The sequence below is a fragment of the Chiloscyllium plagiosum genome, unplaced genomic scaffold (assembly GCF_037043375.1).
Source record: "Chiloscyllium plagiosum isolate Xiang-an unplaced genomic scaffold, Cpla_swu_hap1 HiC_scaffold_53X, whole genome shotgun sequence".
Classification (NCBI taxonomy): domain Eukaryota; kingdom Metazoa; phylum Chordata; class Chondrichthyes; order Orectolobiformes; family Hemiscylliidae; genus Chiloscyllium; species Chiloscyllium plagiosum.
The window spans coordinates 8,442,636-8,514,724 of record NW_028270191.1 but is presented as its reverse complement, the minus strand read 5'-3'; the positions used below and the strand labels follow the sequence as shown (position 1 = coordinate 8,514,724).

At 44.7% G+C, this 72,089-nt stretch overlaps 1 protein-coding gene across 1 annotated transcript; it reads left to right on the top strand.

Moving 5' to 3' along the window:
* Window positions 1-56,036: 56,036 nt before the first annotated feature.
* Window positions 56,037-56,904, top strand: LOC122543430 (transcription factor Sp5-like). The gene has a single exon (XM_043682144.2). It carries the CDS (start codon window positions 56,040-56,042, stop codon window positions 56,820-56,822), a length of 783 nt encoding a protein of 260 aa, XP_043538079.2. The 5' UTR covers window positions 56,037-56,039; the 3' UTR covers window positions 56,823-56,904.
* Window positions 56,905-72,089: the final 15,185 nt, after the last annotated feature.

Here is a 72,089-nt window from a genome sequence, read left to right as displayed (position 1 = left end):
ACAAGTTTCAGTTGACAGATGCAAATGGTTCTTGCTGCACTCCCATCGGAGTGGCGATAGCAATACTCTCCCCCTATCAGGGTATAAAGGACAGTTCCAGGGAAAAAGCTAACCGGTCTTCAGTACCAGTTCTGGGTGAGACCATTTCAGCCACAGGAATGTGACCCTCCCCTTAAGGACAGCTTGTATTATGTCGCAGTATGATGGATTCTTGTATCTCAAATGTAATGTAACCAGCTATAAAATATTGTGGAATAAGCGTCTACTCTTTATCAAGACTGAGCCAGTCTTCTGCTGAGGACTTTGTGAGAAACATCCCTTGCCACTTGGTACCAATATCTCAGACTAATGCCAACAAGAAAGATTGGTAACTGCAAATCTACGCAAGGCATCTGAGTTGGTGTGTCTGGACACGGTCACAACATTGTAAGAAGTTTGAATGGATTCCTTTGCCAATTTCATCAGCTTAGAAAACATAACACACCTCCTGACTCCCCGAAGCCTGTCCCACCATCTCCAACTCACAAGTCAGGAGTGTGAGGGAATACTCCCCACTTGTCCTGGATGGGGGCAGCTCCAACAACACTCAAGAAGCTCGACACCATCCAGGACAAAGCAGCCGCTTGATTGGCCCCACATCCACAAACATCCACTCGCTCCGACGCTCAGTAGCAGCAGTGTGTACCATCTACAAGATGCGCTGCAGAAATTCACCAAAGATCCTCAGACAGCACCTTCCCGACCCACGGCCACTTCCATCTAGAAGGACAAGGGCAGCAGATACATGGGAACACCAGCCCCTTCAAGTTCCCCTCTGAGCCCCTCACCATCCTGACTTGGAAATATATCGCTGTTTGTTCAGTGTCGCTGGGTCAAAATCCTGGAATTCCCTCCCTCAGGGCATTGTGGGTCTACCCACAGCACATGGACTGCAGCAGTTCACCCCACCTTGCTCCCCCACTCAATCAGATCACGACTGATTCGACGCACAGTTCCATTTACCTGCCTTTGGGCTCCATTTCGCCTGACACTCTGAACAACTGGAAATCCAAATAGTGCACGTGTACTAGCTTTCCTTTGTCTAACTTGCTCATTACCTCCTCAAAGAATTCTAACAGATTTGTCAGGCATGACCTCCCCTTGATGAAGCCATGCTGACTCAGCCCTATTTTACCATACACTTCCAATTACTCCACAATCTCATCCTTAATAATAGACTCTAACATCTTAACAATACCCAAGGTTAGGCTAACTGACCTACAATTTCCTGTCTTCTGCCTTGCTCCCTTCTTAAATGGAGGAATTTACATTAGCCATTTTCCAGTCCTCTGGGACCCTCCCTGACCCCAGTGATTCTTGGACGATCACCACCAATGCCTCCACAATCTCCTCAGCTCTCTCCTTCAGAACTCTGGGGTGTAGTCCATCAGGTCTGAGTGATTTATCCACCTTCAGCCTCCCCAGCACCTTCTCCTTAATGATGGCCACTGCACTAACCTCTGTCCCCTGACTCTCTTGAAGCTCTGGTATGCTGCTGGTGTCTCCCACTGTGTAACCTGATACAAAATTCCTGTTCAGTTCCTCTTTGTTCCCCAGTGCTACGTCTCCAGCCTCATTCTCCAGGGGTCCAACATCCACTCTTGCCTCTCTCTTACCCTTTAGATATCGAAAAATACTCTTGCAATCTTCCGTTATATTATGAGCTAGCTTACTCTTAAATTTCATCTTCTTCTCCCTTATTGCTGTTTTTTTTAGTTATTCTCTGCTGGTTTTTAAAGTCTTCCTAATCCTCTGGCTTCCCACTAATCTTCACCACACTGTATGCGTGTTCCTTTTGCTTTTATGTTGTCCCTGACTTCTGAATTTAAATTCAGTGTTAAAATAATTTGAGAATTGAAAGATAGCTAAAGTGACCAGAAAGCTGTCAGATCGTTGCACAAATGCAACTGGTCCAATATCCAACCTTGCATTTTCTTTGCATCTTTTGTGACTTTCAGGCTGCCCCACTGTGTGGAAACAGGCCATTCGGCCCAACAAGTCCACACCAACCCTCCGAAAACCCACCCAGACCCATTCCATTCCTCTACATTTACCCCTGATTAAGGTACCTAACCTACATAGCCCTGAACACTATGAGCAATTTAGTGTGGTCAATTCACCGAACCTGCACATCTTTGGACTGTGGGAGGAAACCGGAGCACCCAAAGGAAACCCATGCAGACACGGGGAGAGTGTACAAACTCCACACAGTCGCCCGAGGCTAGAATCAAACCCAGGTCCCTGGTGCTGTGAGGCAGCAGTGCTACCCACTGAGCCACTGTGCCATCCTTCGGGAATGGAGTCACTGCTGTAGTGTGGGAAACAGGGTGGCCGCCCTTACCCAGTCTGGCCTATATATGACCAACACCCCAATGTGGTTGACATTACACTGTCCTGCAGCATTTCATTGAAACCATTACATTTCAGTGGTTCGAGCAGAAGATTCACCAGCTTTCCCACTGTTGGAAAATTGACATGCCACTGGCAACACAACAAACATGCCCCCACTGCTTTCTCATGCCATTTTGTTAACCTTCTTGCTTCTGTCTTTTGTCCTCAAATGGCTCCGATCACACTGGCTAATATCAATCCTGTGGAGTTCTGTGCTGTTAGACCATAAGACTAAACATACCATCAGATCTAATAGCAGAATTCAGCCATTTGGCCCAGTGAGTCTCATTCAATCACAGTTGATATGTTTCTCAACCCCATTCTCCTGTTTATTGAAAGAAGTTTCAGTAAAAGAGGAGATTTGGATCTCATTACATATGCTCAGGCTGGAGGTACAGCTGTAACATTAAGACCCAGTTCTCCAAGCTTAGCTTGCTCCAAGCAAGTCTCCAACCCAATGGAAGCCTTGTACTTCAGGCGTATAGCACAGGTCAGTGTTCAGAGATGAAGCACTTTATGACGGTGGCTCAGTGGTTAGCGCTGCTGTCACACAGGGCCAGGGACCTGGGTTCGATTCCAGCCTTTGGTGACTGTTTATGTGGAGTTTGCACATTCTGTGTGTTTCCTCACACAGTCTGAAGATTAGCTGAATTGGCTATGCCATTGTGTCCAGGAGTGTGTAGGCTAGTTTGGTTAGCCATGGGAAATGCAGGGTTACAGGGGTAGGGTAGGGAGGTGAGTCTGGGTGGGATACTCCTCCTCAGAGGGTTGGTGTGGACACAATGGGCTGAATGGCCTGCTTCCACACTGTAAGGATTTGATGATAACTATAATCCAATTGGATAGTGTGGTTACTGATGACCCTAACAACTCAGGTAGTTCCTGAGTGTTGTTCTGTAGCTGAGAGGTGTGTAAAGGAACTCTACAATTGGCTCTGCACAGTAGGGCTATTGGAGGGGATAATTCAGGCAGGATTCAAGATCCTGACTACAGAACTCTTGTAACACATAGCCGGGAATGGGTACTTCAATATACTGCTGCCCCCTTGTCATACCTGTGGAAGAAGGGCCACTCGTACAAGTTGTTGAAAGTGGATCTGTAAAGAAAGACGTGCATTCATATAGCACCTCAGGATGACCCAAAAGACGTTACAGCTAATAAAGCACTGTTGTAAGTGCAGGAAATGCAGCAGCTAATGTCTGCACAGCAAGCTCTCATACACAGCAGTGTGGTGATTAACAGAGACAAAGGGATGAATGTTGACCTGGACACTCGGGAAAGCTGCCCTGCTCTTTTTAAAATAGTGCCATCGATCCACCCAGCTGGGAAGGCATGATAAGGCTGGTATCTTCTGCTCTCTCGGAGCTCGGGATGGGCACTTAAATAGGTGCGGTTGGTGCCGGAGCCAAACTCTGCCACCTGCCTGGAAATAGTCTGGGTGGGAAGGCCCTCGATCAAACTTCCTCACCCTCTGCTAATTTGAGGCCTTTAATCGGCCAACTGATGACTACTTCCGGGCTTTTGCCCAGCTGCAGTCAGGTCAGTTGCCACGTAACCTACCTGAGAGCTCAACGAGCTCATCACCTCCAAGACAAGCCTTAATCAAAGGCAATCAGTACCTCATTGAGCAATTGGACACAGACCAGGGGGTGCCTATTGGGTCTCACTCCCCCCTATCTTGCCCCTGCTTCCAGTCACCTGTCCCCTCTCCACATGTTCCCCACCCCCTACTCATTCCACCACAAATAATTTCACCCCAGGCTGCTCTGCATTCCTGGAAGTTTGGAGGTGCAATTCCAGCAGCAGCCTTGACCTGGTCTGTGACGCTGCTGAGCACATGGGTTGCTAGCCTGTGACGAGCCAGCAACCTTTACTGGGCTCGTCACAGGCTAGCAACCGATTTGTCTGGCTGGCTTATCATTTGGCGGGCTTTCCTTGGAAGAGGCAGTGTATCCAGCCAGCAGGTGAGACACACACCCCCAACCCCTAAAGCCTCAACAAGACTCTCACTAAGGGCTCAGTCTGAAATCGGAAATGAAAGATGACATTTCCAACAGTAGAACACTCCTTCAATGCTGCACTGAGAATGTCAGCCTAGATATTGTGCAAAGATCTCTGGAATGGGTCTTAAACCCACAATCTTCTGTTATAATAACAGTAAATATCAAACATTGAATTCAACTTCCATCATCTGATTGTTATACCTGAGGGCTTTGATGGAATAAGATGTTTTTGTATAAAGGAAGGAACACACTTGAATGCACATAGAGTCTCTACAGTTGGAAGCAGACCATTCAGCCCATCAAGTACACATAGATCCTCTGAACAAGCATCCAATCCTAACCCATCCTACCCAAAAACCCTGCATTCCCCAAGGCCAATCCACCTAACTTGCACACCTTTGGACTGTGGGAGGAAACCTGCACACAGGGAGAACATGCAAACTCCATACAGACAGTAGCCTGAGGCTGGAATCAAACCCAGGTCCTTGGCACCACGAGGTAGTGGTGCCTACCACTGAGCTACCGTGCCAGCTAATTCAGCTAACCACAGATTGAGGTAAGCTTCGTGAGACCCATATGCAATCAACAAAATGACTGCACTGACATTCCCAATTGTATTTAAAGATATCACCATGAGGCAACTGAGTCAGTGCCAAGAAATTTGGACCGCCTATTTTCATTCATGTGTGTGGTAGTTTCACGTCTTGGGGATGAAAGGCATGCCTGCTAGTTAGCCAGCTTGGAAAGACAATGCAGCCAGACTCAGGAATGCACACTGAACTATATTTCGACAGCTGCCTTTGAGCAGAGCAGAGAGGAAGAAAAAACATTTATAAGTGAGGACTGGAAGACTTTCTCCCAGCATCTCAGAAGACAACATCCAATAGAAAAGCAAATTAGTGAATAAAATATTCACTGAGAACTCAACCTTTGGCAAACAGGGTTAAGGAGAATCCAAAGGGATTCTACAAATACATTAAAGACGAAAGGGTAACTAGGGACAGAATAGGGCCCCTTAAAGATCAGCAAGGCCAGCTATGTGTGGAACCAGAAGAGATCGGGGAGATATACTAAACGAGTATTTTGCATCAGAGTTTACTGGAGAGAAGAATATGGAAGATGAGTGGAAATTTGTGGAAATAAATAGTGACCTCTTGAAAAATGTCTATATTACAGAGGAGGAAGTGCTGGATGTCTTGAAACGGTTAAAGGTGGATAAATCCCCAGGACCTGATCAGGTGTACCCTAGAGGCCTAGTACCCTGGGCCTCTTGCTGAAATATTTGTATCATCGATAGTCACAGGTGAGATGCCTGAAGACTGGAGGTTGGCTAACGTGGTGCCACTGTTTAAAAAGGGTGGTAAGGACAAGCCAGGGAACTATAGACCAATGAGCCTGACCTCAGTGGTGGGCAAGTTGTTGGAGGGAAACCTGAGGGATAGGATTTACACGTATTTGGAAAGGGAAGGACTGATTCGGGATAGTCAACATGGCTTTGTGCGTGGGAAAGCATGTCTCACAAACTTGATTTAGTTTTTTGAAGAAGCAACAAAGAGGATTGATGAGGGCAGAGCGGTAGATGTGATCTATATGGATTTCAGTAAGGCATTCGACAGGGTTTCTCATAGGAGACTGATTAGCAAAGTTAGATCTCATGGAATGATTTGGAGATACCGGTGTTGGACTGGGGTGTACAAAGTTAAAAATCACACAACACCAGGTTATAGTCCAACAGGTTTAATTGGAAGCACACTAGCTTTCGGAGCGACGCTCCTTCATCAGGTGGTAGATCTCATGGAATACAGGAAGAACTGGCCATTTGGATACAGAACTGGCTCAAAGGTAGAAGACAGAGGGTGGTGGTGGAGGGTTGTTTTTCAGACTGGAGGACTGTGACCAATGGTGTGCCACAAGGATCGGTGCTGGGTCCACTACTTTTCCTCATTTATATAAATAATTTGGATGTGAACAGAGGAGGTCTGGTTCGTAAGTTTTCAGATGACACCAAAATTGGAGGTGTAGTGGACAGCGAAGAGGGTTACCTCAGATTATAACAGGATCTTGACCAGATGGGCCAATGGGCTGAGCAGTGGCAGATGGAGTTTAATTTAGATAAATGTGAGGTGCTGCATTTTGGAAAAGCAAATCTTAGCAGGACTTATCTTAATGGTAAGGTCCTAGGGAGTGTTGCTGAACAAAGAGACCTTGGAGTGCAGGTTCATAGCTCCTTTAAGGTGGAGTCGCAGGTAGATAGGATAGTGAAGAAGGCGTTTGGTATGCTTTCCTTTATTGGTCAATGCACTGAGTATAGGAGTTGGGTCGTCATGTTGTGGATGTACAGGACATTGGTTAGGCCACTTTTGGAATACTGCATGCAATTCTGGTCTCCTTGCTATAGGAAGGATGTTGTGAAACCTGAAAGGGTGCAGAAAAGATTTACAAGGATGTTGCCAGGGTTGGAGGATTTGAGCTATAGGGAGAGGCTGAACAGGCTGGGGCTGTTTTCCCTGGAGCGTCGGAGGCTGAGGGGTGACCTCATAGAGGTTTATAAAATCATGAGGGGCATAGATAGGATAAATAGACAAGGTTTTTTCCTTGGGGTGGGGAAGTCCAAAACTAGAGGGCATAGGTTTAAAGTGAGTGGGGAAAGATATAAAAGGGAACTTAGGAGTAACTTTTTCACACAGAGGGTGGTACGTGTATGGAATGAGCTGCCAGAGGAAGTGGTGGAGGCTGGTACAATGACAACATTTAAAAGGCATCTGGGTGGTTATATGAAGGGTTTGGAGGGATATGGGCCAAATGCTGGCAAATGGGACTAAATTAATTTCTGATATCCGGTCGGCATGGACGAGTTGGATCGTAGGATCCATTTCCATGCTGTACATCTCTGTGACTCATGACACTAAATGTGTGCTGTTTTCTAGCTCTGTCACAGCTTTCCTGTCATCAAACAATGTCTGTGCTTATCTTGAAGCATTCAGGCAACATCTGAAAAGCATCCACTCCCCCCCCACCCCCCAAACCTCTCTTCCCTGCCATCTCTGCTAGATCTTGTCCTTCCAATTCTCAAAGAGCCAGTGTTCCAGGAGAGGACAAAGACAAACACTTCAAAGATGCTCTTGACGTTAATGATTGGGGGGGGGGGGGGGGGAGCTCGCTCCCAATTGTTTGAAATGGCAACAACTTGTCCATTGAACTATATCACGCTGAGTCTTCAAGATGAGGCAAAGGAGCTACAGAGAAGGAAGGGAGAGGGAGCAAATCCTGCCTTGCGGATCCCACGACCTCACGGGACTGCATCCTGCCCCCAGGTGCCCTAAGACCCAGGGCCTCGAGAACGAGCCTGCTCACTCACATGAAAATCCACAACAGAAACTCAACAATCCTGTCATCTGGAAATTGACAGACAGCCAATGACGATGGCTACAGCCCACACTGACACAAGCATGACATAATCAAACAGGGAGGCGATGGCCTAGTGAAATTATCGCTGGAATACTCATCTGCACTCCTCAGTTCATCCTGGGGACACGGGCTTGAATCCCGCCACAGCCAATGGTGAAATTTGTCGGAAAAGCCCCATCGGGTTCACTCATGTCCTTTAGGGAAGGAAACTGCCATCCTTACTTGGTCTGGCCCAACATGTGACTCCAGACCCACAGCAATGGGGTTGGTTCTCAACTGCCCTCAGGGCAATTAGCGATGGGCAATAAATGCTGGGCCTAGCCAGCAACGCCCTCATCCCATGAATGAGTAAAGGAAAAATAAACTCCATAATTCCAGTGAAGAGCTCTCAGAGATTTGAGCTGCTGAAGCCAATTACAGACGTAGGGAGGGATAAGAGATGTTGAAACCAAAGAGATCAGGAATTTTAAAATGAAGGAGTTTTCAGCCAGTGTGGTGCAGTTTTCTCCAATAAAGGTCAATGAGCACAGGGATGATGGAGGAATGGCAGAGTTACACATGGTTTTCGGATTCAACTCATCCTCGCAGGTAGGTTTCACCATCTCACGACATTCCTCAGACCGCTTCTCTCATCTCACTCTTTCCAGCCTGCACTGAGTGGGGCTGAGCTACGATGTCGAGTCAACGACACTTGACTGTATACAACTCTTCAACGACCCCTTGAGGACTGACATGGCTCTAGCAGCTGGTGGGGCGGACCAATGAAGTGGGGCAGAGCACTGATAATGCACCAAGAACAGGGATCAAGGTGTTTGTGAAGAAGGAACATGGACTGAGGTATGCTTTTTGTTTCATCACTGCACGGTGCTCAGAAACAAACTTCATATTGCCTGCAAGTTTGATCAAAAGTGGAGATGAATTTAACTGCGCTGAAGACATCACAAGTAAATGTACACACGGGAGTTCAAAGCTCTCAAAATGCCTTGAGGTAATCAGGGAAGATTACCCATTTCAAATATTCTGACGCTCCTTTTACATCAGAAAAAGCTTTTCTCCAGGTCTGCTTTTCAGTTGGCGTGTCAGGAGGCTGTTGAAGTATTGATGTCGACAATTAAAGATGGCTGTGGTTCTAGTCTAATGTTATCTCACATGAAGGTCCTTTGATCAAAAAAGCTCCTGATCAGACTTCAGAAGTTGTTCAATGTCTGAGGTCCAGCCTGCACTTGCCGACACAAATTAAACGAGTGCCTTGGGTTCTGAAAGCAATAAATTCCTATTCTTCTTCATATTTCCACTTCAGCTGGCACAGTGCATGACCAATGCCTTTAGCTGAACACCTGTGCACTATTCTGAATAAAACAGGGGATGTGACTGATTCATGTGAGAACAAGAATTATTATGCAACGTGCTGTTAAATAGAGATGCGGCAGAAGGCTTTGGATTGACAGCTTGCTTGACCTTCAGTCAAACTTGTTCAATCCTGTCAATATACGTGAAAGAATGAAACTCTGTTGTATCCTTCTCCAAGCTCTAACATTATCATGAGTGACCCTACCTGAACTACAGCAAAAAGACATCAGGTGCCTCCACAGTGCCAGACCCCCTTGAAGTCGACCACAGAAGAGTTATCAGAATTTTCATTCAGAATGTTTGAAACTAAGTCGTGTAAGGAAGAAGATTAGACAACTGAAAATTAGTCAGCGAGGCAGAGCTTTAACACGGTGGCTCAATGGTTAACACTGCTGCCTCACAGCACCAGGGACCCAGGTTCAATTCCAACCTCGGGGACTGTCTGTGTGGAGTTTGCACGTTCTCCCTGTGCCTGCGTGGGTTTCCTCTGGGTGCTCTGGTTTCCTCCCACAGTCCAAAGGTGTGCAGGTTTGGGTGAATTGGCTGTACTAAATTGTCCCATAGTATTCAAGGATGTGTAGGTTAGGATGGATTGGCCATGCTAAATTGCCCACAGTGTTCAGGGATGTGCAGGTTAGGTGCATTAGTCAAGGGAAAAGTAGAGTAATAGAGTAGGGGAATGGGTGTGGGTGTGACGCTCTACAGAGGGTCAATGGGGACTTGTTGAGCCAAATGGCCTGTTTCCACACTGCAGGGATTCTATGATGAGAAAGATAGAGAGGGAAATCCAGAGTGTAGGGCCTGGTCAGATGAAGGCTTGGTGTAGCCATTAAAATGGGGGATATTCAAAAGCCACACTATTGCTTGGTAATGCACCAATCTAAGGTCATCAGTTGCACTTACAATTGTTAGAAAGTAAATATATTCAGATGTGGGCAATTATCTTCCAGAGGAGAAAGGAATACATCCATGCTTTGCACCCTACCAAAGTTAAAAGTATAGGGGATAATCATTTCCCATGGTAACACCTTGAGCAATCAGATCTGACTGGAGGCCTGTGACCAGCAGTGTGCCACAAAGATCGGTGTTGGATCCACTGCTTTTCATTATTTATATAAATAGTTCGGATGTGAACATAGAAGTTAGTAAGTTTATAGATTACACCAAAATTGGAGGTGTAGTGGACAGCGAAGAAGGTTACCTCAGATTACCACAGGATCTGGATCAGATGGGCCAATGGGCTGAGAAATGGCAGATGGAGTTTAATTCAGATAAATGCGAGGTACTGCATTTTTGGAAAGCAAATCTTAGCAGGACTTATACACTTAAAGGTAAGGTCCTAGGGAATGTTGCTCAACAAAGAGACCTTGGAGTGCAGGTTCATAGTTCCTTAAAAGTGGAGTCGCAGGTAGATAGGAAAATGAAGAAGGTATTTGGTATGCTTTCCTTAATTGGTCAGAGTATTGAGTACAGGAGTTGGGAGGTCATGTTGCGGCTGTATAGGGCATTGGTTAGGCCACATTTGGAATACGGAGTTCAGTTCTGGTCTCCTTGCTATAGGAAGGATGTTGTGAAACTTGAAAGGGTGCAGAAAAGATTTACAAGGATGTTGCCAGGATTGGAGGGTTTGAGCTACAGGGAGAGGCTGAACAGGCTGGGGCTGTTTTCCCTGGAGCGTCGGAGGCTGAGGGGTGACCTTACAGAGGTTTATAAAATCATGAGGGGCATGAGGGTAAGTAGACAAGATCTTTTCCCTGGGGTGGGAGAGTCCAGATGAGAGGGCATAAGTTTAGGGTGAGACGGGAAAGATTTAAAATGGACCTAAGGGGCAACTTCTTCACACAGAGGGAATGGAATGAGCTGCCAGAGGAGGTGGTGGAGGCTGGTACAATTACAACATTTAAAAGGAACGGTATATCAATAGGAAAGGGTTAGAGGGATACGGACCAAGTGCAGGGAAATCGGATTGGACTAATTTAGGATACCTGGTTGGCATGGACGAGTTGGACCAAAGGGTCTGTTTCTGTGCTGTACATCTTTATGACGTGTCAACCAATCAGCATCCTTTCCTCATACAGTATAAATTGTTATTCCCTTGTGTCTGTTCTCACGAGTGCAAGATGCAAACCTTCAGTGGAATGTCTCTTTCTCTAGCAACACTCAGGCCAGAATTAGGGGAGTGCAAAGATCTCAGCAGTTTTGGGACTAAAGGAGATCTCCGGTCTAATTCATCCACACCAACCAGGTTTCCCCAAACTAAATGCCTGGGCAGTATGGTGGCTCAGTGGTTAGCCCTGCTGTCTTACAGCAGCAGGGACCTAGGTTCAATCCCCACCTCAGATGACGGTGTGTGTGGAGTTTGTATGTTTTCCCTGTGTCTGCGTGGGTTTCCTCCAAGTGCTCCGGTTTCCTCCCACAATCCAAAATTGGTGCATCATTCAGGGGGAATGGGTCTGGGTGGGTTACTCTTTGGAGGGTCGATGTGGGCCGATGGGCCTGTTTCCATACTGTAGATAATCTAAACTAGTCCCACCTGCCTGTGTTTGGTTCATATCCCTCCAAACCTTTCCTATTCATGTACTTCTCCAAATGTCTTTTAAATGTTGTAGCTGTACTCCCATTCACCACTTCCTCTGGCAGTTCACACACGCACTACCCTCTGTGTGAAAAAGTCAGATCCGTTTTAAATCTTTTCCTTCTCACCTTAAACCTATGCCCCCCGCCCCCTCTAGTTTTGAACTCACCCGCCAGTGGGAAAAGAATTGGTTTACATTAGGTTGATTGTTGGTTTGGACTCAATGGGCTGAATGGCCTGCTCTCACACTGAAGGGATTCTATGAAGTGGCTCCATGTACCAGTAGAAAACTAGATGCAAGAGGTAATGATGGATCAGATTCTAATGCAAGGCAGACAGCTCCACGAAGGCCATGAATCACCTCAAACCCTACAGCGCAACAAACAGTGCTCTCCGCATGAGCTTCATCTCACCGTATCAACATCAATCAATGTTAATCTGAGGGCGTGTCCGCCCTTTCAGGCAGATGTAGGTGAGAGCTGTGGATGGCATTATTTCTAAGATGACCAGTGGAGATCTCCCCCAGCCAATGTTCATCTCTCAAGCTCCACTGCTAAACCCAAGCTATCCGGTTATTATCACCTTGCTGTTTATGGAACCTTGCTGTGTAGAAATTGGTCGTTGTGTTTCGACATTACAAAAGAGAGTACACTTCAACAGTATTGAATTGCTTGCTACACACTTTGCAATATCTTGAGGGTGTAAAAGGTGATCATCTTTCATTGCATATCTGGCTTCCATTTATCTACATCATACTGAACAACTCTAATTCTTTGGTCAAAGACAATTATCCTGTATTGCTGATTGAAATTATGTTGAGGTTGTACAGGACATTGGTGAGGTCTCATCTGGAGGACTGTGCCCAGTTCTGCTCTCCCTGTTACAGGAAGGATATTATTAAGCTGGAGAGGGTTCAGAAGAGATTTACCAGGATGTTGCCGGGATTGGAGGGCTTGGGTTAAGGGGAGAGGCTGGATTGGCTGGGACGTTTTTCACTGGAGCGTAGAAGGTTGAGGGGCGACCTTGAGGTTTATAAAATCATGAGGGGCGTGGATAGGGTGAATAGCAGGTGTCTTTTCCCTGGGGGTTGGATTTTGAGACTAAGGGACACATTTTTAAGGTGAGAGGAGAAAGATTTAAAAAGGACATGAGGGGCAACTCTTTTATACAGAGTTGGGATGAACTTCCTGAGGAAGTGGTAGATATGGGTACAGTTACAATGTTTAAAAGACATTTGGATAAGGACATGAATAAGAAATGTTTGGAGGGATATAGACCAGGAGCAGGCAGGTGGGACTAGTTTAGTTTGGGGATTATGGTCGGCGTGGACTGGGTGGGCCAAAGGGTCTTTTTCTGTGCTGTATGACTGTATAACTGACTTGTGACTATCTGATGGCTCTTCAGCCGTTCAGCTCTCTGGGAAAGGGCAGCCAGGCTATATATTGGGTGAAAGAAAATCACCGTAAGGGAGCACATTGCAAAGGTGCTTTGTCATAGAGCTACCTGCAGGGTTTGAAGGTGAGAAATCCTGACCTGGATGCAATTGCAAAACAGCAGGGAAACATAAAACAGATTGATGGGGTTATCCTGTAAGGAGTGATTGAGTCAAACAGGCTTATATTTGCTGGAGTTTAGAAGAATGAGAGAGGGTCTCATTGAAACACAAAAATGCCTTTGATTTCAGATCCTTTGATCCAAGTGGGCTTGACAGGTAGATGCTAAAATGTTGCCCTAAAAAAGTGGAAGAGGCACATGACGCCACTGTCTCATATAGTCAATGTGCATAATAACCTGGCCGCCATATATATTGCACTGGATGAACTGGCTTTTCATGTTTAAGCCCTGATTTTTAAACTGTGTTGCCTAGTTCTAGTCTCTCACACAAGAAGAAACATCCTTTCGGCATTATTCTGGCTCTACCTTTCAATAAGCTCGCCTTTCAATCTTCGAAACTCCAATAGGTAGACACAGCTGTCCATCTTTTCCTCAATAATAGCCTCACCCATCCCAGGAATCAGTCGGGTGAACTGCTTCCAGTGCAATTACTGGATCACGGAAATGTTACCACACAGAAAGAGGCCTTTTGGCCCATCGTCTCTGCGCTGGCTCTTCAAACCAGCACTATTACCTAGTACCAAACTCCTGCTTTCTCTCCATACCTGACACATTCTCTCGATCTAAGTAACCATCCAATGCCCTCTTGAATCCGTCAGTTGAACCTCCCTTCATTGTACTTCCTGTCAGCGCATTCCAGCCCCTACCGACTGGATGAAAAAGTTGTTTTCTGACCATGCATTTACTTCTTATGCAAATCACTTGAAACCTGTGCCTCTTGTTCTTGTCCTTTTTACGGGAAGGAGTAGCTTCTCCCTAACTACTTCATCCAGCCCCCTCATAATATCAAAAACCTCTCTCAGATCTTCCCTTAGCCTTCTTCTCTCCCAACCTCTTCAATCTATCCTTTCTCCTGTCCTTTCTTATCCAGGGAGACCAGTACTCCAAGGTAGTCTCAACAATATTTTGTACATCTACAGCCAATCATCAACGCTTTCTATATTCTTGCCATAAATGACATCACGTTTGCTTTCGAATCACTTGCTGGACCAAGAAACTAACTTTGTGATTCACTTACCAGGACACCTAGATCCCTCGGGATCTCAGAGTTCTGCAACCTCTCTCCATTTATAAATGAGCTGTTTTTCTATCCTTCCTATCAAAGTGGGTAGATTAGATTACTTACAGTGTGGAAACAGGTCCTTTGGCCCAACAAGTCCACACCGACCTTATTACTCGATTTGCCAGATTTTTGCCCACTCACTTAACCCATCGATATTCCTTTGCAGACTCTTGCATCCCCTTCAAGATTAACTTCCCTAACTATCCAAGTAATTAGCAACATGAGCAACCATATATCTGGTCCCTTTATCCAGGTCACTGATATAGTTTGCAACAAGTTATGTCCCAGCGCTGCTTTCTGTGGCTGTTCACTTGGAACATCTTGCCAACCTAAGAATGACCAATTTGTGCTTTGTCCTTTTAGCTGACCAATCCTCTGTTCATACAAATATGTTACCTCCCTCCATCACCACCTCTTATTGTCTGCAGTAAATATGCACCCAGATCTACCTCAACCACGGCTCAATTTTAAAATTCTCATCCTTTTTTTCAAACCCCTCTGCAAACTTTGATCTCACTTCTCCCTCTCTCTCGAACCTCTAATCCCACAACACTCAGATCTCTGAATCCCTCTCATTCTGGCCTCTTGAGCACCCCCCAATTTTAATCATTCTGCCACTGACAACCAATTCACAGAATCCCTCCAGTGTGGAAGCAGACCATTTGGTCCATCAAGTCCATACTGAGCCTCCAAAGAGCACCCCAAGCAGCCCATCCCCTGACCCTATCTCTGCATTTCCCTTGGGCTAATCCACCCTAACCTGCACAGCTTTGGACTGTGGGAGGAAACCAGAGCACCTGGAGGAAACCCACACAGACACGAACCCGGGTCCCTGGCGCTGTGAGGCAGCAGTGCTAACCACTGACCTGCCCGATTGGTTGTCCCAGCATTAAGCTCTGAAGTGGCCTCCGTAAAGGCTCTCCATCTCAAATGTTTGGTCACCAGTCCTAATATCTCCCTAGGTGGTTCAGTGTCAAATTATATTGGCTAAGTATTTAGCAACACGATGGCTTAGTGGTTGGCACTGCTACCTCACAACGTCAGGGACTTGGGTTCAATTCCAGCCTCAGGTGACTGCACGGTGTCTGCATGGGTTTCCTCCCACAGTCCAAAGATGTGCAGGTTAAGTAGATTGCCAATGCTAAATTGCCCATAATGTCGTTGGGTGGGTTAGCCATAGGAAATATAGGATTTGAAGGGGGAGGTGGTGCTCTTCAGAGGATTAGTGTGGACTTGATGGGCCAAATGGCCTCCTTCTTACACATGGTTGGAATTCTATTATGTTAACCATGCCTGATAAATGCAAGTCGTTATTGGTAAGGGAAGGCCATTGTTTAGTTTTACAAACACAAATCCTCCTCAGAATAAAAACAGCAAACATTACAATGTGACTGCATTTTCCCAGTTTCAAAACATATTCAGGACCCAGCATTGCATCTAAACCAAATTAATATTGCTCACCACGATGAACCACCTCACCCCTCCGCCCCCTCACTCCCTGGATATGGTTTCGTCAATGAAGGCTGGAGAAGCCAATCTTGTCTTCTTAAGGGCACAATTTGAGGGGATGCTGGGAGAGGGAGAGCATTTAACGATCGGACAGAGGCTGTTGCTTGACTAGACAGAGCATAACATTTTCATTAGCCTGAATGGACGAGACAAGCCTGCGAGCGTGTACCTCCTTAAACAGATGGTGAAGGCAGCTGGCTGCATTTTGGTGAAGTGTAACAACTCCAGGCTGGCGGTCAGCTAAGGAGCTGGGAGCTCGGGGGAACAGGGGGAGGAGAAGATGTCAGGATGCTGGGGACAGGGAAAGATCCACGGAAACAAATGGATAGGCGATTGAATCAGTTACTCTCCGCCAGGAACAACCGACATCAAGGACTTGCTTTTTCCCAGAACTGCAAAATTCTGCGGATGCTGAAAATCGGAAATAAAGCCAGAGAATGCTGGAGAAACTCAGCAAGTCTGGCAGCCTCTGCGGAGGGAATTAGAATTCAATCGGATTGTCACGTGTACTCAAGGAATACAAGGGTACATTGGAAAGCATACAAAGTCCTCAGCACCATCTTGAAATACAAAGCCGGAATTTTTTTTTTTTAAAAAAAGACAAGAAAACAAAAGGACAGAGCCAAAAAGGGGGAAAGTCCAGCTCATGAACTCTTATTGCTTTGAGCTTAGCCCTGTCCCTGGAGCTTTGGTCAGTATCTTCCTGGCACATGCTCCACCAGTCACCAGGAGGAGCCGGCTCTGTTGCTACTGCTACGCAGGAGGCTGGGCCCATTCTCGCCCTGTGGTCGATGCCAAGTACAGCTTTTAAAGAGAAACAAAAAGGAGCAAAGAAAAGGAAGAAAGCAGAGAAAACAGAAGACCCGGGCAAGGAGCTCAAACACAGTGTCACTACTCTGCCACCAATGGGTGGCATGGTGGCTCAGTGGTTAGCACTACTGCTTCACAGCACCAGGGTCCCAGGTTCAGTTCTAGCCTTGGGTGACTGTCTGTGTGGAGTTTGCACATTCTCCTCGTGTCTGTGTGGGTTTGCTCCGGTTTCTTCCCACAGTCCAAAGATGTGCAGGTTTGGTGAATTGGCCATGCTACATTGCCCATAGTGCTAGGTGCATTAATCAGAGGGAAATGGGTCTGGGTGGGTTACTCTTCGGAGGGTCAGTGTGGACTGATTGGGCCAAAGGGCCTGTCTCCACACTGTAGGGAATCTAATCTTGTTAGAAAGAAACAGAGATCCTACGTTTTCTTTTTTTTGGCGCAAGTCTCCCACATCTGGATTCCAGTGTGCAGTTTTAGTGTCCATATTTTGAGAATGTGGCACTCGGAGGTGGGGCAGCAAAGGTTCACGCGATTGCTCCTCAAGATAACAGGGTTATCCGATGATGAGAATCTGAGTAAACTGGGTTGATGGTCTTTGGAGTTGAGCAGAAATCTTATTGAGACAGACTCGATTCCAAAGGGTTTTGACAGGGTCCGTACTGAGAGGTGGTGCCCCCTGGCTGTGGAGTCGAGAACACGGTGCCCACGTTGTACGTACCAGCAGCTGTACCTTTTAGGAATGTTTCTCTACAGGCCACGTGGTCTAGTCTGGATGAGGATAGCCATTCTCTGGTCTAAATAGAAGAGCCTTGTGTAGTAACTGGGATATAGTTTACTCACCTTTATCACTGTTTACAGGTTACACGGATATGGCTTACGGTATTTAGGAGGAATTGGTCTTAGGTTTGACACTTTCAAGATCCTCAGCTATCCTCCTCTCCCATTGTCATGACAGTGGCTGGTGCTTATGGCACTCAATCAGTATTAACCCTTTCAACATGCTCAACACAGACTCTCATTCTCAGGAATAATTGATCACTTTGCGTTCAACGGCAGGGGTGGGAGGTGGTCAAAGAAACACCGCATGATATCTTCGGTTCTCTGACAATTCAGCTGAGGGCTGCTAGCTCTCCTTCGGCTCAAACAGAAGCTGATGAATGATGTCGTTTTGTGGATCACCAGGCTGTGCTTTTACTCGCTGAGCCAGAAAGAGAACTCAAACATGGTCTACATTTCAGAGTCGCTGGGTCAAAATCCTTGAATTCCGTCCCTAATGGTGTTGTGTGTGTGCCTCGACATCAAATGGCCTGCAGTGCTTTAACAAGGCAGCTCACCATCACCTTCTCAAGGGAAATTGGAGACAGGGCAAAAACAGCAAGGCTCACATGCTCTGGGTTCATCTTTTGCACAAACAAAAATTACGTTGATATAGTACCTTTACTGTTGAAACCGTCCCAAGATACTCCACAGAGGTCTAGTCAAATTTTAAATGACCGTTAAGCCAAGCAAAGTACTATTTATGAACACAGGAAATAGGAGTAGGGTTGGACTGTTTGGTATTTTGAAACTGTTTTACCATTTGGGTGGCACGGTAGCTCAGCGGTTAGCACTGCTGCCTCACAGCACCAGGATCTGGGTTCACTTCCCACCTTGGGTGACTGTCTGTCTGTGTGGAGTTTGCACATTCTCCCCATATCTGCGTGGGTTTCCTTCCACAACCCAAAGATGTGCAGGGTGGGTGAATTGGTGATGCTAAATTGCCCATAGTGTTAGGTACATTAGTCAGGGGTGAATGGGTCTGGGTAGGTTGCTCTTCAAAGCATTTGGTGTGTACATGTTGGGCTGAAGAGCCTGTTTCCACACTGTAGGGAAGCTAACCTCAAATCCATTTTACCTTGATATTTCTTTATCCTTTGAAGTCACTAGTTTCCAAAAATCCATCAAACTCAGTTTTGATGAGGAAACCAAAACTGTACACAAACTCCAGGTGCAGTCTCACCAAAGTTCGATACAATTTCAGCAAGGCAGCTTTGGCTTATGCCTGAAACGTCGATTCTCCTGCCCCTCGGATGCTGCCTGACCGGCTGTGCTTTTCCAGCACCACACTCTTCAACTCTGATCTCCAACATCTGCAGTCCTCACTTTCTCAGAGCTTTCCTCCTGTACTCAAATCCACTTGGATCAAGGCCAAAATCCCACTCACCTTCCTTCATTAGTTTTGCACCCGCATCCTAGATTGACATGGCACTCCAGGGTGCCACATTCCACTTACAGTACAGGCTGCATGTAAGAATTTCCATTACATTAAATACATTCCATATTCATATTGCCCAGGGGCATTTTAGGTGGCTGGAAGTCCCTCAGTACACCATGGTTGGAAGGTCCTCGATTGCGGTCTTTTCTCATTGAGCTCCCTCAGTACAGAACCTTGTATTTAGAGTCTGCTGATCTGCATGCTCTAGTGTACAGCTCCTTGCTTTGGAAGACTGACAAGTTTCATATCGAACAAGAAGTGTGTTTCACGGTCCTTCAGTTGGTGTTTGTCCTGGTGTATGTGTGCGCGTCTCTAGAAGCCCAGAATTCTGCATCATGGGGCTGCTCAGGACAAACATCAACAAAAATCGACTTTTCAAAACGGTGGCTCAATGGTTAGCACTACTGCCTCACGGCGCCAGGGACCCGGGTCCGATTCCACCCTCTGTTGACTGTCTGTGTGGAGTTTGCACATTCTCCCTGTGTCTGGGTGCTCTGGTTTCCTCCCACAGTCCAAAGATGTGCAGGTTAAGTTGGATTAGCTATGCTAAATACTAATAATGTTCAGGGAGGTGAAGGTTGATGGATTGGCCATGAGGGTTGCAGGGTTGGGTAAGGTGGGGTGGGTCAGTGCAGGATGCTCTTCGGAGAGTTGGTGTGGATTGATAGGCCAAATGGCCTGCTTCCACACTGTAGGGATTCTAGGATTCTGCCACCACCAAAACGGACCCTATGGACATGGAGGAATTCATCATATGGATGAGACACTCGGAATTTTTTCAAGATGCCAGCAGTGATTCCAATGAGCCCACTGACAAACTGGAACACAGTCAGTCATCAAAGAGATCTGTAGAGGGGCAACCAAAGAAGGAGTCAACTTGGACCCCACCGGAGGGCTGTTGCCCTGGGCTTGACATGTATGCTCAAACCTTTCATTCCTAATGAAGGGCTTTTGCCCAAAATGTCCATTTTCCTACTCCACGGATGCGGCCTGACCTGCTGTGCTTTTCCAGCACTACTCTAATCTAGACTCTGATCTCCAGCATCTGCAGTCCTCACTTTTGCCTATGTATGCTCAAACCGTCAAGAAATATATAAATGCCAGATTCGTCAGCTGTACCCACAAGGTAGAGCAAAATATCGCTTGATCACAACGCAATGCCATCCATGCTCTCAAAACCAAATCGCAACATTGTCATCTAACCAGCAGAAAAAGGAAGAGCCATTGTCATTCAGAATGGAACGGACTACTGCAAGGAAGTGTACCGACAACTGAATAACCGGGAACACTACAGGCAACTACCGGCCGATCCAACCAAACAGCACACCAGTGAACTAAAAACATTCATCAGGACTTTGGATCCAGCCCTTCAGAGTTCCCTACGCACCTTCATCCCACGTACTTCTCGCGTAGGCAACTTCTACTGCCTTCCAAAGGTACACAAAGCCAACACACCAGGACGTCCCATCGTATCGGGCAATGGGACCCTGTGTGAGAATCTCTCCAGCTATGTGGAAGGCATCTTGAAACCTATTATACAGGGGACCCCCAGCTTCTGTCGTGACACTACAGATTTCTTACAGAAACTCAGCACCCACGGACTAGTCGAACCGGGAACATTCCTCAGCATCCCCCACAATGATGGCATCGCGGCAACAGCCTCAGTACTCAACACCAACAACTGCCAATCTCCAAACACCATCCTACAACTCATCTGCTTTATCCTTGATCACAACGTTTTCACCTTTGACAGTCAGTTCTTCATCCAGACACATGGAACAGCCATGGGGATGAAATTTGTACCCACAATATGCCACCATTTTCATGCACAGGTTTGAACAAGACTTCTTGTCTACGCAACACTATACACCAACACTATACACCAACCAACACTATACACCGGACATATTGACAACAGTTTCTTCCTCTGGACGCATGGCGAGGAGAAAAAACTACAGTGATATCAACATGTTTCATCCCACCATCAAACTCACCACGGACTACTCTCTACCATCTGTCTCATTCTTGGACACATGTATCTCCATCAAGGACTGGCACCTCAGCACCACACTCTACCGCAAACCCATGGATAACCTCACAATGCTACACTTCACCAGCTTCCATTCGAAATATATTAAAACAGCCGTCCGCTCTGGACAAGCCCTACGCGTACACCGGATCTGCTCAGATGTGGAGGAATGTGACGGGCACCTGGAAGTACTCAGGGATGCCGTCATAAGAACGGGGTACGATGCTCAATTCATCGACCGCCAATTCCGACGTGCCACAGCGAGAAACCATAATGACCTCCTCAGGAGACAGACACGTGCTGCAGCCGACAGGGTACCCTTCGTTGGTCAGTACTTCCCAGGAGCTGAAAAACTATGCCATGTTCTTCACAGCCTGCAACACATTATCAATGAGGATGAGCACCTCACCAAGACCTTCCCCACACCTCCACCTCTCGCCTTTAAACAACCACTAAACCTCAAACAGATCACGGTTCATAGCAAACTGCCTGGCCTTCAGGACAACACCATACAACCCTGTCACAGTAGATGCTGCAGGACGTGTCAGAGTGTCGACAGGGATACCACCATTACACGTGGGGACACCTCCCACCATGTACGTGGCAGGTACTCATGTGACTCAGCCAATGTTGTCTACCTCATACGCTGCAGGCAAGGATGTCCTGAGGCACGGTACATTGGTGAGACTGAGCAGAGGCTACGGCAATGGATGAATGGGCACCGCACACCAATCACCAGACAGGAGTGCTCCCTCCCAGTCAGAGAACACTTCAGCGGTCTGGGACATTTGACCTCAGACCTTCGGGTGACCGCCCTCCAAGGTGGACTTTGGGACAGACAACAGCGAAGATCGGTCGAGCAGAGGCTGATAGCCAAATTCGGTACTCATGGGGATGGCCTCAACCAGGACCTTGAGTTCACGTCACATTCAGGTGACCCCATTGCATCACACACACTCACACAGACCGTCTGTCATACATAAGCTCTCTCTCTCATACGCTCACACATACACACCCCTTACATTCATACCCACACACGCAGACCCTCTCGCAGACATATACCTCTTTACACTCTCATCACCGCGCCCCTCCACTCCCCGACACACACACGTTTGTGGGGTGAATTTGTACTTACAGGATTACATTTTACTTTGCTCAAAAACTGCATGAATCCATGTAAGATTCTGTAAATCCCTTTAAGAAATAGAACCTGTCTGAACATTGGGACAGACCTTAACCTTCCATCTTCAATGCATTATCTGAGCAGAGCACAACCACCTGATGAAGGGGCAGCGCTCCGAAAGCTAGTGCTTCCAATTAAACCTGTTGGACTATAACCTGGTGTGGTGTAATTTTTAACTTTGTACACCCCAGTCCAACACCGGCATCTCCAAATCATGAGCTGACATGGCACCTATTGTTAAACTTTGCTTGAGAATGCAATTTTAAAAAGGTTTGAGATTTACATATGAAAAGAACTGAAGTATACACACTCAATCTCATGCTCCTACATGCACACACACAAGTTTATGGGGTGAATTTATTTTTGCAGAATTACATTTTTATTTTGCTCAAAAACTGCATGAATCCACGTAAAACTCAAACTATACAGAGGGTTGGTCAGTCTGACATAGCACTAGAACACAGACTTCACACCTATTGTTTCAAAAGCTGAGCTACCTTGAGAATGTAATTTAAAAGAAGTTCTGGGATTTACATATCAAAAGAACAGAAACCAGCATATCCCATTATAAAAGATGGAAGTTTTAATCTAAGATTGCTTACTGTATCACACCTCCCTGACACTGGATTCCTTTGGCTACAAATTCTGTGACAGGAGTGTGGTGCTGGATAAGCAACAGATCAGGCAGCATCCAAGGAGCAGGAGAATCGACGTTTCGGGCATCAGGATGAAGGGTTTATGCCCGAAACGTTGACTCTCTTGCTCCTTGGATGCTGCCTGACCTGCCATGCTTTTCCAGCACCACACTCTCAACTCTGATCTCCAGCATCTCCAAAGATTCTGTGAGCATGATCTTAACCTCCACAACCACCTGATGAAAGAGCAGCGCTCCGAAAGCTAGTGCTTCCAAATAAACCTGTTGGACTGTAACCTGGTGATGTGCAGTTTTTAACATTAAAAAAAGACCACTACCTCTCTGACTAGACTTATTTTGCAAAGAGCAGTGGTTTTGCAGTGGTTCAAGAAGACAACTCACCATCACCTTCTCAAGGGCAGTTAGGGAGTGACAATAAATGTTGTCCCACCCAACAGCACCCATATCCTATGAGTGTTTTAAAGGGGTGGCATGGTGGCTCAGTGGTTAGCACTGCTGCCTCACAGCACCAGGGACCCGGGTTTGATTCCAGCCTCGAGCGACTGTCTGTGTGGAGTTTGCACATTCTCCCCATGTCTGTGTGGGTTTGCTCCGGTTTCCTCCTACAGTCCAAAGATGTGTGGGCCAGGTGAATTGGCCATGCATTAGTCAGAGGGAAATGGGTCTGGGTGGGTTACTCTTCGCAGGGTCGGTGTGGACTGGTTGGGCCGAAGAGCCTGTTTCTGCAGTGTAGGTACTCCAATCTAGTGGCATTGTCAGCACTGCAGTGGTTCAAGAAGCACATTCCAGGCAGAGGTGGGTAATGGTCTCTTCCCCATCACAGCCACTCCAAACAAAAGGTATACAGAGCAGGTGAGACTCTGGGCTTGGAGGAAGGATCTGATGATTTGTCTATGCAGTTCCCAAGGAACAAAGGTCTTGCTTTCACTGATTCAAGCCAGTCAAACAGACCAACAGTGGGTTCCAGCAGAAGACAGATGACACAACCAGAGTACCTTCACTGGCGGAGATTGTCACCCTTGTTCTGCTTACATCCTTCGTGATGCGAGAATAGATTCACAGCATAAACCCTGCAATTTCCTGGATTCCTTCGAGCTAGGTAAGCATCACCTTTACGACCCCAAATTAAAAAAAGAGGTTCGGAAATAAATCACAGATTTTGTTTGGCAGCTTCTTCACAGGTAGCCTTGCTGAAAGGCCCACCTGTTCTCCTGTGACAAGGCAACTCCCGAACCCAGACCTGGTCCTTCATAATGTGATTGTAATATTCTGATCACAATCTCACATTGCTTCACAAAGCTTGTACTTGCACTCCTGAGCTTTGTTTACATCAAAGTGAAGCTGTTGTTCTTTTGCACTTCAAAAGAATCCTGCCCAAGGATTGAGCTCTGGAGGGAGACAGGAAATAATCAGCAAGGTAATTAGCAAGATGTTCAGAGGAGGCACATTAAAGGTTTTAATTCTTTAAGGTTGTTGTCTCCTGGTTTGCTCAGCGCTTTGATACTGGTTCTGACACCTTGCTCTCCTAGTTACTTGCCTCTGGTTTGTTATTTACTTTCTCGCATTTGCTTCGCTCACTTTGCCACTCAACTCTTTTTAAGTCCTTAGCTTTCGAATCTCCAACCAGCTTTAACATCCAATAACCTGTACCATCCCTTACATCTCTCACACGATGTGGAGAAGCCAGTGTTGGACTGGGGTGGACAAAGTTAAAACTCACAACACCAGGTTATAGTCCAACAGATTTATTTGGAGGCACTAGCTTTCAGAGCGTTGCCCCTTATAGAATCCCTACACAGTAAGGAAACAGGCCATTTGGCCCACTGAGTCCTCACTGACCCTCTGAAAACCATCCCACCCAGACCCACCTCCATGCCCTATTCCTGTAGCCCTGGATTTCCGATGGGCAATCCACCCTAACCTGCACATCCCTGGGCACTATGGGACAACTTAGCATGACCAAACCACCTTAACTCACACATCCCTGGACACTACGGGCATCATTGGACTGTGGGAGGAAACCCACACAGACACGGCGAGAAAATGCAAACTCCACACAATCACCCGAGGCTGGAATCGAACGCGGGTGCCTGGTGCAGTGAGGCAGCAGTGCTAACTACTGAGCCACCATGCTACCTCATGCATAGTTCCCAGTTTTTAAAAATTGTTCCACCTTTGGCAGCCACACCTTCAACTGCCTGGATCCCGAGCTCTGGAATTCCCTCCCTAAACCACCCTGCAGCTCTTCTGCAACCCCCCACCCCCACCCCTCCTTAAAATCTACCTCAAACCAAGCTTTGGATTATCTGTCCTGATGTTTCCCCATTTATGGAGTCTGTATCATTCACATATTTGCCAACTGAGCCACTAGAAGGAATAGAGTCCTTAATAATTTTCCTTCATAAGCGATGAAGGCACAGTAAACAACTTGATGGGAAGTTTAAAGAGAAGACTACATCGGCTCTTTGGTTTCTTGTTCATAATGTTAGGAACATTATGAAACTCTGTTTCGGTAGCAGAGTCAGCAGTTTTATTAGTGCAACACAGTAACAGCTCAAGCACACCATCTTATAGACTTACTAAGCTGAAAGCAAGTCTCAGTCTATAGTCTTCTGATCTACTTTGGAATGTTAGAGGGGGAGATTGAGAGGTTTATACTTTTGAGAATCCAAAGATGTGTAGGTTAGGGATGCCCAGGGATGTGTAGGTTAGGGTGGATTGGCCATGCTAAATTGTCCCATAGTGCCCAGGGATGTGCAGGTTAGGGTGGGTTGGCCATGCTAAATTGTCCCATAGTGCCCAGGGATGTGTAGGTTAGGGTGGATTGGCCATGCTAAATTGTCCCATAGTGCCCAGGGATGTGCAGGTTAGGGTGGATTGGCCATGCTAAATTGTCCCATAGTGCCCAGGGATGTGCAGGTTAGGGTGGATTGGCCATGCTAAATTGTCCCATAGTGCCCAGGGATGTGCAGGTTAGGGTGGATTGGCCATGCTAAATTGTCCCATAGTGCCCAGGGATGTGCAGGTTAGGGTGGATTGGCCGTGCTAAATTGTCCCATAGTGCCCAGGGATGTGCAGGTTAGGGTGGATTGGCCATGCTAAATTGTCCCATAGTGCCCAGGGATGTGCAGGTTAGGGTGGATTGGCCATGCTAAATTGTCCCATAGTGCCCAGGGATGTGCAGGTTAGGGTGGAGTGGCCGTGCTAAATTGTCCCATAGTGTCCAGGGATGTGCAGGTTAGGGTGGATTGGCCATGCTAAGTTGTCCCATAGTGCCCAGGGATGTGCAGGTTAGTGTGGATTGGCCATGCTAAGTTGTCCCATAGTGCCCAGGGATGTGCAGGTTAGGGTGGATTGGCCGTGCTAAATTGTCCCATAGTGTCCAGGGATGTGCAGGTCAGGGTGGATTGGCCATGGGGAATACAGAGATACGGTGGGTGGATGGGTGGTGGTGGTGGTTGAGTTGCTCTTCTTCAGTGTGGACTCACTGGGTTGAATGGCCTGCTTCAGCATTGTAGGGACTCAATGAATCTATGAACTATAAACTGCAGGCATTCAAAACTCTCAACTAATCCTCACTGGGCCACTAACTATGTATTTTTGTAATTGTGTCTTCTCTCCTGCTCCTCTACGGTGTCCTGCACTATTGGCCTTTGCCCTTCACATGGTCTTCTCAATAAAGTAAAAAGACTTCCTTTGCTATCTGGTGCTTGACTGCTTTCCGTCGCTGCCTTGTGGTGACATTGAGAGAGAACAGACCAGTCACTGACATGCCTCTAGCCTGCTGGCGATTTTGAATTGCTATAAATCCAATGCACGTCCCAACCACATATCGTCGAATGCCCTCCCAACACAAGGCAGTGAAAACAATTGCATCCCGGGCTCAGTGACTGCCCCAACAATTTCACTCAGACAAGGGCTCAGGAGCTAGCATCTTCACAGGTTGCTAAGGCTTATTAGAATGACAGACTATGCAACATTGATGAGGTTCCTTGATGCTGATATTTCATTTATAATTACATTATAGTAAGGGAAGATCTAGGGATTATCACGTAAGTGGCCTTCAGGTCCTGTCAGGATATTTCATGCATCTGGGGGGAATTGCGGGCAGGAAGTTAGATACAGAAAATGCAGGAGAATGGAAGAGTTCTTTGAATGTGCCTGTGAGCAGATCAAATGGGTGACCATCTACTGGGGTTGGAAGACTTGATTTGATTTATTATTGTCACATGCACCCCAGTACAGTGAAAAGTTTTGTTTTGTGTGCAGTACAGGCAGATCATACCATACTAAGATCACAGAGCAGGAGGGAGGAATACAATGTTACAGCTATAAAGAAGGTGCACAAAAAGCAAGATCAACATTAGATTTGAAATTTGAGTGGTTCCATTCTCCTTCTCCTTGGATGCTGCCTGACCTGCTGCGCTTTTCCAGCAACACATTTTTAAGCTCTGATCCCCAGCATCTGCAGTCCTCACTTTCTCCTGGTCCATTCAGCAGTTTAATAACAGCGGGGAAGAAACCATTCTTGTATCTGTTGGTGTGTGTGCTTAAGCTTCTGCCTGACAGAAGAGGTTGGAAGAGAGTGTACCCGGGGTGGGAGGGGTCTTTGATGATGACTTGGGCCCCCTCTCCAAAGACTGGAGCACATTTTCGAAGTTGAGAATTCCAGTGTGGGACTGAGGGAGATGCAAGAGGTGCCAGATCAAACATTGCAGTGTCATTGCGAGAGGATGACATGGAGGGCCCAGCTAATATTTAATGCTCAATCATTATCACAACCACCGGAAGCCCCAGAATGGTTTCCCTTCAATGAAAGACTTTTAACGCTTGTTGGAATGCCAGAAAACCAAGAGCCAATATGTGCAAGAAATGCTGACCTTTGATGCTCACATCCCGTGAATGAATTTAAAAAAGCAAGAATCCTATGATTTTGGACTTTAATTACAGAAGGATAGTCACTTAGGATTTTTATCCTTGTCTAAGATGGGGACCATAAAGAATCCCTACAGCATGGGAGCAGGCTATTCAGCCCAACATGTCCACACCAACCCTCCAAAGAGCATCCCACCCAGACCCACATCCCCGACCTTTTCCCTGCATTCCCACGGCTAATCCACCTAAGCTTTGGACACTGTAGGCAATTTAGCATGGCTAATCTACCAAGTCTGCACATCTCTGGGCAATTTAGTATGGCTGATCTACCTAACCTGCACATCCCTGGACTGGGGACATCTTGAGAATGTTAGACTGCTTTGAATCCAGCAAGGTAGAAGGTGAAAATGGAAATCTTTTCAAGGAGGACAAAGGATTGGCAGATGAGAACTTCCCCTTGATTTTAAATCCAGAAGTGTGAGAAATAAAAAGGGTACGGTGGAGGTGGAACCCAATCACTTTGTCAGACACCGGCAGTACGCAAGAGTCTTAAAACTGCATTATAAAAGCAACAAAATTAGTACTCACTTCAAAAGACATGGATTACTGGAGGACAAGTAGTATGCCATCTGTCAAATGTAACAGTTACACAAAGAAACATTAAAGTGCACAAATAAAGGAAAGGTAGTGGAATTGCTGTATAAAAGTTTTCAAATTTGTTAAACATCTGGCTCACAGTACCTGAAGGAATGCAACAGCATAGATCGTTGGGATTAAAGGATTGAAAAGAGAGAGCAATTGTTAATAGATGTTTGTCACGTCCCCTGTAGCCAGAATATATGAACTCTGGTTTTGAGGGCACGATGGCAACAAAGAAGCAACTGTGGTCAACTCTAATGTGACTGCACACCTCCAGTTCTGGCTACACTGCCGATTTTCATGGCTTCACGATTGGCAAATGTGCCTTAAGTTGCTTGGACCTCACGTTTTCTCAAGTCTTGTTACTGTTCTCTCTCCATGACAGCACTCCTTAAAAGTTATCTGCTACATCTGTAATACAACCTTCCGTGGCTTGGTTTCAAATTTTGTTTGATAGCTGCTCCTGTGTAAGAGCTTGGAAAGCTTTCCTATGTTGCTGAGGAGTATAGAGTCAGGAACCTAGATAGGACAGCTAGCTGTCCGATAACATTTAATGCAGGGAAATGTGGAGTGAAGCGTTGTAAGAACAAGTGGACACTAAATTATAAAAGACACATATTATTGAAGCTTTTCATCTTGTACTCATCAGGACAGATGCAAGAAAACCACAATGTGAAGAAGGAGCAACAATCTCTGCAGTATAAGGAAAGGGTGCCGATTGGTTGGCAACTCAAATGATTGGTCAAGGAATTGTCATGGGGCGTACATCAGTGAATTATTGTTCCCATGCTTTGCTTAATTCAAAAACAATATCATGCCCTCCCCTGTTTACAGAGGCACTTGCATATGGAGCACATGTCAAATACATTTGCAAACCAGACTAATAATCTTAACTTGATTGTTCGTGCAATTCTTGGCGCACTCGGGATTGCTCAACAAGAGCTGTCCAATTGCTGAATGACAGCAAACATTAGAGCTTATTTTCTGAATTTTACCAGCAGTTGAACTAAGTGCAGCCAGCCTGTAGTGGATAGTTGAAGTGATGTGCCATTTGATATAACCTGCCAGTCATTGAGAGACATGGCCTTCAGCTTAGAATTTACATCAGCCTTGAAATTTGAATACCACATTTCATCTCGCCCCACCTGCTATTTGCAATAGACAGAGTACTGGCCAAACTCAACCAGGCCATGCTTGTAAAACTCAGAACGCCTTGTCTAACGGTAGGTGTGATTCTGCAATTGAAAAACGTGAAGACGGGGAGGAGGAAGCAGATGAGATTCACAAAGACAGCACCAGGGTCCAGATGCTTTAATTAGGAAGAGAGACTGGAGAAAATGGGGCTCCATTCATTAGAAAGTGAGAGTTCAGAGATTTGACAAACGCACTCAAAATTAGGAAGGTTTAACATCATCACCAATGACAAGAGCAGTTAAGAGGTTATTAAATGACGAAATGCAGACCAGAGACAGTGGTAGTATCAGGATGATTTTAAGAAAATATATTTGGATATGAACATATTGAGTACATGGAAAGGATGGTGCGGAAACTTTAGTGGAGTGTAGGGATGTTTGGCTGAAGATGCTGTTTCAGGTGTTGCTTAAAAGATATTGGTGTTAAATTTCACCCAAGGGACCTTTCAATGTGTTGTTGAGCAGTCACATAGCCCTCCAATTCTTTGTTGGGTTTACTCCCTGGGCAGGGTTCACTCAGCAGGAGGTGGGGGCTTGATGCCATTAGTTCAGAAACTCGGAGATCAACGAGACTGGCAGCAGGGTGGGAAGAACTGGAGCCCTACGTATTGGAAGCTCTGTCAGAGTCAATGCCTTCAGAAACATCACATTGCATTGTGAACACCGACCAACCCTAGCCTGGGATCCTCAGGCAAGTCAGCCCCTTTCTGTCTTGTTAGACAGAGAGATTTTACAAAACGCAGAGACCTCTCAACAGAAGAGCTCCAATATCGGCTGTCGTGGAAAGAACTATCAGAACCATTGTCACCCCTCCCCCACAGCCCCTGAGGAATAAGGTCAGTCTCATTCATGAGCTTTTAAACAGGCGGAACCATAGCGCCTTTTGTGTTGCCTTCAAAGCCTCCTGAGGATCTGCTCAGTTTGGGATATTGATTGCAAAGTTCAAAGTCACTTGTTGCTGTATCAAAGGAGAAAGGATTGCCCCCACTGCCCTATGGTTTCCTCGCTTTTATTTCAGAGCTGGATTCAAAAGGTACAAACTGTGCCAAAAGGAATGATATCTGTCCAATAGCAGTGGAGATACTTAACTGTGTGACCACCACTGTGAAAAGTTGTTCTTTTCTTTATTAAAAAAAAGCGATTACTTCAACCTGTCTCCATCCAGGGGGGGGTCAACCCCTCAATTCACAACTCCCTGCACCCCCCCCCCCCCAACATTTTCCTTTTTGGGTGCTGCCTCATTCCAACCTGAAGTCTCATGCATAAAGAGGCTGGCAGTTGCTCAGTATCCAAAATCAAAAGGCCTTCATGTGGCAGCCTGAACAGTCAAGACTGCAGTGGTCAGACAGTAGGATAGTGAAACTCAGTATTTATACGGAACAAGCTTGCATGGTCTTTCACAACCACAGGATGCCCCCAAAAGCTTTACAGCCAATGACGTGCTTTTGAAGTGTCGCCACTTATTTAATATTGGAAACAGCAGCCAATTTGCACATTGCAAGATTGCAAAAACAATACGATAATGACCAGGTAGACCATCTTGGTGATGTTGACTTAAACAACGAGTGTTGGCAGAGGACACCCTGGGCAAGTGGTGAGCGATTGAGGCTGGAACTTGCTAAGATTGGGAAGGGCAGAGGTTCGGTCAGCACCATCTTGGTATTTTCCCCTTTCAAAAAAAAACTTTTGGTTTTCTGGCAAAGCCAAACACAAGACCGATAGTTGTGCAGCTTGCACCAATTTGCGACGTGACTGAGCTCCTGATGCGCCTCAGGCGGGATGGTAAAAGAAGCAGCAGTTTACAATGATACAGCTCCTTCCATTTCCCTGCACTCTGCTGCAGTACTGTGCCCAGTTCTGGTCGCCCTGGTAAAGGAAGGACATTATTAAACTGGTGAGGGCTCAGAAAAGATTTGCCACGAGGTTGGCAGGAATGGAGAGTTGGAGTTACAAAAATTGACCAGAAAGGCTGGGACTTTTTTGACTGGAGCGTAGCAGGTTGAGAGGGTGATAAAATCATGAGGAACATCGATAAGGTGAATGGCAAAGGGGCTTTTCCCCAGGGTGGGGGATTTCAATACGAGAAGGCATATTTTTAAAGTGAGAAGAGGAAGATTTGAAAAGTACATATGGGGAAACATTTTTTTTAATACACAGACTGGCTCAAGTGTGGAATGAACTGCCAGAGAGTGATGAATGTAGGAACAGTTACAATGTTTAAAAGGCATTTGGAGAAGTTGATGAATAGGAAGGTCTGGAGGAATATAGTCCAAGTGCAGGCAGGTTAGGCTAGTTTAGTTTGGGAACAAGGTTGGAATAAAGGGTCTGTTTCCGTGCTGTACGATTCTATGACTCTCCTTCAAGATTGATGGGATCTTTTACATCTACCCTAGAGGGCACATTGGGCCTTGGTTGAACATCTTACCCCAAAAGACAGCACAGCATACCCTCATGACTACAGTGAAATATCAGCCTATTGTGCTCACCCCCCAGGACAGGACTTGAATCCATAACCTTCTAACTCAAAGGCAAGTCTGATATCCACTGAGCTACAGCTAAAAATGCTCCACATGTGGATGAGTTACTGATTTCTTTAGCAAACAGAAGAGCTAGAATTAAAGGCATCAGAAATCGACATGGAGCAATGAAAGTTTAATCACCACGACGCTACAAGCAACATAGGAGAAAATAATGGTCATTCACTTTAGAACATAGAACAGTACAGCATAGTATAGGCCCTTCAGCCCCTGATGTTGTGCCGACTTTTTATCCTACACTAAGACAAAGCTAACCTACATACCCTTCACTGTACTATCTTGGAGGTCCTGGGTCTCCTTCACCGCCGCTTCCTCACCACCCGACGCCTGGAGGAAGAACGCCTCATCTTCCGCCTCGGAACACTTCAACCCCAGGGCATCAATGTGGACTTCAACAGCTTCCTCATTTCCCCTTCCCCCACCTCACCCTAGTTCCAACCTTCCAGCTCAGCACCGTCCCATGACTTGTCCTACCTGCCTATCTTCTTTTCCACCTATCCACTCCACCCTCTCCTCCCCGACCTATCACCTCCATCCCCACCCCCACTCACCTATTGTACTCTATGCTACTTTCTCCCCACCCCCACCCTCCTCTCATTTATCTCTCCACCTTCAGGCTCTCTGCCTGTATTCCTGATGAAGGGCTTTTGCCCGAAACGTCGATTTTACTGCTCCTCGGATGCTGCCTGAACTGCTGTGCTTTTCCAGCACCACTCTAATCTAGACTCTATCTTCCTGCGCTTTTCCAGCAACACATTTTCAGCTCTGATCTCCAGCATCTGCAGTTCTCACTTTCTCCTCTATCTTCCATGTGCCTATCCAAGGGTCGCTTAAATGTCCCTAATGTATCTGGCTCTACTACCATTGCTGGCAGTGCATTCCACACACCCACCACTCTCTGTGTAAAGAACCAACCTCTGAAAATATCCACTAAACCTTCCTCCAATTACCTTAAAATTATGTCCCCTTGTGATAGACATTTCCACCCTGGGAAAAAGCCTCTGGCTATCCACTCCATCTCTGCCTCTCATCATCTTGTACACTTCTCATTCTTCTTTGCTCCAATGAGAAAAGCCTTAGTTCCCTCAACCTTTCTTCATAAGACATGCCCTCCAGTCTAGGCAGCATCCTGGTAAATCTCCTCTGGACCCTTTCTAAAGTTTCCAGATCCTTCCTATAATGAGGTGACCAGAACTGAACACAATATTCCAAGTGTGGTCTAACCAGGGCTTTATAGAGCTGCAGCATAACCTCATGGCTCTTAAAGTCAATCCCCCGCTAATGAAAGCCAACACACCACACGCCTTCTTAACAACCCTGTCAACTGAGGTGGCAACTTTGAGGGATCTATGGACATTGACCTCAAGATCTCTCAGTTCCTCCACACTGCCAAGAATCCTGCCTTTAACCTGGTAATTTGCAATCAATTTCGACCTTTCAAAATGAATCAATTCACACTTTTCCAGATTGAACTCCATCTGCCACTTCTCAGCCCCCAGCTCTGCATCCTGTCAATGCCTCGTTGCAACCTACAACAGCCCTCCTCACTATCCACCACTCCACCAACCTTTGTGCCATCGGCAAACCTTACTAACCCACCCTTCCACTTCCTCATCCATTTATAAAAATCACAAAGCGCAGGTCCCAGAACCAATCCCTGTGGAACATCACTGTGGAGCTCCAGGCTGAGTACTTTCCATCTAACACCACCCTCTGTCTTCTATGGGCCAGCCAATTCTGTATCCCTTACCTCCTTACTTTCTGAATGAGCGTACCGTGGGGAACCTTATCAAGCGCCTTGCTAAAATCCACGTACACGACATCCACTGCTTTGAACACTTTCACTCAATCCTGCCTACATTCTGTTCACATTTGATCATTCCACCACACGCCTCTGTAGTCTCTCACACTACTTTCCATAAACATGGGTATCCAAACCTCTGCTGCCTGCATCTTAACTCAAACCAAGTCCAGTTCGTGTGCACTGGAAGCAGGAGTTGGCCATCCGACCTTTTAAATGGCAGAGCAGTCTCAGGCAGATCATAGCCTCTAATGAACATTTCCACCTACTCCTGGTAACTTTTACCCCTTCACTAAAGGAGTTAATCTCCTCGATTCTGCTTCGAGCACCTTTTCAGGAAAACATTGTAAAGATTCACCTCATGTTTGTTGTAAAATGGGCAACCACTTATTTTTAAACAGTGACCCCTAGGTCTACATTCTCCTGTAAGGGAAACCATCTTGTCCACATTTACTTTGACAAGCCTCCTCAGGGTCTTATAGAATCCCCCCAGTATGGAAACAGACCTTTCAGCCCATCCAGTCCAAACCGACCCTCTGAAGAACATCTCACCCAGACACCACCCCCAATGACCCTATCCCTGTCCACCCTGAAGATGCGGGATCTTGTCAAATGCTTTAGTAAAGTCCATGCAGACAATATCTGCTGCCTTATCCTTAATCATCTTTGTCATCTCCTCAAAAACATCTGTTAAGCCTTTCCTCCCAAGGCAACCCATCCATTCCAGATCCCTATTTTTGTATTCAATTCCCCTCACAATAAATGGTAATATTCTGCTATCTTTCCTAATTACTTGCTGTATTTACAAACTAACCCATTGTAATCCATGTATTAGGAGACCTGGATTCCTCTGCATCTCAGAGCTCTGCAATCTTTCACCATTTAGATAATATGCTTTTTTAAAAATTCTATTCAGCCCCTGTTATCTCTGCAGGTCTCTAGCACAGATATTCCTGATAGGTCACGAAAGTCAACCCTATACATACATACATACTGCCTGCCTGCCTAAAGGCTAAAACAGGATTACAAGGTGGGGGTAGGGGGTGGGGAAAGAGTTTGGACAGGCAAGTAATTTTTTCCCAGTGATCCCTGCTGGCTGCAATCATTAGACAGAAAACCGGAGGTCTGGCAGCATCTGTGAAGTGAGAAATCAAGTAGACAGCATATTGTAGGTGGTGTTTGGTATGCTTGTCTTTACTGTTCAATGCATTGAGTACAGGAGTTGGGAGGTCACGTTGCCATTATACAGGACATTGTTAAGGCCACTTTTGGAATACTGCATTCAATTCTGGTCTTCTTCCTATAGGAAAGAGGTTGTGAAACTTGAAAGGGTACAGAAAAAGATTTACAATGATGTTGCCAGGGTCGGAGCGTTTGAGAGGCTGAATAGGCTGGGGCTATTTTCCCTGGAGCTTCGGAGGCTGAGAGGCGACCGTATAGAGGTTTATAAAATCATGAGGGACATGGATAGGGTAAATAGACAAGGTCTTTTCCCCGGGGTAAGCGAGTCCAGAACTAGAGGGCATAGGTTTAAGGGGAGAGGGGAAAGATTTAAAGTGGACCTCAGGGGAAACCTTTTACATGCAGGAGGGTGGTGCATGTAAGGAATGAGCTGCCAGAGGAGTTAATGGAGGCAGGAACAATTACAACATTTAAAAAGCATCTGGATGGGTACATGAATAGGAAGAGTTCAGAGAGATATAGGCTAAATGCTGGCAAATGGATTTATTTCGGAGACCTGGTTGGCATAGATGGGTTGGACTGAAGAGTCTGTTTCCATGCTGTACAGCTCTATGACTATCACTCTAGATAGAGTTAACATTGAGTCCAATATGACTCTTCTTTGAAACTGCGAACTTCCTAACACTTTGCCACCAGCTATTGATGGCAGAGACTGCACTTTACCGGTGTCTAGTTGTCCACATCCTCAGGAGCTGATAAACTACGTTTACCAGTCACAAGTCATATACTGTTGGTTTAGTTCCTGTGTTGTTTTTAAACAAGTTGCTTCCTAATACACTCTCAAAATCATTTGTGAACTCAACCATCCTGTTTGGGTAAACTATGACTTCTGAACTCAAATTTTAAAATTATTGTGGATTGGTTATAAAGATGGGGCAGATCAGTCAGAGGTCAGGTCAGTTTTCGTTTGTGTGAATCCAAGGAAAGCGATGGGACCAGACGGAGTACCAGGCCGTGGCCTCAGGGCACGCGCAGATCAACTGGCAGAGGTCTTCTCCGACATCTTCAACCTCTCCCTGCAGCAGGCCACTGTCCCTGCCTGTTTCAAGAGGGCCAACATCATCCCTGGGCCTAAGAAGGCTCACGCAGCGTGTCTCAATGATTACCGCACAGTGGCCCTAACCTCGGTGGTCATAAAGTGCTTTGAAACGCTGGTCATGGCATTAAATCAACTCCAGCCTCCCCACTACTCTTGACCCACTCCAATTTGCCTATTGGACCAACAGATCCACGTCAGATGCCGTATCACTTGCCCTTCACTCCTCCCTAGAACATCTTAACATCAAGAACAGCTACGTAAGAATCCTATTCATTGACTACTGCCTTCAACAGTATTATCCCCTCAAGGCTGATTACTAAACTTAGTGATCTCGGACTAAGCCCCACTCTCTGCAACTGGATCCTCAGTTTCCTGACCCACAGGCCACAATCAGTGAAGATTGGGGACAATATTTCATTCTCACTAACACTCAAAACTGGAGCCCCCCAGGGGTGCATACTCAGCCCCCTACTGTACTCACTGTATACCCATGGCTGTGTCACCAAATACCAGACTAATGCCATTTACAAGTTCGCTGATGACACCACCATAGTCGGTCAAATCTCAGATGACGATGAAACAGATTACAGACCTATTCCAGTGGAGCACCTGGAAAAATGGTGCACTGAGAACAACCTAGCTCTCAATGCCAGCAAAACCAAGGAACTCATTATTGACTTTCGGCAGGATGTTACTCATGCCCCACCCCCCCCACACATTAACAGCACAGAGGTGGAACGAATGGAGAGTGTCAAGCTCCTGGGAGTGGTCATCCACAACAAGCTTCCTTGGACTCTCCATGTGGACGCACTGGTTACAAAGGCCCAACAACGTCTCTTCTTCCCCAGGCAGCTGAGGAAATTTGGCATGATGGCAAATATTCTTGCCAACTTTTATAGGTGTGCCATCGAGAGCATTCTGTCTGGATGTATCACTACCTGGTGTGGCAACCGTACCATTCAAGATCGGAGACGGTTACAGAGAGTGGTGAACTCGGCCTGGACAGTCACAAAGGCCAACCTCCCATCTATAGAATCCATCTACCACGCTCGCTGTCAAGGAAAGGCCGCCAGCATTCTCAAAGATCCATCCCACCCTGGCAATGTTTTTCTACAACCTGTACCATCGCGGAGAAGGTACAGAAGCCTGAACACATGCACCAGCCGGTTTCAAAACAGTTTCTACCCTACTGTTGTTAGAATACTGAATAGACTCCCAAACTCTTAACATGCGCCTGTACCTGTGTGTTTGTTTTTGCTGCTGTTTACCTATTATTTACTTCTCTATGCTACTTAACTCTGTGATCTGCCTGGATTGCTCGCAAGACAAAGTTTTTCACTGCACCTCGGTACACGTGACAACAAATTCAATTCAATTCAGAAAGTGCCATTCAATTGGGGAGGATGATGAGAGGGGAGAGCTGTGCTGCTTTATACCGAAATAACAGCAAATGCCAAACAGATAGAAACTTCCGGCAAATCTGGAGTTGAGGAGAATCAGAGGACAAACTCTCCACAAGTCAGGAGTGTGATGGGATACTCCCCACTTGCCTGGATGGGGGCAGCTCTAACCACACCCAGCCCTGTTCCACAGGGATCAGTGCTGGGGCCACAACTGTTTAATGACTTGGAGGAAGAAGTGAATGGACTGTCGCCAAATTTGCAGACAACACAAAAATAGATGGAAATGCAAGTTACGAGAGTGATACAAACAGTTCAGAGAGAAATATTGATAAGTTAAGGAATTGGGCAAAATGTTGGCAAATGGAGTGTAATGTGGGAAAATCTGAAGTTGTTCATTTTGGAAGGGAGAACAAAAGAACAGATATTATTTAAATGGGGTAAAACTGCAGAAAGCTGAAACACAAAGGGACTTGGAGGGGACTGGTGCCCGAAACACAGAAAGCTAGCACACAGGGGCAGCAGGGAATCAGGAAGGCTCAGGGAATGTTGGCCCTTATTCCAAGGGAGTTGGAGTGTAAGAATAGGGAAGTCTTACTGTAACTGTACAAGGTGCTGGTGAGACCACGTCTGGAACACTGTGAGCAGCTCTGGTCCCTTAAATAAGGAAATATATCATTTCATTGGAGACAGTTCAGAGAAGGTTCACTCGGATGATCCCTGGTGTGGAGAAAAGGTTAAACAGGTTGGGACTCTACTCACTGGAGTTGAGAAGGATGAGAGATGATCTCAGTGTAACATGTTGGATTTCTCAGGGGCTTGACAGGGTAAATGCTGAGAGGAGGTTTCCCCTCCTGGGAGAGTCTCGGACCAGAATAAAGGGCGCCAATTCAAGACTGAGATGAGGAGGAATTTCTTCTCTCAGTTTAGAACTCCTTGCCACAGAGAGCTGTGGGGGCAGAGTCCTTGTGTATATTTAAGGCTGAGATAGAGAGCTTCTCAATCAGTCGGGAATCAAGGGTTATGGGGAAAAGAGCAGGAGAGTGGACATAGGGAACGTCAGATCAGCCATGATCCTGTTCAACGGTGCAGCAAACTGGAGAGGCCAAACAGCTTCCTTCTGTTTCTATTTCTGATGGTCTTAAGATACTTGACGTCATCCAGAATGAAACAACCAGTTTGTTTGGCCCCACATCCACTCCCTCTCCCACCGACGCTCAGTAGCAGCAGTGTGTACCATCTACAAGATGCACTGCAGACATTCACCAAAGCTCCTCAGACAGCACCTTCCAAACCCACAACCACTTCCATCCAGAAGGACAAGGGCAGCAGAGACATGGGAACACCATCCCCTGCAAGTTCCCCTCCAAGCCCCTCATCATCCTGACTTGGAAATATAACACCGTTCATTCGGTGTCGTGAATGATATTGACTGGGAGATACATTCTGGCCTTGATTCTAGGACAGACTCTCAGTCCTTTGTTACAGCGGGTGGTTTTTCACGTTCACCTGAGAGAAGGGATTTATACAGAGGTGGATCAGCAGCTGGAGCTGTGTACCCCTTTTACAGAGGAGTGGGCACGAGGAAGACCGGCTAAGGTCAGACCAGTGCACTCATTTCAGAATTAGCTGGATGCTGCACTAGGGAAAGTGAAGGGCTAGTATTCCAGGCGAATGGAATCAAACAGACTCCCGGTCTCATTCATCTGTAACCTTCAACTCTGCTCACCATTTTGACAGAATGCTGGAGGTAAGAACTGGGGCCTGATTGTGTAAGTAATCAGGACATGTACATCATAGCACAAAGATTTCTGATAGGTTGATTTTACAGTCAAACTAATACATTTAGTGCAGAGAATCGCCAAACACAGCCTGTACCAAGTGCTGCAATACAGAGAGTCAATCATCATGTGACAACATCTGGGTATTTGGGTCGTTTGCATTTTGCACTCTTAAAGGGACATCTATCTGAAAGATATAACAACACACGGTGCTCCAGGAGGCCATGTACAATAACCATTAATCACATTTATGTTGCCCCTTTATCATAGAACAAGTGCCCCAAGAACGCTGTGAATTAAGATTGGATGTCAAGCCACATAAGGAGCTCTTTCAGCCAACTGAGCAAAAGATTGGGTCAAAGCATTAGGAGTTGGGAGGTCATGTTACGGCTGTACAGGACATTGGTTAGGCCACGTTTGGAATATTGCGTGCAATTCTGGTCTCCCTGCTGTAGGAAAGATGTTGTTAAATGGAAAGGGTTCAGAAAAGATTTACAAGCACGTTGCCAGGATTGGAGGGTTTGAGCTATAGGGAGAGGCTGAATAGGCTGGGGCTGTTTTCCCTGGAGCGTCAGAGGCTGAGGGATGACCTGATAGAGCTTTATAAAATCATGAGGGGCTTGGATAGGGTAAATAGACAAAGTATTTTTTTTGCTTGGGGGTGGGTGGGTTGCAGAACTAGGGGCCATAGGTTTAAGATGAGAGGGGAAAGAGATTTACAAGGGACCTAAGGGGGAAACTTTTTCACACAGAGTGGTGCATGTATGGAATGAGCTGCCAGAGAAAGTAGTGGCAATTGGTACAATTACAACATTTAAAAGGCATCTGGATGGTACATGAATAGGAAGGGTTTGGAGAGATAGAACATAGAACATAGAAGAATACAGCGCAGTACAGGCCCTTCGGCCCTCGATGTTGCGCCGATCCAAGCCCACCTGACCTATACTAACCCACTATCCTCCATATGCCTATCCAATGCCCGCTTAAATGCCCATAATGAGGGAGAGTCCACCACTGCTACTGGCAGGGCATTCCATGAACTCACGACTCGCTGAGTAAAGAACCTACCCCTAACATCTGTCCTATACCTACCACCCCTTAATTTAAAGCTATGCCCCCTTGTAATAGCTGACTCCATACGTGGAAAAAGATTCTCACTGTCGACCCTATCTAAACCCCTAATCATCTTGTACACCTCTATCAAGTCACCCCTAAACCTTCTTTTCTCCAATGAAAACAACCCCAAGTGCCTCAGCCTTTCCTCATACGATCTTTCTACCATACCAGGCAACATCCTGGTAAACCTCCTCTGCACCCGTTCCAGTGCCTCCACATCCTTCCTATAGTATGGCGACCAAAACTGCACACAATACTCCAGATGTGGCCGCACCAGAGTCTTATACAACTGCAACATGACCTCAGTACTCCGGAACTCAATTCCTCTACCAATAAAAGCCAGTACGCCATATGCCTTCTTCACCGCACTATTTACCTGGGCGGCAACTTTCAAAGATTTGTGTACATGGACACCAAGATCCCTCTGCTCATCCACACTACCAAGTATCCGACCGTTAGCCCAGTACCCCATCTTTTTATTACTCTTACCAAAGTGAATCACCTCACACTTAGCTACATTGAACTCCATTTGCCACCTTTCTGCCCAGTTCTGCAGCTTATCTATATCCCGCTGTAACCTGCCACATCCTTCCTCACTGTCTACAACTCCTCCGACTTTTGTATCATCCGCAAACTTACTCACCCAACCTTCTAACCCCTCCTCCAGGTCATTTATAAAAATGACAAACAACAATGGTCCCAAAACAGATCCTTGCGGAACACCGCTAGTGACGGCACTCCAAGATGAACCTTTGCCATCAACTACTACCCTCTGTCTTCTTCCAGCCAGCCAACTCCTAATCCAAACCTCCAACTCACCCTCAATGCCATACCTCCGTATTTTTTGCAGTAGTCTACCATGGGGAACCTTATCAAACGCCTTACTAAAATCCATATACACCACATCTACTGCTTTCCCCTCGTCCACCTCCTTAGTCACCTTCTCAAAGAATTCAATAAGGTTTGTGAGGCACGACCTGCCCTTCACAAAACCATGCTGACTATCCTTGATCACATTATTCCTATCCAGATGTTCATAAATCCTATCCCTTACAAATAAATCCTATCCCTTACAAGATATGTGCCAAATGGGACTAGATTAACTTAAGATATCTGGTCAGCATGGACGAGTTGGACTGAAGGGTCTGTGTCCGTGTTGTACACCTCTATGACTCTATCCTTGCATAGCTGTAGCCAGTAAAACTGCTGGCTGGGGTTTTGCATCACGAGTTTGCTGCAATAGCCAGCGACAGCCATACACCTCGAGTGAATAACAAAAGTTTCTGATTTGGGGATGATAACCACATATAAATCTTCGAAAAGTGTCAAAATTCCCTGTAAAATAGCAAGAATCAACTCATTTTCTAAGCACAAATGTAGTAACCAGTGAAATATCTGGAACCACTCTGACTTCCATCATCTGACTACACTTGGGTTGACCCCTCTTTCTGCTGTCCTCAACTTTGCCCCATAGAAAAAAAATCCCTGGAGCTTCTCATCTCTGATTAAACAGCTGTAATACTGTCATTCTCTTTTCTGAATGTCACTTTTTACTCTTGCGATTTCAACAAGCTCTTCACTCGTCTTACAGTTCGTTTCTGGGATATTTTAGCATGGCTTAGCATCCACATCTCAATGAGCTCGACTTTATCCCATAGATTTTACCATCTAGGTTTCTGAGGCGTACAGGAAAATGGACAGATTGCAATATCTTAAATGAGATTTTTCCCCTTTTTACTTGGTAACACACCATTCACAGAACTACTCCTAACTTCTGGGTCATACCTGCCACCTCTATTATCAATTGTCCCAAATAGACAAATCTAATCATTTGACACTACCCAGTATAATTATTAAAATAAGTAAATCTGTAAATTATAAATGCCATTGTTAACATTTGTGCTAATACATGATATTTATTTTGGAAGGGAGTGCACCAGCCCTGAGCACCAAAATGAGGGGCGATTTTACCTCAAGAAGGGAGGCCCCTTCTTAGCGCCTTCAAAAACCGACTGAACATGAAGCTGCAAATCCGATGGCCTTTCTCACTGCGAACTCGGACCAAACGACTATCCCCATCGAATTCGTGAAGCGGTTTGGTAAAGGTCGAGTTACTGTCCTCACGGATAATATATACATTAAAAGTGAGGTTTGCTGCAAAGATTGAAGGTGGATTTTTTTAAAGGTATCTCGAATCGAAGGTGGGGTTTTTAAATCGCGATTTTGAAACCAATTGAATTAAAATTAAACACTTTTTTTTGGGGGGGGGGTGTGTTTGTGTTGTTTTGAACCCCTTGACTGGGTTTAAAGCTTTCATTTGTGACACTGTGAACGAGGGCTGATTTCCTGTGGGATGCTTCCCTTTTTTGATCAAGTCAAGCCAATTATCTCAGTATGTGGAGATCTCCCAGATGGTGATGACTTCTGATTGAAAAGGGCCCAAGCCATTCAAATCACTGCGAGGCGGCTGACTTCTAAAGCCTTGCCTTTTATTGGCTGATAAGGGGCCAAAAACTTTTGTCTTTTTTGGGGGAAAAAAAGAAGCAGATTATATTCCAATGAACAAAGCTTGGAGCCAGGAAATAGCCAAGGAGAGGTGATTTTTTTTTGTTTGAAATTAGCTTGCCAGTGTTGAAAGCCTGTTCAGGGTCTTGGTGAATGGGCTCACTTGTGGGGGTGAGCGTTATCTGCAAGTTCCTTTTGCAGGTCAGTGTGATTTAATATCATGTTAAATATGTTCAATGTCAAGTTGAGTTTACTATCTGTTTGTCCTGCTGTTGATGCTTTTTTTTTCAAATTTGCCCTCAGCACGTTTTTGTTTCAAAATCAAGAGGTATTTTTGTGTATCGATTTCTAAGCAAATACTGGTTCATTTCCTTTTTTTTAAACATCTATTGCTGTTTAAGTGCACCTTTTTCATCCAGTTAATTTCCACCACTTTTAGATCCTGAGATTAGTCAATCTTTTCCCGTGCTGTGAATTTGAATTTCTCCTCCCTCCCCTAAAATGTGAAAAGATAATTAGCGAAAACTACACTATGGTGTAGTTTACAACTAATTGCATTTTAAGTTGCATTTATATAGCGTCTCTCGACCGCACGGCGTCCTAAAGTTTAATGTGGGTTTTATAAATCGGTTTATTTTTAGAAACTTCGTTAGGTTTAGCATCTAGATCCGACGCTAAATAACCCCAATCTAATCACGATACTGCTGTGAAAGCTTAGGAGCAGCTTCGTTACTTTGTCTCCTTGAAGTACTTATCCGTTCTCGAAGGAGTAATGCTAGCTCTCGTGTTTGGTTGGGGATTCTGGTTTTTCACTTCAATCGCGTGGACAAAATTCGCACTTTTACCCGAATTATGCGCGTATGTGTTTTAATGGGCAATTTCATCATATTGATTCAATGAGCACGCAACCAGCTTTTTTTTTATCAGCGTTTTGGAATGAATTTTCTTACTCGAATAGAACTTCCTGCTGAAGATAATTTGATTGTGTGCTAATTGTAAGTAATTGTGAGCTGTTTAACGTTTTAAATGAGTAAAACCTGTTGAGTAGCCAAGTGGATGGGGGAAACAAATGTAAAATGCCCAACCTTTCCCAGTTTTTGTTCTGGATACCTTTTTTTTTAAAACATGGAATGTTTTGCCCACAGAAATAAAGCCATTTAGCCCATTGTGCTATACCTTTTTTGTTCTCTATTCCAAAATTATCTCCCTTTCAAGTACATATCCAATTCCTTTTTTTAAAATGAGTTACTTTTGGATTTGTTTCCAATGCTTTCAAGCATAACTTGCCAGAAAGAGTTGTTCCTTGTTTTGTCTCTGTCTGCCTTCTGAAATCTTGATTACTTGTATGTTGTGAAATGGGCTTAGCAACATCCAAACTAGGATGTAGATATGAAAGCTGAAAATGTGTTGCTGGAAAAGCGCTTCTCCTGTTCCCTGGATGCTGCCTGACCTGCTGCGCTTTTCCAGCAACACATTTTCAGCTCTGATCTCCAGCATCTGCAGTCTTCACTTTCTCCTGGTAGATATGAAAGGGTTGAAACAGTGAACCTCCCTCACTATGGAGACCTAATGTGGTTTTTAATACTTTTTTTTGAAAAGTTGAGGGTAAACGGTGAAAAGTGTTTCCTTTCCCCTGGTTGTTGAATTGGTAGCTGTGAAGGTGGCCCCCACTGAGCTCAAAGCAGTTTCACATAACAGTTTGAACTCTAGGGGCTTCAAGTGTGGAGTTCAAGTGGCTGAGACAGGAGTTAAGATTAATTTTGTGTAGGAATCTTTTTAGTTCAGCAGCTGGAATTGATGCAAGTGCAATGGTTTTCAAGATCACACATGCTCTAATTTCTAAGGTGTTCTGATTAAAGTCAAATCTCCAACTGATTTAAGAGCTTCAAAGTGGCCAGTGTTTTTTTTTTACCCCAATTCTCCCTCCCTGTCCTACTGTTGAAACCTGTATAGCTCAAATGAAGAGGATTAGGTAAAGTTCTTTTCAATACAGATACTGTTTTCTATACAAGATAAACCAAATCCACCCCCAACCCCAGAAAGTCAATAGTTTTGCTCCATGAGTAGCTGGTGTGGATTAATGGACTGAATGGCCACCTGTGTTGTAAATTAGTCCTTTTCTTGTCTCTATATAAATTGAATGTTTCTCAAGTGCACAAATGTGTTCAAACCTCACTGGCATTGCCTTCTCACCTAATCTTTCTTTTGGGCACTTTTTTGGCTTGCTACACAAATGTAAACTGTATGTATTCCCCTCTGAATTTTTTTTTGCAATTGTGGATGGTCACTTTTTCATCAAATCTGTAGTAAGTGCTGGTGGTTGCAATGACCATTGCAAAGGTGTTTTTAACAGCATAGTATAGTGCAGGAGGGCTAATGTTTGCATATGTTAGCACTGAGCTGATGAAGATTTAGCCTTTTGTTAGGGTGTGCTGTTACATACACTTGACCTTACCCAAAATAACAATCACTCACGTAGAAATCTGAAGTGAATGATCGTAAGGTTTGCTGTCAGCCTGATGTTAACATTACGTGATCCTTGTATGAATGTTTGTTTTCATCAGAGGTTTATGGCTGCAAGTGCTAATCCAAGGGTGGCCCAAATATTACCTGAGACACTGGGGATAGTTTCTTTGCTTTCTGCAAAATACGCTTAACTGGATGTACTGTCTTGTCTTTCAGCTGAAGGACAGCACTTCCAACAGCTCAGTAGTCCCTCAGTATGGTGCAGGAATGTCACCTTGATTGCTTTCACTCGACTAAGTGATTCTGTACCAAAACCACCTGACTTCAATAAGAGTGCAAGCAATTTGAGCACAGTTCACACTTATGAATTTGGAATGGGGTGCAGTCAAAAACTACCATTTAGTCTCTGTGGCCAACTTCTAAAGCACACAAAGGGCTACATTCCACTGAAGACCCATTTAGAATTCCCATTGTGAAGTCTAACCAGGGTGTGAATTAGTGGAGGCTAAATGAGTGCATTCTTTGAATAAAATGGCTTTAACTTGTATTTACATACAATCACACTCTCAGGTTTTTCTTTAAAAACTTCACTGAGACTAGATTAAATTGTACTGAGTTACCTTTTTCAAACCTGCATAGTAAGTAAAGTTACCATAGTCCCAGAAGATGATAGATCCGTTTCATCAGACTGCTCTCTCTCATTAGACAGGGGTGACTGGTGGTGATTTTAACTTGAGGGTCACCATGCCTTCAAGGTCAGAAGTGGAGGCCCTCATAGTAACCTCAGCCAATGCGTATGCAAGTAGACACCCCACACACCCCAGCCCTTATTCATTTAGCTACCTAATATTTGATTTTTTTAAAATGTAATGAGTATAAACCACTTATGGTAACTGCTCTAGTGTTGGGATAAATTTGTCTTTAACAGCGACTACCTAAAAAAATTTACATTTTTGAATATAAATGTAGAACTGTCTTTGTCTCTATCACACTATAGAAATGATCAAAATTCCCTGGGTGAGTATGTATGGATTAATTTTGTGATCTTTGCACTTCAAGCAAAACAATGTAATCAATTAGATTTGCTTTAATAGATGAGTAATTCAAAGTGGTGTTCTTTCTATTTGGTCGAGTAATCCTTTGTCAGCTAAATATTTTCTTGTGAATTCTGGCTAATTGGAAGCCTTTTGGCATGGTTTACAGCTGTTAGTTACCATATTGGCTGAAATTACCTTCTGAAACGCATCTTGTGTAATTTCACCTGCTGCAATGAGATTTTTGTGACCATGAGTTGTGGCGATTAAAAAATTAAGCAATAATTTTTTAAAAGGTTCTCTCAACTAGTTAATTATGTAACAAAGTTCTTGCACCAAGGCTAGTATTGAATCTCAAGAACAAAATATGTTGCATTTTGGCAAGTATCAAAATTACTTCAGTCATAAATTCTCATGAACATTGCAAATGGAGTTTTTGCCCATGGTGAACACTTTCAAAGATTTAAAAAATTTGTTAGTCAGAAACACTAGGGACATGTAAGCAACTCTTGGATAGGCATGTGGATGATAGTAAAAATGTAGATTTGTTTCTCCTTTTTAAAGTTGGAAAAAAGGTTGGCACAATATAGAGGGCTGACGGGCCTGTATTATGGTGTGGTATTCTATGTTGCAATCCAGCCCCTCTTTAAGTGAGGAACAATCTTGAGACCATTCTTGTCTTCCTAAATTCATGCTCCTACTTCAATTCTGTTCAATGCCTGCAGCTTAATTTTAAATGTTGCCAGGATTTTAAAACTATTCATGCTTTTTTTTTTCTAACTTTCTCTTCTCTCAAAGGTACAGACCTTTGGGGAATTAAGTGGCTTGCTGTTGACTTGAGTTCATGTGGAGCAGCCGGTGTTGGACTGGGATAGACAAAGGTTAAAAATCACAACAGCAGGTTATCGTCCAACAGGTTTATTTGGAAGTACAAGCTTTCAGAGCGCTGCTCTTTCTTCTTCAGGTACTTGAGTTCAGATATTTGGAGGTGGACAAGATATTTGAATGCATTATATATTCTAGGTAGTTCCAATCCTATTAGCGGATATCTACCTATGTAATTTTTTTTAACATGGGTTGGTGGAACATATTGTCTTAATCTGGTTCACTAATCCCCCTTTTTGGGGCAGGGAGTCTGCCTTCCTTACCTGGTCTCGCCTACACGTGCCTCTAGGCCCACAGCAACGTGGCTGCCCCTTAAGTGCCCTCAGCAATAAATGCCAACCTAGCCAGCAATGCCCATGTTCCATGGATGAAAGAACTAAGGTGGTCAGTTATTGCTAGGGGTGTTGACATGGCTTGCTTTAACTAATTGTCCAATTCAGGTTCCATTCCAGTCGAAATACTCTTTGGAAAATGATCCCCACAAATCAACATGCTCAGAGCAGAAATAGTGATTCAGTAGCAAAATAATGAACTAATCTACTTCCCTAGAGGAGGGAGTAAAATCATGAGACTCCAATTCCACAAATGATCATATCTGACTTTCTGGTAGCCCAATCAGAACTCTTTTCAGTTTCAAGTTTGGCGTTCCTGATGCGGAAATCAATGTGGACACGAGACTCCATTAAGCGAGACCGTTTATTTTGAGAGATGAAGGTTGGTGTAGGAACCACAAGAATGGCCATGCGTGGGGAAGAGGCATGGTCGAAGTGAGGTCAGGTCCATGACTTATAGAATTCAAATAGTTACGATGGTCCTGAACAAGCATGTGGATCATATGAGAAACAGCTGGTTGAGTTCCCACTGACTGTAGTAAAAGGCTCGGACCCAAGTGTAATGGGGTGAAATTGGTTGAGAAAGATTCACCTAGGTTGGGTCACAATTTTTTGACTTAGAAAATGGCTGCCTGAGTGAAGTCCTAATTAAATATCCAGACCTTTTTTTTTCCCCAAGAAGGTCTAGGTACTATTAAAGGCGCCCCAATGCCTTATTTTCACCATGGACATCCAGTCCCTGTACACCTCCATCCCCCATCACGAAGGACTCAAAGCCCTCCGCTTCTTTCTTTCCCGCCGTACCAACCAGTACCCTTCCACTGACACCCTTTCCTGAAGAAGGGCTTATGCCCGAAACGTCGATTCTCCTGTTCCCTGGATGCTGCCTGACCTGCTGCGCTTTTCCAGCAACACATTTCCAGCTACTATTAAAGGAGCCAAGGCCAACTTTAACCTACTGCGAATCCTCTTACAAGGATGCCTTCCTTGAAGAAGCTCTCTTCCTCCCTCTACAAGGATTAAGTTGGATGCTGCCTGACCTACTGCGCTTTTCCAGCAACACATTTTCACCTTGCATGTTGACCAGGAAGCAATTGTGATTTTTGCAAGGCCTGCTCAGTTCCATTAACCTTTTACGAGCGAAAGTAGAGGCAGAAATCAGGAGGCTGGGAAACAAAGGAATCTTCAAATCAGTCCAGTTTGTGGAATGGACAGCACAGATTTGTGAAACCCAACAGATTGGTTCACCTTTGCGGGGACTTTGAACAAACAGGTCAACCACTTTTTCTTTTCAGCTGGATAAAAACTCAATCCCTTGCTTAGAGGATTTATGTGTAAAGATGGCTGGAGGGTTGTTCTTCACAAAGCTGGACAAAAGCCATGTGTACCTGCAGTTGCAGTTAGAACAGGATTCTTAGAAGAATGCTACAATTACTAACTATAAGGATTTGTACCAATATGAGACTGTCATTTTGCAGGATTGTCATCCTGTACCACCTTTCAGTGGAAGATCGGGTGATCAAAGGTATCCCAGAGCTTGGGTCTTTCCTTGGGCTGGTGAATTATTACGGAAAGTTCATACATCATCTGGCCTCCATTCTGGCACCTTTTGCATGGACTCTCAAATAAGGGTCAGCTGTGGAAATGGTTGTGTAGGTAAGCCGTAGCTTTTCAGGGAAGTAAAGAAACAGCTATCCTCCTCGATGGTGTTGGCACACCGATTCCAAGTGAGATCTGTTAACATACGATGCCTTCCTGTATGGCGTTGGGGTAGTATTAACTCATGGGGTGGCCTAATGGAGAGGAACACCCAATAGCAAATGCATGCAGGACTTTGGCTCGTGCAGTGCATAAATATGCCCAGATGGCGAAGGAAGGTTTGGCGATCACATTTGGAGTCAGGAAATTCTACCAATACCTGTTTTTACAGGTGTAAATTCGTACATAATAATAACAGGCCACAAACTCCTACTTTGTCTACTCTGAGGATGAGGCCGTGCTGCCCGTGGCTTCAGGCTAAATTTAGAGGTCAGCTCTAATTCTAAGTGCTTATAAATTACGAATCAGAACACCATCTGTGAGGAAATGAGTGAGTGAGTGTGCTGAGCTACCTCCTGGCGGATCCAGTGGCCGTACCACTGGTGGTGTAAGAGTCCGTAAAGATTTAACATTTTTACAATTGCAGCTGACGATATCAGACTCTGGAGAAAGTTTCAGTCCTGGCAAAACTCTCCTCTCTAGCGGCTGGCATCCTGTCACCAAGTTTCCCTTTATTTACACGTGGACGGTCCTTGACACTGATCTGGCTTGCTCAGCCAGCTGAGTGAGCAGGATGTCTGACGCTCCTGTTTTGTATCTGTCAGGACTCCCTGATTAGGCCAGATTCCTAGCCCAATCTGGGAACTCTGGAGGGCCACCTGGCTGACCTTGTTACAATTGATACAAAGCTGCTCCTTTAAAGAAAGGTTCAGTTAGGAATTTTCTGTGGGGAAGCCATCAGTTCCTTTATTGGAAAGGGAAGATGGCATTTAACCTCAAGCCTGATCTATTATGGCTGACTTTGTACATTTCATTTTGACCATCAACATAGGTTCCTTATCCTGTCATAGTCTTGTGAGCACTAAAAGTCACTTGTTTGTATTTTCAAATAACCTCCAGTTTAAAAAAAATCACTTAAATATTGTGCAGTCTTTAAATTTTGAGAGAACTATTTTAAGATAATTACAGATGAAGAAAGTAATTTTAAGCCCACACAGTTTGTCCACCTGGAACTCAACCACTAAGCATTCAATTGCTCTCAGACCATTTGAAAATTTTTGCCTCCACCACCCTTGTCTATTCCATGTCAGTTGTCCTTTTTTTCTTTTTAAAAAAAAACATCTTGATGTCAATCCTTGACTTTAGCCTTTTGAGTTTTCGCCTGGGGCCAAGTCCTACAATCACCACTTAATTCGAGATTTGGAAATGCCGGTGTTGGACTGGGGTGTACAAAGTTAAAAATCACACCGCCAGGTTGTAGTCCAACCGGTTTAATTGGAAGCACACTAGCTTTCGGAGTGACGCTCCTTCATCAGGTGATAGTGGAGGGCTCGATCGTAACACAGAATTTATAGCAAAAATTTGCAGTGTGATGTAACTGAAATTATACATTGAAAAATTGATTGTCTGTTAAGCCTAACAAATGAAAGGCTTAACAGACAATCAATTTTTCAATGTATAATTTCAGTTACATCACACTGCAAATTTTTGCTATAAATTCTGTGTTACGATCGAGCCCTCCACTATCACCTGATGAAGGAGCATCGCTCCGAAAGCTAGTGTGCTTCCAATTAAACCGGTGGGACTATAACCTGGTGTTGTGATTTTTAACTTAATTCAAGGTAGTGTTCCAGCTTTGTAACATCTCTCTGTTCACTTGCAATAAAATAACTGGCTTATTCGGGCTGAGGTAAAGTTCCATGTAGTGTTGAACTCACTTGAGCAGTTGTCATATGGGTAAACTAGGCAGTAACTATTGGTAGTCTACTCAATTAGTTCTTGGGATGACAGCATAGAATGGGCCTATAATCTCAAATTTAGAAAAATGAGTGGTGATGTCATTTTTTTTTGTATAAAAATTGGGAGGGCTGGATGGAGTATATGTCTCAGATTTAAGAAATTGATCATTCAGGACTGAAAGTTCTTCACTTGGTTGTGAATCTTTTGGAATTCTCTATCCAAGGGCTGTGGATGCTCAGTTGTTGACTATCTTTGCACGTTCTCCCCGTGTCTGCATGGGTTTCCTCCCAAGGTCCAAAGATGTGCAGGTCCGGTGGATTATGTTACGAAATGGTGGTGAACCTCTCTGTTAATTAAACCAAGTGCCTAGAAAAGCTCACCTCATCTCATAATCTTAAAATGAGCGTCGGAGAACTCCCAAATCCCACTAGTTAAAGAAAATAACATCAATTTATTTTTTAACTCTCTCAAGTGAACATTAAATAGCAACTATTCACAACTCCAAGCCCCCCTTTCTCTTAACTGCTTATTATCTGCCTTAACTCTATAACAATATGCTGCTCCAATAAACACTCTAATAAAATTACATCAACTTAATTTCAAAATTGCACAGCTGCTATCATCTTTGGTGTCTGTCTGTCTTCTGGCTGAAGATCTTCCTGTGTTGTCATCTTATTACTGCAAATATGTTTCCTATATTCCTAATTTCTTGGGTCTGTCTCTATGGCAGTTGTTCCCTGCAATCTTCAAAATGTCCGCCCTCTTATATCCCCAACATTGGATAGTCTGTGGTTCAATGTTGGTGAAACAATAAAATCAAACCTCTCTATTGGGTCTTAGTATCCTGGGACACAATTTAAACTGGTTGAATTCGAATTGTTGTCAAAACAGCAACCAACTCCAGTATCTATTTCACAGCCACTTGTTATGTATTGTCAATTTTCCAGTACACTTTGGGACTGCCATCTAGTCATATACACAGATGTTTGTAATCTCTTGGTTTAGAACAGCATTCACACTCCAGTACAGTACATGCCTTCAACTTCATAATGATTAGCCATTGGTAAATGTGGCGATAGGATAGTCTTTGGGGGGATTGTGCTGACTCAGTGGGCAGAATGGTCTGCTTCCACACTGTTGGGATTCTATGATCTTCAACACAGATCTAAGGGAGTTAAGGGGAAATGGGAATAGTGTGAGAAAAGTGGAACCAAGGTTAAAAATCCATCCAGGATCTTTCTGAATGACACAGCAGACTTCCGGGGCCACTCATTTCTTTTGTTAGTGTCTTTGTCTTATGAACCGTTTTGGCAGTCCTGGCATCTGTTCACTTGCAGCAAGGTGGCAGCGGTCACCTTGGCTGATTCGTCTTGGGTTTTTTTCCCCACAAAAGGTGTACGTATGACCACATGAACTAAGAACAGCAGTAGGCATCTCTGCCCCCTTTTTTTTTTTTAAGATGCCACACCATGCAAAATAAAAAGCTGACTCCACATTCCCTGATAACCTTTTCACCTCGTGGTTCCTCAAACTTCCTCTGCCTTTCAAAATATTTCAAGACTTTTTTTTTTCTTTTTGTTACTAAGATGATTAAAGCAGAGAGTTCCAAAGACTTACTGCCCTCAAATGTGCCTTGGTTTAAATGGGCAGCATCACCTTTTTTAGTTTGAAACAGTGACTCCTACTTCTAGACATCACTACCCCCCACCCTGTCGAGTCAAATCTTTCCTTTTGTAAGATAACCCAACCAATCCGGATAAGACTCTGATAAATCATCTCTTGATCTACTTCCAATACATTTTACAGTCCTCCTTCTTATGTAACAGAGACCAATACTGTAAACAGCCCTTATTATCTGTGAGGAATGGGACACCGACCTCTTGTGGATAACAAATTTGGATAACATTCAAACAGCTACCCCTGTCTATCGTGAAGCACTGTGTAGGGCCTGTCCATTATGTTGTAGACCAAGCCAAACCCCCTCCAAAATATATTCAGAAGATCGTCTAGACCCAACTTTTTTCTTATTTTAAACCCAAGTGTAAGGTGTTGTATTCCAGATGCAATTCAATTGGTCAAACTACTGTTGAGCAAAACACACACTATTTCCTCCCACATTCCAAAAAATGTGCAGGTTGGGTGAATTGGCCATGCTAAATTGCCCGTAGTGTTAGGTGTGGGGAATGGGTCGGGTGGGTTGTGCTTCAGCGGGTCGGTGTGGACTTGTTGGGCCGAAGGGCCTGTTTCCACACTAGGTAATCTAATCTAAGTAATTGTCTTAACTGTAACTATCAATGTTTAATGAACTAATCGATACATTAACTAAGTGTTCCAATATAGTAACACTCTATAGACACACCCTTGGCAAAAGGCAAGTTCAGTGTATTTAAAAAAAGCTGACTCTCAGTTCTCCAGTCCGGGGAGCGGGTAACAGAACAGCGTGAGAGGACAGTAGCAGGGAGCGATGTACTGCAGCTTCCACCCAGCTTCGTGACTCCAGCAACTGCTACTATAATACAAAAACTAAAAATCCTGGTTCTGTGGGAGCTTGACCCCACCCATTTCAGGCAATTTGGGTAGCACTGCCAAGCCAGCATTTATTGCCTGTTTCAGAGAACACCTCTGGGATACCCGCACCAACCGCCCCATGGCTGAACAGTTTAACTCCCCCCTCCCACTCCGCCAAGGACATGCAGGTCTTTGGCCTCCTCCATCGCCAGACCATGGCAACACGACGTCTGGAGGAAGAGCGCCTCATCTTCCGCCTAGGAACCCTTCAACCACAAGGGATGAATGCAGATTTCTCCCAGCTTCCTCATTTCCCCTCCCCCCCCCCACCTTATCTCCAGGTGTCAACCCTTGAACTCAGCACCGCCTTCTTGACCTGCAATCTTCTTCCTGACTCTCCGCCCCCATCCCCTCCGGCCTATCGCCCTCACCTTAACCTCCTTCCACCTATTGCATTCCCAATGCCCCTCCCCCATGTCCCTCCTCCCTACCTTTTTTATCTTAGCCTGCTTGGCACACCCTCCTCATTCCTGAAGAAGGGCTTATACCCGAAATGTCGATTCTCCTGCTCCTTGGATGCTGCCTGACCTGCTGTGCTTTTCCAGCAACACATTTTTTCCGGCTCTGATCTCCAGCATCTGCAGTCCTCACTTTCTCCTAACTAAAGCATAATCTACTTTTAAAGACTCCATTCCTGTCCAGCTCCCTGCTACTAATGTACAACTCAGATTTTTGAAGGCAATAAGTCCGAGTAGTGTTCACAACTTGTGCATTTTTTTAAAAACATAATTGTTCACCTCAATCTTACCTGCAAAAGGGAGGGAAAAAAAGTGAGCAGAAAATGTATGGCTGTGACTTGTTCTGATCTCCATGTTTCAATACTCAATTCTGTTCTCATTGGATGATACGCCAATACAATGGTGAAACTTGCACCTGGTCAGTCTACATGTGACAATGCTAATGTCTCTCTTTTATCCCTTGCAACATCCCCAGTAGTTAGGAAGTTGCAACTTGATCAAATTGTACACTTGTGACTACAACTGTACAAGGTGCTAGTGAGACTTGTGCATGAACCATAAAGCTAGTGCATTAGGGTAGCAGGTAACCAGGAAAGCTAATGGAATATTGGTCCTTATTTCAAGAGGGTTGGTGTATGAGGTAGGGACAACTGTACAAGGTGCTGGTGAGACCACATCTGGAGTACTGTCAACAGTTCTGGTCCCTTATTTACAGAAAGATGTCATTTCATTAGAGACAGTTCAGAGAAGGTTCACTAGGATGATCCCTGGTGTGGAGGGATTGCCTTATGAGCAAAGGCTGAACAGGTTGGGACTTTTACTTGTTGGTATTTAGAAGAATGAGAGGTGATCTCATTGAAACGTAAGATTATTAAGGAGCTTGACAGGGTGAATGCTGAGAAGATGTTTCCCCTCTAGCATAGTATCCAAATAAAGGGACGTCAATTTAAGACTGAGATGAGGAATTTCTTCTGAGGGTTTAGAGTCTTTGGAATTCCTTGGCACAGAAAGCTGTGGGGGCAGAGTCCTTGTGTATATTTTAAGGCTGAGATATTCTTGATCAGTTGGGGAGTCGAGGGTTACAGGGAAAGGGGAGGAAAATGGACATGAAGAATGTTGGATCGGCCATGTTCCTGTTCCTATTTCTTATGGTCTCACTGGTCTTCTAACAGAAGATTCGGTCCCCACTGACTGTTGTTTGAGTGACAACTGAGTTTTCTGCCTAAGCATCTCAAGTCAAAAATATGCAGTTGCTGTTCACAATGTTAAATTTGTCACTTTTTTGTTTTGATCACCTCTTTTGAATTAACACTTGCTATTGTAAATTGCTATGTCAACATTTCTTTGTCACAATGCCATGGCAGTTTCTGTCTACTAGGTGGGTCTGAGTGGGTTTCAAGAGGTACCCATTATATCTCCCTCTTGTAGAATAACTTATTTTCATCAACTGATTGGGGGGGAAACTAAAGTGTAGTGATGTTACGAAAAAGTGACTATATTTTTGTTCAATTTCAAACTTAACTTTATTTACTCTCTCTTCCATTTCCTTTTTCTTCTCCTCTTTCCCCCCAGCTCCCTTTTTTTTTTGTAGGAACATCCCATCTTTTTCTTCACGAGCATCAGCAACGTATTTGTCCATGTTGGCTGCTACCTGTGGAAGAGTCGGACCAGTTGGACCAACCTCTGCAGACGTTCCTCCACTTCAATATGATACTTCTATGGAGTCCACTTCAGGAATGTTCCAGTTTTGGAGCAATGAAGCATTTGGAGGCTCTCGCACAATGTCGTTCGGTCCTCCAAAGGCTCAGTATTCCTGTGGAACAGCACCATCAGCTTTAGGTTCACGTGAACTCCCCCTGACCCCTCCAGCAGAATCAGTCTACACGTTTGAGCTGTCTTCCGTGAAGATTTTGACTAGTTCGGTTCCTGCAAGTTCTGCTTATTCTTGCCCCGATGCTGGTAATGGAATTGTTCCAAACTTCTCCAACTTCATTCCCAGTTCTTCTGCTTTGCAGTCTAGGCATGTATCTCCAAGTCATGCTGATGAAATCCCTTGGTGGAGCATGCAACAGCCCAATCCCCTCAATCTTAACCATCTCCAATTTGGAAGAGCCTTGATTCCAGGCCATCAAACCCAGTTGCCAACTGCACTTCAGAGCTCTTCCAAGAGCCTTATAAACTGTTCCAGGCGTTGTAGGCGATGTAGGTGCCCCAACTGCCAGTCTCCCAACAGCAGCATGGAACAGGGGAAGAAGAAACAGCATATCTGCCATATTCCTGGCTGCGGGAAAGTCTATGGAAAGACTTCCCACCTGAAGGCTCACCTGCGATGGCATGCTGGGGAACGCCCCTTTGTTTGCAACTGGCTCCTTTGTGGGAAAAGTTTCACTAGGTCTGATGAGTTACAGAGACATCTACGGACACATACTGGGGAAAAGCGCTTCTGCTGTCAGGAATGTGGCAAAAGGTTCATGAGGAGTGATCACCTCTCCAAACACACCAAAACCCACCAAAACAAACTGCTGAAGCACATGATGACTCTGGAGAACATCAAGAAGGAATAAGGAAAAGCAGCTTCCCTGATGGCTCTGGCACACGTGCAGTTCATGTGCTGCTGAGCCATGCAGTGCAGGCAGTTCTGAAGTTGGATCCCTGCTCTGTGTTGAGTTGGCTGATCTCAGCCAGGGTGGCAATAAGGGATACTGTGTTTAGCTTAGTGTCCCTGGGCTAGGGAAGGGACAAATCAGCCAGAATTCCCACTCAACCACTGAATATTGAACTTTTTTGCTGTGGAGTTACACATGAATGTTGGACAGGCTGTGCCCATGAAACCTTAAATTGGTCACCTATTCAACAGAAAAAGTGGGGTGGGGAAAGATACTGATTTGAGACCTACTGAAGTAGGAAGCATGAAGGACAAAAACAGTATTTTGTGGAAACAAAAGGGATAAACGAGGAGGCAATTCAAGTATTTTGGACTGAAGGAGAAATCTGGTTGATAGTGGTCTTAAAATAACATCGGTTGGTAGTATATTTCTAAACCATTCTGTATTAGAAACCGCATGATGTGATGACTCTGAGAATGGTTGAAAGTGATCTACGAATTGACAATAGATCTATTTTGAACATTCAAAATCCTAAATTATGGACCACTCTTCTTCTTCTGGCAGAACTCTACATTGTGCACATTGAAAGTGGCAACTTTTGATCATCGTTGTCTTGTCTCTTTAAAAAAGATAATCTCTGACTTGCAGCTATGGGCAATGTTCCCGGGAACTGATTTTCAGGGACAGCATTGACTGCTGTTGTGTAGGCTTGTACGCTGCTTTCCTTTTAAGACTGAAGTCATTAATGTTAGAAATTGACTTGATTCCATATCTTGTGTTTGAACCATCCAAAGGTCTTAAGGAATGTGCCAAATATGATATGTAAATAAAAAGTTCCATGACAGAACAGTTTCCAGAATGATCTGATTTATTGCTCAGCAGGAAAGTACATTCGTAAGCTTGGGGGAGAGGCTTCAAGTCTGTTTCCTTGGTATCTACAATTTGAAAATGCAGTTGGTAAGATCAGGATGGAAATCGAGGAATTCAGTCTCCTGCTTGAGGTCAGCAGGCAGTGTTGAGGCCAGGAGTAGCTTGAGTGCAAGTAGAAAAGTGTCTGTGTTGATTTTGATATCTTTAGGAATGGAAGTGAAGGATTGGTGAAGAGAGGGTGAGAATCTCCTGAATTGTTATGGAGCAGGAGGCGGCCATTCGGCCCATCATGTCTGCACGGGTGCTTCAAATGACCAAATGCTATCCTCCAGTCCTTTCCCCACAACCCTGTACATTTGAAGATTGATTTAAATAGAAATAATGCGCTCTCATTCTCAAACCAGCCTGTACCACACTCCAGCAATGCATTCAGACCTGAAGTACTCATTGTATGAATTTTCTTTTTGCTGACTTCCTACATTTTGCAAATAATTTGAAATCTTTGCTGCTTTTTTTTTGCATCTTCTTTGTTTAGGAGCAGTTGGTCATACGCTCCATTTCAAGAGTCCTCACTATTTTAAAAGCTATTAAATCACCATATATCCTTCGATCATAAGGAAAATGTCTCCAATCTGTCTTCCAAACTCATAAGTTTCTCAGTCATTAGAGTCCTAGAGATGTACAGCATGGAAACAGACCCTTCGGTCCAACCCGTCCATGCTGACCAGATATCCCAATCCAATCTAGTCCCACCTGCCAGCATCCGGCCCATATCCCTCCAAAACCCTTCCTGTTTATATACCCATCCAAATGCCTTTTAAATGTTGTAATTGTACCAGCCTCCACCACTTCCTCTGGCAGCTCATTCCATACACGCACCATTCTCTGTGTGAAAAACATTGCCCCTTGGGTCTCTTTTATATCTTTTCCCCCCTCACCCTAAACCTATGCCCTCTACTTCTGGACTACCTCACCTCCGGGAAAAGACTTTGTCTATTTATCCTATCCATGCCCCTCAAGTTTTCATAAACCTCTATCAGGTCACCCCTCCACCTCTGCTCCAGGGAAAACAGCCCCAGCCTGTTCAGCCTCTCCCTGTAGCTCAAATCCTGGCAACATCCTTGTAAATCTTTTCTAAACCCTTTCAAGTTTCACAACATCTTTCCGATAGGAAGGAGACCAGAATTGCATTCAATATTCCAACAGTGGCCTAACCAATGTCCTGTACAGCCGCAACATGACCTCCCAACTCCTGTACTCAATATTCTGACCAATAAAGGAAAGCATACCAAATGCCGCCATCACTATCCTATCTACCTGCGACTCCACTTTCAAGGAGCTATGAACCTGCACTCCAAGGTATCTTTGTTCAGCAACACTCCCTAGGACCTTACCATTAAGTGTATAAGTCCTGCTAAGATTTGCTTTCCCAAAATGCAGCACCTCGCATTTATCTGAATTAAACTCCATTTGTCACTTCTCAGCCCATTGGCCCATCTGGTCAAGATCCTGTTGTTCGCTGTCCACTACACCTCCAATTTTGGTGTCATCTGCAAACTTACTAACAGTACCTCTTTTATGCTCTCATCCAAATCATTTATATAAATAACAAAGTAGAGGACCCAGTACAGATCCTTGTGGCACTCCACTGGTCACAGGCCTCCAGTCTGAAAAACAACTAACCATTCTGTAAAATCTATCTATACCTTTTCCAATGTGTTCACAACCACACTATAGTGTGATGCCCAGCATTGTACATTATACTCCCAGCTCAGGTCGTGTCTTGTGTGGATCCCTGATCTTGTGTTCCATTGATTAAAGCCTATGATACTGTATGCTGTATTCATGATTCTCTCCACTAGTATTGCCATTTTTAATGACCTTTGTGCACATACACCAAGGTTTCAGTTCCTTTAGCATTATTCCTTTAATCTATCCTCTTGGCTAGCCCTGGGCTCCGTCTAGTGACCTATGCGCACTCTATAGCAAGTATATCCTGCCTTTTGATAGGGAGACCAAAAATTGGCCGATTTTGGTGCAGCATAGTCACTCAGTGATTAACAATGCTGCCCCTCAGCACCAGGAACCTGGGTTTGATTCCACCCTTGGGTGATTTTGCAAACTCCAGACAAGCATTCTCCCTGTGTCTAAGTGGATTTCCTTCAGGTGCTCTGATTTCTGCCCACAATCGAAGATGTGTGGGTTCGGTGGATTGACCGTGCTGAATTGCCCACAGTGTCCACTGATGCGCAGGTTAGTGGGTTAGCCATAGGAAATGCAGGGGGATAGGACAGTGGGTGGGTTTGAGTGGGATGCTTTTTGGAGGGTTGGTGTCGACTTGGAGGGGGGGGGGGGGAGCCAATCAGCCCACCCACACTCGGGGATTCTGAACTGATATTAGAGTTCCCTCTTGTTTGATCTGATCTGATCTGTTCCATTCCATATTTAAGTACTTGATTCACCTGGAAAGTGTCAAAACAATTTAGAAGTATGAATGCAGCATAGTGAAAATAAGGGTGCTGCATTCAGGAAGTGATTCCTTGGTTTTCTCAGCTGAGCTAAACCAGTATTAGCACTCCTTTTCTCCCCATCATACTTCCACACGGGCTGGCTGTATGTTGAAACAAATACGAAAAGTTCAGCTTTACAAGGATACATTCCTTGCAATGACTCCAATCCTTTTGATGTTTTTAATGACAGTGGATAACTTAGAAGTAATTCCTGAGACTATTTATCTACATGCCTGCTCCCCCATATAACTAAAATCAGTTTAAGTTAAACACCGATTACAAAGTATTCTTTCATAAAGAAGATGTTTCTAAATATTATAGTCAAGTATTTTTTTAATGATTTTTGTCCAAAGTATGTAATCAAGTGCGAACTTTCTCCTATTTGCCTTCCATTCTGTCATTGAGTGTAGCTGAATGGGAGAAGTTCTGCCTCCGAGACCCAGTTAAGTATCAGCCAAAATGTTTGTGCTCAGGTCTCTGAAGTGGGACTCGAACCTGTGAGTACCTGACTTGGATATAAATTAATTTATTCAAGGCAAATTATAAGATGCCAACTTGGCTTGCAGCATAGGCAGCTGGAGCCCATTTTTAAACGATCACCATTTGCAATCTGAACAGGAGTAGGCCCTTTGGCCCCTTTTTAGCCTGCTCCACAAGTCGATTCCTGACATTCCTCATGTCCACTCCTGCCCTTTCTCCTATAAGCCTTGTGTATGCACAAGGGCTCTGCCCTCGATTGGTTGTGGCAAGGAGTTCCAAAGACCCTCAACCCTCAAGAAATTCCTCCTCCTCCTCTCAATTTTAAATTGGCATCCCTTTATTCTGAGACTGTATGTCCTTGGTCTTGGTTTCCCCCCATTAGGGGGAACATCCACTCTAATGTGATGCTTTAAAACTCCAATTTACAAGAGGCCAGAATTGGAGGAGCACAGACATCTGAATGTTTCCTGGGGCTGGAAGTGATTACAGATAGGGAACGACAAGGCTGTGGAAAGGTGAGAATGTCCATATCGAGGTGTTGCCTAACTTGAAATCAAATAGGTCAGCAAGCATAGGGATGATGAATGAACGGGACTTAGTACGAGTATAGACATTTATGATATTAATATTAGTGATGTTATTCTGTCTAGTACAAGACATTTATGACATTAATATTAGTGATGTTATTCTGTCTAGTACGAGTATAGACATTTATGACATTTAATATTAGTGATGTTATTCTGTCACTTTTTTTTTTCCCCCATCCCTACTAAGTTGGAGTAGGGATGGGAAGGATCTTGGAGGGGGGGTAATGCCCACAGCACATCAGGTTCACATTCTCCGAAACTGGAGTCACAGGTAGATAGGGCAGTGAAGAAGGTTTTTGGCAGACTGGCCTTCATCAGGGTACTTAGGATTGAAGTTGGGAAGTTATGTTGCAGTTGTTGTACGGGATATTAATGAGGCTGCACTTTGAGTATTGTGTTCAGTTTTGGTCACCTTGTTATTGGAAGGATGTTATTAAACTGGAAAGAAGATGGAAGAAATGTAAAAGGATGTTGCCTGGATGTGGTCTGAGTTAAAAGGAGAGAGGCTGGACAAGGTAGGACTTTTTTTTTCTTTTAGTGTAGGAGACGGAGGGGTGGGGGGAGGAGATCATGAGAGACATGGATAGAGTGAATGCACTCAGTTGTTTTCCCAGGGTTGGGGAATTGAGGATTAGAGGAGAAAGAATAAAAGGGAACCTGAGAGGCAACCATTTTACACAAGAGTGGTACACATGTGGAATGAGCTGCTAATGGAAGTGGTTGAGGCAGAAACATTAACAATATTTAAATGGCATCTGGACAAATACGTGGATAGGAAAGGTTTAGCAGAATATGGGCCAAGTGCAGGGAAATGGGTTAGCGTTGATTTGAGGTTTTGGTCGGCTTGGGCCAAAGGGCCTGTCTCCGTGCTGTAGGAATCTGTCACATCCTTCTCACTTTGCCATATGGGTGAGGTCATGACCATTGTTCCAGTAATGGATCCAAATCTTTGAAATGTGCCTGTATTGGATGTTTTGGGAAGGACAAGCTGATCACATCATCTCCACGGAGCAGGTTTGTTTTGTGTTTTTAAAAAAAAAAAATCCCCAAAACGTCAAACTCCGCATCATTGTGTTTACCTTCAATGTATTAACAGCAAAGAGGGCCACTCAGTCCTTCAAAACTGCAATCTCATTCAATAAAATCATTGCTTATCTGTCTGTTCTGAAATCCACCTTTCTGTCTACCCCCAATAATCTTTGATTCTATTGTCTACCAAGAATCCTTTTAAACATATTCAATGATCTTTCTTCCACCACCTGAGGCAGACAGTTTGAAAGTTACATAGCCCTCTGCAGTTTAAAAAATTCCATAGATTCAATCCCCTCAGAAGAAGTTCTTCCCTATCTGTGTTAAATGGGTGACCCCTTATTCTGCGATTGTACCCTCTGGTCCTAGACTCTCCTATAAGAGGAAACAACTGATTTACCCTAAATCCCTTCTCATTCTTCTAAACCCCAATGACTACAAGCCCAACCTTGCTCAGCCTCTCTTCATAAGACAGCCGCTCTATACCTGGTGTCAGCCAAGTGAACCTTCTCCAGACTGCCTCCAATGTCAGTCTATCTCCCCTCATGTGGAGACTGTTACAACTTACTCAGGTAGTGCACTGGAAAGCAAGTACTGCTATTCCCAGAATTGTGACAAAAGTTTAGTTTTTAGACTAAATCTGCAAAATCCCCAAATGACCTGATTTTTAAGACCCAGGTTGGTAGAAAGGGTAAACCAGGTTTCTGTACTTAACAAGAATGACTGTTTCTTACCAGTTTTATAACTATAGCCAGGGTAGTTAGTTCACTGAGGAACCATCTCTAACTTATCCAATTCAAAGTCATAGTTTGCATTTATTGCTGAAGGAAAGGTAAATTGGTTTTCATCAGGTTTACAGTAACTTCTTGTAGAGAAGAGAGAGGGAGTTTTCTGGTTAGTTCAGACCTGCTGGTTTCTCTTCTGGTCTGACAAAGCTGCTCTTGGTCTTGTTCACAGCCCAAGCTGACAACCAATTGCATCACTGGCAGGGAGAGAACCTTTGTCATTAGTTTGGTTACTGGTCTCTAGTCAACAATCAGTTTCACTTCTAAATAGGTAAAAACAATGACTGCAGATACTAAAAACCAGATTCTGAATTAGTGGTGCTGGAAGAGCACAGCAGTTCAGGCAGCATCACTTCTAAATAGCCCTGTGTGACTGCACGTCACTAGAATCAACCACTTCACAAACCGGGTCCACCAGAGGCATCACATTCCTACTGTCTAACCATGCAGCCATCCTTGGAGAGATCCCTGGTTTTCAAAACCATTGGTTCTCGTTTCAGTCCACAGTTTTACAAAGCACAGAAAGAAAAAGTCCCAATCTTCAGGTTAAAGATAGATCTAGACAGCTACAAACTAATGAAGCCCTTGACTACAGAGAAATTGGGAAGGAGTTTAAATACTGAATTCAGAAGGCTAAAAGGAGCCATGCAATGTCTTTAGCAAACAGGGGCAAGGAAAATCCCAAGGCTTTTTATGCATATGCTAGATGAGTGGTGCTGGAAAAGCACAGCAGTTCAGGCAGCATCCTGAATATATATGCATATATTGAAAGAAAGAGTGACTAGGCAAAAGTAGGCCCCCTCAAGGATAAAGGAAGGAAGTTATGCGTGCAGCCACAGGACATGAGAGAGATTCTCCTTGGTGAATAGCAATATAAAGACATACATGACTGAGGTTGGGGATGAGTGTGTAAATACTCTACAGAATGTCAATATATTGAAGGAGGAAGTTTTGGGTATCCTAAATTGTTAAGGTAGACAGGTCCCCAGGGCCAGATGGGATCTATCCCAAGTTACTATGAGAGGCAAGGGAAGAAATAGCTGGGGCATTAGCAGATGTCTTCACATCCTCTTTGATGACAGGCAGGATTCCAGAGGACTGGAGATTAGCCAATGTTGTTTGCTTCCTTAAGAAAGGAAGCAGGGATAATCCAAAATATTATTGGGGGGGAAGCCTAACATCTGTGGTGGGGAAGCTCTTGAAAAAGATACTGAGGGACAAGATATATCATGTATTTGGAAGAAAAGGGACTAGTTAGTGACAGGCAGCATAGTTTTGTATGGGGACGGTCATGTCTCACCAACCCGATTGTCACCGCTTCAAAAAAATTCAAAGATTGATGAGGGAATGGCTGTGGATATACTTTGTGGACAAGGCATTTGATATAGTCCCACGTGGCAAATTAGTACAAAAACTAAAATCATATGGGATTTGGGCTGGACTGGCTAGATGGATACAAAACTGGCTTGGTCATCGATGGAGGATAATGGCACAAGGGTGTTTTTCAGAATGGAGACTGGTAACTAGTGGTGGTCCACAGGTATCAGTCTTAAGCCCTCTGTTAAATGATCTGGATGAAAATGTGGGTGGTCTGATTAGTAAGCTTGCAGATGACACAGTGATCGAAGTTGTTGATGGTGCTAGTGACTGTGAAAGGATACAACAGGATATAGATAGATTGGCGATTTAAGCACAAATGGCAGAAGGAGTTTAATCCAGATAAATGTGAGGTGATGCGTTTTGGAGGATCAAATTTAGGTGTGAATTATACTATAAGTGGCAGAACCCTTAGGAACATTAACACACAGATGGATCTGGGCGCGTAGGTCCATAGTTCCCTAAAAGTGGTGGCACTGGTCACTAAGGTGATTAAAGAAGGCATATGGCATGCTTGCCTTCATTGGCCAGGGCTTGGAGTACAAGAGTTGGCAAACCATGTTGCAGCTATATAAGACTCTTGCTTGGCCACATTTGGAGTATTGTGTGTAGTTTCGGTCACCATGCTCCCAGAAGGAGGTGGAAACTTTGGAGAGAGTGCAGAGAAGGTTCACCAGGATGTTGCCCGGTCTCAAGAGCATTGCCTCTGAGGAAAGGTTAAAAAGTGTAGGATTGTTTTTCACTGGAAAGACGCCAACTGAGAGGAGACCTGATAGAGGTCTACAAAATTAGGAGAGGCAGAGATAGGGTGGATAGTCAGAGACTTTTGCTAAGAGTTGAAGTTTCAATTACAAGAGGGCACAGGTTCAAGGTGAGAGGGGAAAAGTTTAAGGGAGATGTGTGAGGGAGGTTTTTCACTCAGTGGTAGGAGAGGCAGAGATAGGGTGGATAGTCAGAGACTGCCAGAAGAGATGGTGAAAGCAGGCATGTTGGCAATATTTCAAAAGCATTTGGATGGTTACATGAATAGAGGGTGAATAAAGGGATACAGACCGAATAAGGGCAGAAGGTTTGTTTTCTAGTTTAGTTTAGGGCATGATGATTGGCACAGGCTTGGAGGGCCTAAGGGCCTGTTCCTGTGCTTTGTTCTTTATGAGAACAGCTGTGGTCTTAGTGCTTTAGACAGTTTCAGCAAAATCTCCCTAATTTTACACTCTATTTCCTTTGAAATAAAGGTCAACATTCCACTGGCTTTCCCTATTCTACTGAACATGGATGCTGGTTTCTTGATTGATGGAAAAGGGCTTGCAGATCTCTCTGAACTTGCCATAGGAGCCTTTCCACATCCACCTTATAGACCCAATTCTGTAGGACGTGGAAGGATCCTTTGGGACCTTGGATGGAGGTGAGGGAGGAGGTGTGGGCGCAAGTTTTGCAATTCCTGCAGTGGCAGGGGAAGGTGCCGGGAGTGGGGTGTGGGCTGGTGGGGGGTGGGTGTGGATCTGACGAGGGATTCATGGAGGAAATAGTCTCTCTGAAATGCTGATAGGAGTGGGGAGGGAAATATATCCATACTGGTGGGGTCTGTTTGTAGGTACACCAGCACCATCTCCCACCTTTTCCTCCGCTACATTGATGACTGTATTGGTGCTACTTTGTGCTCCCATGAGGAGGTTGAACAGTTCATCAACTTCACTAACACCTTTGACTCTGAACCTCAATTTCACCTGGACCACCTACCTCCCCTTTCTGGGCCTCTCCATCTCCATTTCCATCTCTGAGGACCGACTAACCACAGACATCTACTACAACCCACAGCTACCTTGACTACACATCCTCCTACCGTGCCTCCTGTAAAAATGTCATCCCTTATTCCAATTCCTCTGCCTCCGCTGCAATTCTATCATAGAAAATTCCAGATGGCATCCTTCTTCAAAGACCACAATTTCCCCTCCCATGTGGTCGATGATGCCCTCCAGTGCATCTCCTCCACTTCCTGCACCTCTGCCCTTGAACCCCACCCTTCCTGACGCAACAAGGAGAGAATGCCCTGGTCCTCACCTACCACCCCACCAACCTCTGTACATATTGCATCATCCTCCGTCACTTCCGCCACCTACAAACAGACCCCACCACCAGGGATATATTTCCCTAACTACCCCTATCAGCATTTCGAAGAGACCATTCCCTCCGTGATTCCCTTGTCAGATCCACATTCCCCACCAGCTCTCACCCCACTCCCGGCATCTTCCCTTGCCACTGCAGGAAGTGCAAAACCTGCGCCAACATCTACCCCCCACCCAACCTCACCTCTGTCCAAGGCCCCAGAAATTTACCTGTACCTCCACTAATGTCATCTACTGTATCCGTTACACCCGATGTGGTCTCCCCTACAGCGGGGACACAGGATGCCTCCTTACAGATTGTTTCAGAGAACACCTCTGGGATACCCGCACCAACCAACCCCACCACCCCATGGCTGAACACTTCAACTCCCCCTCCCACTCCACCAAAGACATGCAGGTCCTGGGCCTCCTCCATCACTAAACCCTAACCACCTGACGCTTGGAGGAAGAACACCTCATCTTCCCCCTTGGCACTCTGCAACCACATGGGATTAATGTGGATTTCACCAATTTCCTCATTTCCCCTCCCCCCACTTTATCCCAGTTCCACACCTCCAACTCGGCACCACCCTCTTGACCTGTACATCATCTTTCCCATCTATCCGCTCCACCCTCCTCTCTGACCTGCCACCATTACTCCCCCCCCCCCTCACCCCACCCCCACCTTCATCTACCTATTGCACTCTCAGCTAACTTCCCCCCCCCCCCCCCCCCCCCCTCCCCGGCCCACAAATCTCATTCCTGATGAAGGGCTTATACCCGAAACATCGATTTTCCTGCTCCTCGGATGCTGCCTGACCTGCTGTTCTTTTCCAGCACCACACTTTCGCCTCTGACTCTCCAGCATCTGTAGTCCTCACTTGTCCTCACTGCATCTCCATCCTTGTTATGTCATCTTCACAATGTACATTCTACCTATTTTTGAGCCATCTGCAAACTTAGCCACTGTGCCTTTCATCCCCTCATCTGAATCATTGATATAAATTGTAAAAAGCAAACTGAGGCCCCAGAACAGACCCTTGAGGGGCCCCACTTGTTACATCCTGCCAATTTGAAAAAGACCTATTTTTGCGCACTCTTTGTTTTCTGCCATTGAGCCAGTCCATGTTGGTATATTATCCCCTTCACCATAAACATGCTTCTTTGAGCAACTTTATATGACAATAGACAATAGGTGCAGGAGTAGGCCATTTGGCCCTTTGAGCCAGCACCACCATTCATTATGATCATGGCTGCTCATTCACAATCAGTATCCTGTTCCTGCCTTATCCCCATAACCCTTGATTCCACTATCTTTAAGAGCTCTATCCATCTCTTTCTTGAAAGTAGCCAGAGACTTGGCCTCCAGTGCCTTCTGGGGCAGAGCATTCCATATATCCACCACTTTCTGGGTGAAGAAGTTTCTCCTCAACTCTGTTCTAAACGGCCTACCCCTTATTTTTAAACTGTGTCCTCTGGTTCTGGACTCACCCATCAGCGGAAACATGCTTCCTGCCTCCAGAGTGCCCAATTCTTTAATTATCTTATATGTCTCAATCAGATCCCCTCTCATCTTTCTAAACTCAAGTGGATACAAGCCCAGTTGCTCCAATCTTTCAACATATGATAGTCCCGCCATTCTGGGAATTGACCTTGTGAATCTACGCTGCACTCCCTCAATAGCCAGAACGTCCTTCCTCAAATTTGGAGACCAAAACTACACACAATACTCCAGGTGTGGTCTCACCAGGGCCCTATACAGCTGCAGAAGAACCTCTTTGCTCCTATACTCAATCCCTCTTATTATAAAGGCCAGCATGCCACTAGCTTTCTTCACTGCCTGCTGTGGCAGCTTGACAAATATCTTCTGGAGATCCAAATACAGTATATCAATGGGCTCCTAAATATCCACAGCACATGTTACTCCTTTAAAGAATTACAACTTGAATGAATAAAACAATAAATCGTTTAATCACAATTTCTCCTTCATAATACCACTTTCTAATTCCTCATGTCTAGTATTGCTTTGACAGCGATGACAAAAACTGTGACCTATGATAGCATTTCTCACATATCTATTTGAACATTATGTTTCTTCTAGTTGGGGAAGGAGGTGGCACTAATGTCACAATCAGACTCATGAAATATGTAAAATTATACCAATGATCCTGAAATAGAGGCCAGTACATTATCACACCCGTTTGAATGATTATCAGTTGTGCCTACTCCTCTTAGCTCTAACAGATGTGATACCAGATTATTGATATTTCACGTGGGAACCAGCAGATCACCACTCAATCTGTAGTAGAAGACCAATGTAACTTTGGAGGAAAATACGCCCTTGAGTTTTAAGGTCTGAAGCAGGGCCGCAACCTTCTGATTGCGAGACTGCAGAACTAACCTCACATTTTGGCACAATTTCAATAGAAACCAGAAACCATTTACTGAATTTTTGTCAGAGGCAAGTTATCATTCAGATGTAGCTATTAAAGCTAACAGAGCCTTTAATGCAGGAATGGTAATAGCCCTTTGCCACTCAAGGGTCAAAGCCTCAGTTCACCATGGAAACCTTACGACCCTTATAATAGTCGAAAGACCCTCATCTGAGAAGGTGCAATAGAGTTTCAGAGAAAAGGTTAATGCGACCATCCAAATTGAGAAAGGAAACAGATGACTTCTAAAGGGTTTTTTTTCTTCTTGACTTTCTGACCCATTAACCCTGGTGAGTGATTCTGTAAGGAGGAACAAAACCACACACGGTAGGGTTAAGCTCCTGTCTGAAAGTTATTGTCTGCATAATTGAGAGGTACATTCAGCTGCCTAACAGCTATCGAATGGAGTGGCAAAGTCAAATGTTAACTGGAATAGGATGCTACAAATACAGATGCAAGGTTCAAATCAGGGCCTTCGGAACTTTTATTGAGAAGGCTGCCAAAGGATTTATGCAGACTTTCATCAGTTTAATTTGATGCTTTACATTGACTCATATTTATGGGGGCTTGAGCTGAATAAAGCAGGATGGAGCATCCCATTACAAGAAGGTACTACAGGTACACAATACTTTATCTGAAATCCTTGGGGCCAGTTGTTGTTTGGAATAAATGACATTTTCACAGTGAAATAAAATTACCTAACAGAGATGCACATGTAACTAGTACGAGCGCTGAGATACAATTGACACCTGCCAGTGCTGGGCCACACCGCCACGTCACATCTGAGTGACATGGTTCGAGTGGGTGCGGAGTTGGGTTACATGATCGCACACCAAAATGATGCTCCACACTCCATGAAAAAAATTTTGGATTACAGAGCCTTTCGGATAAAGGATTGCATACCTGTACTTAGCAACGTATCGAGGTTTGTACAGCAAACCAAGATGATGTCAGTCCTGCACAGGCTCAGAATCACACCACTGAGCTTCTGCTAAAAGCAATGCTACCATACATAACTGAGGTTACCAATGATGCCACTGCTGGTATAGACGCTTAGCAGTCATTTCTCTTTTATCGATGACAGGCACTGACCAATGTAATTCCTCAAGGAAAGGGGTGAGGGTGAGCAAAACATTAACACATTGTCACAGTGTTTTGCATGAATTGAAATTTGTGGAGTGTGGAAGACAGAATATTGTCCAGGGGAGCACTGGAATTGTCAAGGTATAACAAAGGCAAGGATGAAAGGTTTCAGCAGTAAATGAACTGAGGCAGTGTTAAAGGCAGGTGATGTTACAGAGCTGTAGTCTGGTCTGTTTTTGTGATGGAGAGGATATGGGGTTGAACTCTCAGCTCAGGGCTGAATAGTAGGTGAGAGCAATTGGCTTCAACCTGAAATGGTGACTGAGGAGGAGCAGTTGCATTGTTGGCAAGGATCCAAGATGATGTTTTATGGTAATCCTCAGATTGAACTAGACACAATTCTGACAGCCAAACGTGGGTGTTAGATAAACTGTCAGACGTGAAAACTAATGTCATGTTTTTGGATGATGTCACCAAAGGGCAGCATGAAGATGAGTAATAGGAAGGGATAGATCCTTGGGGGAACATCAGAGCCAGCAGTTCAGGAGCCAGATGAGCAGTCATACCAAGTTCAGGGGAGGTGTGAAACATTTTCAACCTGGTACAGGTCTTAGAGGTTGGATGCTTTGGGCAGTGGTCATTCTCTTCTATCATCACAGAACCCCACCCTACTGCAGCAGAACAGGTATAACAACAGTCATCTAACTACAAGATAAAGCAGAGAGCAGCTGATGCTCAGTTTGAGTTCAGGTACCTTTTTTTTTATTTATTGATGGAATGTGGGCATCACATTTACTGCCCATTCCTGGTTGCCTCTTGAGAAGGTGGTGGTGAGCTGCCTTCTTGAACCAGTGCAGTCCATGTATCTGCTGCCCCTTGTCCTTCTAGGGGGTAGAGTTAGTGGGTTTGATAGTTGCTGCTGAAGGATGCTTGGCAAATGATGCTTTCCTCATTCAGTGAAGAAGAGGGAGTACATGACGCGTGCTTTTCTAAACATCTTGTACTCTGAGATGCATAGCTCAGTGCTCCATTGGATCCTGGGAGCTCCCCCCCTCTCCCTCCCCTCGAGCTAATAGCACTATGGGCATAGCTACACCACAAGGACTCCAGCGGTTCAAGTAGGCAGCTCACCTTCTCAAGAAGTAATTAGGGATTGGCAATAAGTGCTGGCTTAGCCAGCGACACTCCCATCCTCTGAATGAATAAACAAAACTTAGACATGTATTACTTCTGCCATTCTTTTTTTAAAAATTTTTTTTCCACAAGTTTACAAAAGAAAACTTAAAAAAAAGACCCAAGTATAAACATTGATATACAGTTAAATCTTAAATAAATGATCACCAAAATCTATCAAACAAGAAAACAGAAATACTAAGAGAAAAAAAAGACAAAACTCAACTAACTACTCGTCCAACTTACAACTAACCAGAGTGTATCATTAAAATTCTTACATTATTCAAGAGAATAAAAAACCCAACGGATAACACATAAATTGAGCAGTGATATACATGCTCGGAATGTGTTAACATCAGATCACAACAAAACCCGTATTTATCCAAAACATCCCGAGCATAGAGCATATAAAATTCACAAAAATAAAAGCTCTTTAGTACATTCAGATCAATATAATAAAAAAAAATTCTAAATAGTAAAAAAAAAGTATAAAATGTATTTAAATGGAGATCTTCCCCCTTATTCCCAAGGGGCATCATTTCCTTTCCAAAAACCCCATCATAACCTCTCTCAACCAGTGCTCCACCCTTGACCCAGGCACCCCACGATAGGATAAAGAAAATTCAAGTATACTACTGAACTAGAACTAACAGTGAGTACCCTATCCCCCACCCACACCAACACCTGGATATATTTGGTAATGTTAATACCATATATGAACATATATGACTATAAAAGTACAGTCTCAGCAAATAATAACTAAATATATTAATACAAAATAACAGTGGAAAACA

What these genes read in the sequence shown, in the direction of transcription:
- LOC122543430 (XM_043682144.2), top strand. Translation starts at nt 56,040, where the DNA reads ATGTCGTTCGGTCCTCCAAAGGCTCAGTATTCCTGTGGAACAGCACCA.